The following is a 71,898-nucleotide window of genomic DNA, read 5'->3' as shown; positions in this document are numbered from 1 at the left end:
CAGCTACCACCAAAGTCCATCACACAAGCTCGTAACATATCCTCAAGAGTTTTGATTGTCCTCTCAGTCTGACCGTCTGTTGCAGGATGAAAAGCTGTACTCATCTTCAAAGTTGTTCCCAACGATTCCTGCAACTCTTTCCAAAACCTCGATATAAATCTCGCATCTCTGTCAGACACTATGTCCTTAGGGACTCCATGTAACTTAAGCACGTTCTTTCGATAGGCCATAGCCAATTGTGCCTTAGTCCATGTATCTTTCATTGGTACAAAGTGAGCTGACTTGGTCAGTCGATCCACTATTACCCAAATCATGTTGTTACCCTGTTGACTCTTTGGCAAACCTACAATAAAATCCATGGAAATGGATTCCCACTTCCACTCAGGTACCTCTAAAGACTGAATCTTACCTTGTGGTCGTCGTTGTTCCCCTTTAACTCTCTGGCATGTCAAACAACGAGACACAAACTCAGCTGTCTCTTTCTTCATCCCAGGCCACCAAAACGTTTTCTTCAAATCCTTGTATAGCTTGTCACCACCCGGATGTACTGATTATGGTGTACAATGCGCCTCTGTCATGATTGTCTTTTTCAACTCCTCATCATTAGGAACACACCACCTACCATCAAACCTCAAACTACCATCTGTATGAATAGAAAATCGGGACACTGTCCCTTTCTCTACTCCAGCTCTCCACTCCACTATCTTAGGATCCAACGCCTGCTTACCTCGAATGTCATCATACAACTCAAGTTGTACTGTCATATCACCCATGGCATCTCCTTTCGCATCATATGTATCCCAAACCTCGCTACCTCCTCATCTCTCGGCCTTATCAAAGATAGAGCCATACACGAGAGAATGTACACTCTTCCTACTCAAAGCATCAAAGAACAAAGATTGACCTTCCCTTCATGGTAGATGATTTCCATGTCATAATCGCCAATTAGATCCATCCACCTCCTCTGTCTCATGTTCAACTCCTTTTGAGTGAAGATGTACTTGAGACTCTTGTGATCAGAAAATACCTTAAAGATTGCTCCATAAAGGTAATGTCTCCAAATCTTGAGAGCAAACACTACCGCACCCAATTCCAGATCATGAGTAGGGTAGTTCTCCTCATAAGGCTTCAATTGCCTAGAAGCATAGGCAATCACTTTACCATTCTGCATCAACACACATCCCAACCCATTCTTCGAGGCATCTGTATAAACCTCAAAGTTCTCACTCCCTTCAGGCAATGCTAAGACAGGAGATGTGGTCAAACGCTCCTTTAATGTTTGGAACGCCGTCTCACAACTCTCATCCCAACGAAACCTGTTCTCTTTTCTCATCAACGCTGTCATAGGTCTAGCTATCTTGGAGAAATCTTTCACGAACCGTCTGTAGTATCCAGCTAAACCCAGAAAACTCCTGATCTCAGCAACATTCTTTGGTGCTTCCCACTTTGTCACTGCCTCAATCTTTGCCGGATCCACAGCTACTCCCTCCTTAGAGATCACATGCCCCAGAAAAGCAACTTTCTCTAACCAGAACTCACACTTCGATAGCTTAGCATATAGCTCATGCTCCCTCAAAGTCTACAACACAACCCTCAGATACTCCTCATGCTCCTCCTTAGTCTTAGAGTAGACTAAGATATCATCGATAAACACCACTACAAACTTGTCCAAAAACTGCCTAAAGATCATATTCATCAAATCCATAAACACTGCCGGCGCATTAGATAACCCAAACGGCATCACCACATACTCATAATGGCCATACCTCGACGTGAAAGCTGTCTTTGGTATGTCCACCTCTCTAATCTTCACCTGATGGTACCCCGACCTCAAATCAATCTTGGAAAAGACTGATGCACCACTCAACTGATCAAACAGGTCATCTATCCTTGGCAAAGGATACTTGTTCTTCACCGTCACTCGGTTCAGCTCCCTGTAATCTATGCACAACCTCAAACTCCCATCTTTCTTCTTCACGAAAAGAACTGGTGCTCCCCACGGCGATACACTTGGTCTAATGTATCCCTTCTCTATCAAATCATCCAACTGCTTCCTGAGCTCCTCCATCTCTTTAGGACCCATACGGTACGGTGCCTTAGAGATTGGCCCCGTCCCTGGCTTCAACTCAACGGTGAAATCTATCTCTCTCCTCGGCGGTAACCCTGGAATCTCCTCTGGAAACACATCCTCAAACTCTCCTACCACTGGTATCTGATCAACTGTCGGACCCTCGATCCGGTCATCTCTCACATGGCACAATATCAAAGGACATCCCTTCCTCAGATATGACTTCAAGGTAACAGCTGCAATCAACTTAACTTTGGGTTTGACTAGAAACCCACGATAAGACACACTAACACCCTTAGGACCTCTCAAGGACACTTTCTTTTGATGACAGTCTATCTTAGCTTTATACTTTCCCAACCAGTCCATCCCGACTATCAGCTCAAAACCGTCAAAAGGAAACTCTGGCAAGTCTACAGGTAGATCAACTTGCCCAACTATCATAGATACATCTCTAAACAACCTCCCACATGATACAGACTCACCCGAAGGTATAAAAACTTGTTCACTAACAGTCTCATATACCCTCAAACCCAACCGTTTAACATGACTTGAAGATACAAACGACTGAGAAGCCCACGAATCAAACAAAACAAAGGTAGGAATACCATTAACAAGGAAAGTACCAGTGATAATATGTGCATCCTCCTCAGCTGCTTTCTTCTCCATCATGAACAGCTTTCCACTGGTCTTCTGTCCACCTCCCTGGACAGTACTGGCTGATGTGGTCGGCTTAGCACCCGACCCTTGATTGTTGTTGTTGTTCGTTGGTGGTTTCCGATAAGAATTACCGCCGTTGCGGTTGCCTCCACTCTGGTAACTCGACTTCCCCGGTTTGGCCATGACCCGGCCCGGTCATTGTTGCTCGCATAGCTGCGCTTTGTCTCTGGAAAGATCATGGTGCACTTGTGCACTCATGTCTCTTGTGGCCTACACCACCACAGCTATAGCAGGTCACTCCCCAACTACCACTAACACTTCCACGGCCGCGCCCAAAGGAAGCCCCAGCACTGAACCCTGACCCAGAAGAAAACCCCTTAGACTGATTGTGGTTGCCTTTCTTGTGATTAGATTGGCCACCACCCTCGCTCTCAGACTTCCTCTTCTCACCACCTGACCTCTCCTGAGCCATCTCCACTAACCTCTCAGCTCTCCCAGCCCTCTCATAAGCTTCCTTAACATCAGTAAGGATTCCTACGGGTAACTTATCCATAATCTTAGGGGTCAACCCCCTCTCAAACCTCAACGCCGATTCTCCTCACTCAAACCCATATCCTCGATACCTAGACTTCTCATTGAACCGCCCGTAGTACTCGGCCATAGACATCTCAGCGGTCATCTTAAAACTGTCAAACTCTTCCCTCAACTTACTCCTCACATGCTCCGGTACGAACTCCTTTCTCACAGCCCTACGAAACTCCTCCCAAGGTATGGCAGGTAAACCTTGGTTTGTATATATCTCCTTAGCACTCACCTTCACTGTATCCCACCACTTGTCAGCTGCCTCCCTCAGATAGAACGCAGCTTGTTCCACTCTCATCTCATCAGGACAGTGAACCAAATCTAATATGTTCTCCATCTCTCTAAGCCAACTATCAAGAAGGTTAGGCTCCCCAACTCCCTTGTACTCTTTCAGGTTAAACCTCGCTATATAGAGGCTGATTTTGGAATGATCAACCTCCTTCTCCTTATCCTTATCTTTATCTTTTCCCACAGTTTTTAAAGCCTCAGTAAGAGCATCCTGATGCTCCAACATCTTAACGATGTCATCCATGGTCATAAGCTCAGCTCTCGCATACAAAGCATTCTTCTTGGGCGGCATCTTGAAACTATATCAGGAAAAAGGGGTGGATATAAACATACGCGCCAAAACCTCAAAACACGAAAACAAGCTGCCCAGACCCTACTCGATCGAGTTCCCAAACGTACTCGATCGAGTAACAGGCTACTCGATCGAGTGCCCTTCCATACTCGATTGAGTACCCAAACATCAGACCCAAACAGACCTTCTGATCTCTAACATACTCGACGAGTAGCTAGCTAGGCTACTCGATCGAGTGAACCCCTACTCGATCGAGTACCCTGGATACTCGATCGAGTACCCGAAAACTCGATTCTGCACTCAAATTCTTCAAAAACCCACCCGATCAAGTCAGTCCCACTCGATCGAGTCATGCTAACTCAGAAACGCTACCCGCATTATATCATAACTAAACGTATAATGCTACGCATCTTTTCATACGATCTACGAGATCATTATATCATGTTATTAAACGCCACCTTGTAAACATCCAACATGTTATCATTCCAACAACAAGTTTCCATATATCATCAACCTTTTCTTCACATTCTCAAATTTCTACTTCAAACATCCAACAATTACACACACTTCATCACATTCACACACAAGTTAACCAAACAACACATACGACTTGACAAATACTCCCCCATGTGACCGGTTCAAAACTGTAGGGCAAGTTCGCGACTTTAGGACGTCTCCCAAGCCTTTGCATTAGCTCCTACAACTTTTACCCCGGGTTCATTTTAATTGACTCCCTATATTCATTAGGTTCTTTGGTTACAGGTTTCAGGATCGTCGCTCTGATACCATTTGTAACACCCCCATACTCCAAGTGCCTTACCAGGACCACTCAGGTATGAAGACATTACCATCTCGGTTACCCGAGGCAATGATAATCAAATAAACAATGAAGAAACAACGTTTAAATATAAATACTTAGTGAAGAGTTACAATTATCAAAACCAAACCAAAAGTGTAATACATGTCCTCAAACTGACTCTTCTAACTGAAATGTAAATAAACTAATAAACTACAGCAGAAGACTCCTATCATCATGTCGTGGCAATCCCAGCTATCCCAGTACTCATCTCATACCTTCTCAATATCTGCTCACCATCCCCGAATGGATCACCGCAGGTTTACAAAACAACAACCGGGGTCAGTACTAATCACACAACTCAATATATATAAATACAATAAGATAAACAGACAGCTTAACTGTCACACACACAACCAACCAATTCCAATCATCTCAATCGCTGACTGTCCACTGGACCAGCCCTGCCAGTGGGGGACCGCAGCCGTACCCACCAAATCCCCGCTCCACATAGTGAGCGATAACCTTGTCCATTAATGTGCACATCCCTTCTGTGGCGGGTTCCACAGAAGGCGAAACTAGGGCGCGAAGCCACTCCCGCAAGTGACCTTACTCAGCCAAGGCCACGCCTCGAGAACCACAGACAGCAATCACAATCACAATCACAACCATCACAATACAATTACTATATCAAACAATCAATCTCAACACATCAACAATCATCCCATTATGGGACTAATACTGAGTAGGAAATCCTACCTGGAAAGCACACTTTGTCGACGGTCTCTCTACCGCCGTATCAAAAAGCTTCCTCTATGAACCCTCCTCCTATCATACAACATATAAATGCTACCAAATCACATACTACTCAAAAACCCCCAAATCCCTATATTAGGGTTTAACCAAATTAAAGGAAAGACAATAAAAAGGGTACATAGATCTTACCCTCGACGCAAGGATCTCAACGGTATAACCAACGATGAAAACCGACCTCCCGAACTCCAGGAATTGCTAACAATGCGATTAGGATGGTGAACTTGCTTGCTTTCTCTCTTAAACAGTAAATTAGGTTTTGCAAAAGTGATTTAGAAACAATGACGGAAGGTTATATATCTTAATCGCATAATTAACAAAACCCGACAAAACTCCCCGTAAAACCGGCTACTCGATCGAGTACCCAAGGTACTCGATCGAGTACCCCTTACTCGATCGAGTATCCCAGTTACTCGATCGAGTACCCAACAGGTCAGAAACGTTTCTAAAACGCAACTTACCCTTACTCGACAGAGTAAGACCTACTCGATAGAGTACCCCAAGACTCATAAATACGGAGTATTACATCCACCACGACTCCGACCTATACAAGCAGCTGACTATGCATCCCTGCCATAGTTTCGAAGCAGTGCAGGAAAAGGCAGCTGCCGCGATCAGACTGGAGGAAGATATCCTATCCAGAGCCAGCTTACAGAGCACACCGAGTATTTCTAGTACTTCAGTCGTGCAGAAATCAGGAAGAAAGCAAACCACCAACAAGAAGGACGAGAGATATAGACCATATGGGAGGGGAGTCAATAGAATCGAGGAAAACCAGCTACTCCCCACCCTGGCAGAATATGGATTCACTACAGGTATCGGAGGAATCTTGAAGGCACTCAGAGAGATGGGAGATGGGGTCAGGTGGCCCAACCCACCAGTAGGAGAGCAAGCTTGGAGAAAGGATAGCAAGAAGAAGTGTGAATTCCATCGTGATATCGGACACAACACTGAGGATTGCTACACATTAAGAAGAGAGATCAAGCGCCTGTACGAACAAGGAAAGCTGAGCCACCTATTACCACGTGGGGGCAAGCAGCAGGATAAGGTAGGTTCCGCCAAGCCGGCAGACCCACCCACATGCACTAAAATTATAAACGTTATAACAGGCGGCTCAGACTTAAGCGGCCTGACATACTCAGCAGCTAAGAGACATGCCATCGAGATCAAAGGAGACAGCCGCTAATTCTTGCACTTTCTCACGGTGATCTCCAAAGCAGTAAGCTTTGATGAAGGAGATACATACGATGAACGAGAACATCATGACGCACTTATTATCACCTTGTCAATGGCCAATTGCACAGTCAGAAAGGTCCTGGTAGATACAGGAAGCTCGGTCAACTTAATCATGCTGAAAACCATAGAGAACATGGGATTCAAATGAGAAGGATTTACTGAGAAGACTATTCCGCTAGTAGGCTTCAGCGGAGAAACAGCCAGCTCGCTAGGTGAGATAGTCATCCCAACCTATGTGGGAGGAGTCAACAATCAAGTCAGGTACCTGGTTATAGATGGCCCCTCTACTTACAACGTCATCCTAGGAAGACCGTTGTTGCACCAAATGAAAGCAGTCCCCTCAACATACCACCAGTGCATAAAATTCCCCACACCATGGGGAGTAGAAACAATAAGAGGAGATCAGGAGGAAGCTAGAGGCTGCTATAAAAAGGCGCTCAAGTGCACTGCCAGCCCTCCCGCATAGCAATTACAGAAGCGGCCTATCCAGGACGAATACATTGAACCCCGGCGAAGAGCCGGATCGGATCAACTCAGACAGTCCGCACCCGAAAGAACCGTGCTCATTGGAGCAGGATGTACAGGAAGCTTACGACAGTAGCTAGTCAAGTTCTTGCAAGATAACATGGATTGCTTTGCATGGTCACCGATGATATGATAGGAATAAATCCATCCATCATAACACATAAGCTTAGCGTGGACCCAAATTAAGGTAATCAACCAGGAAGTAGATAGCCTGCTGGCAGCGAAGAAAATAAGGGAAGTAAAATATCCAGAGTGGTTGTCTAATGTAGTGGTGGTGCCTAAAAAGAATGGGAAGTGGAGAGTATGTGTGGACTTCACCGATCTCAACAAAGCATTCCCTAAAGATCCATTCCCGCTGCCTCATATTGATGCAATGGTGGACGCAACAGCTAGACACGAGATGTTAACATTCCTGGACGCATGGAGTGGATACAATCAGATCAAGATGGATCCTGCAAATCAAGAGAAGACAGCATTTATGTCCGAGAGAGGAATATATTGCTACAACGTCATGTCGTTCGGCCTAAAAAACGCAGGCTCCACATATCAAAGGTTGGTTAACCAAATGTTCAAAGAACAAATAGGAAGAACAATGGAGGTGTATATTGATGACATGGTGGTGAAATCAGAAAAGGCCAAGGATCATATGCGGCATCTGGCAGGAACATTCAGCACCCTCAGGTAATACAAGATGAAACTAAACCCATCTAAGTGCACCTTCGGAGTATCTTCTGGCAAGTTCTTAGGCTATATTGTAACTCAAAGAGGAATAGAAGCCAGCATCGAGCAGATCAAAGCTGTCTTACAGCTGGAATCACCCGAGAAGCCTAAAGATGTTCAGAGACTAGCCGGAAAGGTAGCAGCCTTGAACAGGTTCATTTCAAGATCTTCAGACAAATGCAGGCTATTCTACGACGTACTAAGAAAAAGCCAGAAGTTTGAATGGACCTACGAGCACAAGCAAGCCTTCAGAGAGCTGAAGCATTATCTTAGCAGCCCGCCACTGCTATCAAAGCCGGAGCCAGGAGAACGATTATTCCTATACCTAGCCGTCACAGAAGTAGCAGTGAGTGTTGTCCTGGTCAGAGAGCAAGAATAGGAGCAGAAGGCAGTATACTACGTAAGCAAGTCTCTGCTGCCGGCAGAGACCAGGTACACATCTCTTGAAAAGTTAGTACTAGCATTGGTAGTAGCATCTCGCAAACTGCGTCCCTATTTTGAGTCACACATCATACATATTGTGACAAACTACCCGCTAAAAGCTATCATGAGGAAGCCTGAACTGTCAGGAAGAATGTCTAAATGGTCTGTACACCTCAGTGGATACGACATCCAATACGACCCTAGAACAGCAATCAAATCACAAGCACTGGCCGACTTCGTGTCAGACTTCAGTCCAGCTATCCAGAATCTGGCAGATACAGAGATCCTCACTTTAGAAGGAAGCAAGCAGACAGAAGTATGGCAGATGCATATCGACGGAGCCTCCACCCAAAGGGGGGCAGGTGTAGGATTAATTCTGCGATCACCACAGGGAGACCTAATAGCGCAAGTTGTAAGATGTGAATTCAAGGCAACCAACAATGAAACAGAATATAAGGCCTTGATATTGGGAATGAAGCTAGCTCTGGAGTCAGGGGTCAGACACCTGCTCATATCCAGTGACTCTCTGTTAATAGTCAACCACGTGAATGATGAGTTTATAGCCAGAGATTCGAAGATGATTGCATACCTAAAAGTAGCAAAGGAATTAAAACAAAAATTCGAAACTTGCAAGCTTAAACAGATCCCCAGAGATCAGAACGTGGAAGCAGACGCCCTAGCAACCCTGGGGGCAACATTCAAACCAACAGAGCTATCCAACATTCCAATAGCACATATGCTGGAACCTTCTATCCAGAAGGCAGACGAAATAGACAGGGGTGAACTGGAGGATCCACAAAGCGAAAAGGAAATCCAAGCAGTTACAGAGGAAGGTGAGAGCTCTCGGCCAAACAGGTAGGTGTCTGACCAAGTAGCCGATCCAGCAGACGACTGGCGCACACCTTACCTAGACTGGCTGCGCCATAACAAGCTACCAGATGATAAGAAGGAAGGGAGAGCTTTTAGAATAAAGGCCTCCAGATTCATACTTATTGATGATATATTATTCAGAAAATTGCTAGCAGGCCCTTACCTACGATGCCTGGACAAGGAAGAAGCACAGACTGTGTTACATGCTCTCCACAGTGGCGAATGTGGAAACCATGCAGGGGGCAGGAGTCTGGCAAATAAAGCCCTCAGACAATTAATTAATTAGCTAAGCATATATATATAAATCGTTAAATGATGTAATTAAATTCAAAATAGCAATTAAAAGAATTTTATCCAACTTAATAAAATACGGGGTGTTACAATCACCCCATCTTTTAAAAAGTTTCGTCCTCGAAACTTGAAAGTATAAATGAAAGGTTATAAAAATAAAACTGGAATTGAAATCGGTAACTAAAACATTTAAAACGTCACTTATCGTAAGAATTAAAATTCTTTCGAAAGTTTCAAATAAAATTTTCCGACATAACCAGATTCTCATCAAAGGAACGGAAGTGCTCTCGTTGCGCATTCAAGAACATCACGTTCCAAATCAAAGATAAGGTCAAAAAGCAAATCATTTGTATAAATCGAAAATCAAAATACTTTCGAAAACATTAATGAAGAGTTTTCAAAAGTATAAGTCTCATTCATGGAACAAAATTGCTCTTGTTGTGCACACAAGAACGCTAACCTTCCAAGTCAAAGACAAATTTAAAACCGAAAATCACTCGTCGACAAGAGTAGAACAAGTTATTAAACGTTTCTAATAACGAGTTCTAACATTCGATCAACGTTAAAATCAAAATAAGAGAAAGGTAATCTACTCAAATTTTCTTTTGCAAAAAAGCCAAAATAGAAATAAAGGTTTCACTTTTAAACCCAAATGGGGGTCAAATCCCTGAAAATGTAACATTAAACTTTGACAAAGAAGTCATAAATAGATCAAAGTTAACAGAAATTGGATAAATTTTAAAGAAATCTCGGGTTTAGCGATTAAAATCGTGATAAATGAGTTTATACTCAAGGAGTGAATAGGGAACTAAGTCAAATTTTCATTTTCAAATCTTTAAAATAGGTAAGGTTTTGTAAAAGTCACATAAATTTTTAACAACGAAACGAAATTGGTAGCTTGAAAGTTTAGAAATTGTACCAAAAAGAAAAGTAACTTAGATAGCATAAAAACAAAGTATGTTAAGAGAGCTCAAACTTAACCAACCAGAGAGCTATAATGACTTTCATAGGGTAAAAATTGAAGTCAAAATTACAAGTATGTCAAAGATAGAGTTTCACAAGATACGAGTGTCAAACTTAAAGGAGGAGCAAGATGAAGCAAGGAAATGAGGTATGAACGGTAACGCTTATGAACGAGGAGAAAGGGAAAATTAAACAACAAATAAACGCCAGACACTCTTATCTCAAACAACAACATCACTCAAAACGGTTCCGAAAACTTCCTAACAACAAAACTCATAACCACATCACTCCCAAGGTTTTCCTCAATCGCTTATGTTACCTCATCCTAATCTATTCCCTGAAACAAGGTACTCCACTATAAGTGTGATCTCATCGCTCCAAATCCTCAAACATCCAGAAACAACTTTCACAAGCCTAAGGTCAAGGCTTCCAACAAAGCTATATTCGTATCCAACTAGTGTCAACTATGGGTTTCTCAAAAAGGTAAACCTTCAATCAAGAATCCCAATACCAAGCTCTAAACTCCAAGAGAAGGTTCCTCAAATATTCCACAAGGTTCTCATTTCAAAACAAGGTAGTATCATATCAACCCCAAAATCTGAAAAATCAGTAGGATCTCAAGTTTCTCTACCCTTTTACTTATTAAGGATTCCCAAAAGCGGAACTACACTCAGCTACACTCAGCTACGACATCATCCCATCATCTCAAGTACTCAATGCGACCTCAAGGTCTATAAAACTATAGGGTTAACAAATTCTTCTCAATACTAAATCTCTCTCAACTCAAGAACTCTCAAGAGCCAACTAATACCAAATCACATCACCAATACATTATGGTCATCAACATCCCAAGGAGTATTCTTTCAAATTTGACATCCTAAAACTTACTTACCATCAAATTCCCAAGAAACAAGGTCTTAATTGTAACAACACTTTATCACCTCAAAGTTCCTAAAACCATAAATTGAAACTATGTTCTTTAACCTAACAATTGGTGTCAACCATACCGTTACCCTTTCTAGTTATTAAAACAAGTGATAAAACTTCCCAATAATGTAGCTTACTCTCACTCTCATACCATATCTCAAGTAGTAATCAATATCACTCACTAAAACCAACTAATAATCCCACATTTAACATTTCTCCCACGGTAACTTATACATTATCAAACCCTCATATCCAAAGTAATTATGGAAGCCAATCACAAACTCGACTACTTAGTCAATCCTATATCCTCAAATCCACCATTCAGTTTCATCCATTTTAAGTCAAGCCCTAAGCACTAGTATCCCAAACATAAACAACAATGCCATGTTCCATAACCTTAGTAACCAATGCAACTCACACTTGACACACAAAATCCACCGATCAATTATACTCACTTTATCAAGGAACTAGGTATAAGGATCACTAAGTATGTCTCATCACCTTACCTAAGTCTTTCTAACATCACATCCTCTCAAAACCAGGATTAAGGGTCAGACACAAACAATCTCCTCAAAAGTCGAATTTTCCAACCAAGGTCAACATTCCTCAAAAGAAAGAGTACTATCAAAAAAGCGTTAAGGGAGGATAAACAAGGAACAAAAGACAAGTTAGGAGTACAAGCGTAGCTTTTAAAGTAAAACAGAAGGGAGTTTAGAAGGAGGATAAGCACCAAGAGATTAAGAATAAGGCGAGATACAAAAAGAACGAGAAACATCTTCAAGGAAGTAGAAGCATTCTTCAAAGGTTGAACAAATCTTCAATCCTCAGCAATAGGCACTAAATCTTGATCTTCGTAAAATATAAGTGTCCTTTCAATGGAACGGAGATACTCTTGGCGATCACTCAAGAACATCAATATTCCAATTCAAAGACATAAAAATACATTTTTACACCAACAATTGATAAAACTAATTATCAGACGTCTCCAATAACAAGTTTTAACACTAATTGACGTTAAAACCAGTGAAAAACATTAAAATATTTTCAAAACCTTTAGTTCAATTTTTTTTTATAATAAGGGTAATAACTCCATTAGCTATAGATAAGCTCACGGTCATGATCCAAGAACGCAACAATTATTAAATGACAATCAACAAACAGGTTAGTACCTAACAAAGAGCAAACACAAAGAGACTACAACATAAGATCCTAAATCTACCCATCTTACCCATCTCTCAAGTTTATTATTTTAAGGTCAAGTTATTTATATTGGGGTGCACAAACGTGCGTCGGGAGCAAATATGCTCTGATACCAACTGTGACACCCTCATATATTGCGGAAAAGTAAACACGTAATTCTAGAATAAAACTGCATGGATATGTTTGTAATAGGTTCATTTGGGTAAAAACCTGTAATTTTTAAAACCCGAACTCGTTATAAAGATATCCAAATTGGAAGGTGTCAAACATACAAGGTCTAACTAGAAGTTTCAAAACATAACCATCGCTAAAGTCGCGAATAGCAAATTATACAACTAAATGTAAAGAGGGAGACATATGTCCCTAAAATGTATGTGACATAAAAAGGGTTTAAGGGTCACAATAAAATAAAACCAGTCTAGGTCCCAAGGTTACTTTGCTCGCTAGCTCGTCCATGGACCCCATATATGCATCACCTACACTGTCATTCGCATTTTATACAAATACGAAAGCCACGATCGGTGGGGAGTAACTCGAGTTCTCCCGACCACGAAATGTCATAATTAATATAACATGTAAACATAAGAATATGAATATGAATAACACATAGCCTTAGCATATAGATGCTAGACAATCGTGCTTATCATGTGAACAACAATATAACAACACATAGTCCTAGCATGTGAATACTAGACCGACTCATACTACACTATCATGTGAATCACATAACATCCAGGAATCCAAACTCTATCAACCATAGCTGGCTTGCATCTCACCTTCTATGATTCATAGAATCATCAAACAAGAAAGGGCAATATATCAAAGACAGGCATAAGTTCTTAGTACGGTCAATAGTCACTCTGTAACTCGAGTCTATACCACGAGGTAGGGAAGGTAATCGAACCGGTATCTTGGCTCAGAGGTTCTATCAAAACATGGCCAAGACACAACACAACCCTAGCCTAAAATCTGCGCAGACCTAGACATGCGGATACACACCACCGCACCCAAGACCCACAATTTTTCTAAAACAAAGTGAGTACCCTAAGGAGTCCACCAAAGGGTTGGCTAGTACTTAAGCTGACCACTTACTCTCAAAATAAGTAACGAGGTCATGCCCCAACTTGGATATAAACCCACCAAGTCAGGAACACAAAGGCTATTAAGCAGTGAACATACACTCGTCAAAGACTATAATGGCCTATCTATGATGAAGGCCGAAATACTCACCTAGGACCTAAATAAAACCAATCTAGGTCCCAGCTTGAATATTTTAGCCCACACCACACAAGACAAATAGGACACCCACTTAACCATAAGAGGGCAAAGAGTCCAACTTACCAACATAAATGCTAACATTCTATCATGTGAAAGGCTATATAAATGTCTATTCAGCAGACAATCCAACAATATCTCCAATATCAATAATAATCCAAATTCCAGCTAACCGTTAATCTCATAATTCATGAGAACAAGCTAAAATGGCAACAAGGCAAGAAGACTCAAGTATAAGGCAACCAATTCATCCAACAACCAACATGTGAAATGATAATTACAAATATCAAGGCATAACATAAAACATCCAATAACAACCAATCTCACCTCAAAGACAAACCCTCGACCCGAGTCCCGCGACGGGTCATCGGTCAAATCGAGGCTGACCGGTTTAAACCTAGTTTGACCAAACTCGTTCGGTCAATCTGGCCCAGCTCAGAGTCTTGGCCTACTTTGGCCCAAATTACAAATTTTATCGCAATATTATTATCATGCTATTTCCAATTTCTATCATGTGAAAAACGAAAGTAACACATTATCAATCACCTAAACACTTAACAAACATCAAGCACAACATTAACTACTAATGTGACATTAATTCGTCGAGTAACTCGGAATAGTTACCTTAAGCTAGCAAAGAGACAAGCAATAAACTTGAGAAAGCTTCTAAAACCCAAAATTACTCTTCATCTTCAACCACATGAGCCACCTAAAATAATTATGTGAAGGGACGATATTAACGAATTATCTTTATATAAAATATGAGACGGAAATTAATTTAAATCAAAACATGTAAATCATATTCATTAGCTACTGTCTTATGTTCATAAACCATTATGACCCTCCCTTTTGACAGGCATACCAAGAAAATTGTCACAACTTTTACGCCCTAGAAACAGTCCCATAAAGCATCATTTTATCCGTCCCAAAACTGAGCCCAACTCAACCTGTCACGGCTCCCAAAACCGAGGCCAAAACAGACCACACGGCCTCCATTTCGACTGTCCCAAAACAGTCAGAAGGCTGCACAAAAACTGGTACCAAAACAGAGTTCAATCAATCCTAAACCAGTTCTAAACCGAGTCAAAACAGTCCCAAAAATGTCCCAAAGTACCTGCAAAGCGGACTCAAAAACAGTCCTAATTTACTGCACAATAACACAACTAAACAAGATCCCAAATAGCATCCCAAAACAATCCCTACATGTCAGTATACACCGTCTCAACTATCAAAGATACCAATTAGCACCCAAAACAATCCATACATGTCAGCATACACCGTCTTAAATATACCACTTACTAGCTAGCATCCCAAATGATCCCTACAGGTCAGTATACACCTTCTCAATCATCTCCACATATCAGTATACACCGTCTCAACTATACAACTGACTAATTAACATCCATAATGATCCCTATATATAATTATACACCGTCTCAACTATAAAACAGACTAACCAGCATTCGAAATAAACATATTTTACAAGTAATATCTAGTAACCTATCATTGTTACCTTTTTCCGATCGAACTAGTCCTTCATGACTAACAAATCTTCTACCAGACCGTCTATTTTAGTACATACAACCGTCTTATAATAAATAAAGCTGAAAATATAAATGGGTTTGTAAAAATACATGACGAAAATGAATGTTACTTACATCGGGATGACGAGAACGACGAGAGGAGCGCTATGGAACAAAAATAGTTGAAAACGGATAAGGAACGAAGCACCGACGTCGATTAACAGATCAAAATTCAAAGAAAAGTACGAAAAGGAAGGAAAAAGAAGGAAGAAGAAGGAAGAAGAAGGAAAGAAGACGTGCGTTTTCTGAAATGAGACAGCAGCCTGCTAGCCTGCTATTTATTATACGTACGTTTCTTCGTCGTTAAGAAACTTCGATAGTTATTAAAACCGTTTCGAGTTAAATTTAACCGGTTTAAGAAAGAGTCTCATAAATGAAACGGAATCAATAATAAATAAGTTTAAAGAATGAAAAATAAAATAAACTCGGCTAGTTAACGGAAATAATACGATATCAGCTTGAATCGGAATTATTAGCGATTTTTACGAAACTAACGGATATTAATAAAAATTGCTAATTTAGTGAAATAAGCTCAAAATAGCTAATTGGACGGTTTTGTTCCCAAAATCCATCTCGGGTTCACTTAAAACAACTTTCATAAGGACTCGTAAAGAAACGGAAATTATTAAATAAATAAACTCGAACTAACTTCAATAAACTCGAACTAACTTTAAATAAACTTATTAATGATTATTAAAATTAACGTATCGAATTATGATGAAATTAATTAATTAGCTAAGCATATATATATAAATCGTTAAATGATATAATTAAATTCAAAATAGCAATTAAAAGAATTTTATCCAACTTAATAAAATACGGGGTGTTACAGCCAACGCGGGGTGACAAGGCACACGGCACTCTAACATGCCCAACCTATTTTCTCCACAAGGAGCACCCTCACCAGGCGGACTGTGGAACATACGAAAGGGAGCCTGGTTGACAGCTGAATACGCTTATCCAGCTACCCCTGATACCACCCCCTGGACGTAGCTCGCACTAATCGCAATTAATCAGGGCCCCAGCATGCATGCAAAAACGAACATGGAACGTAGGGATATCTGCGCTACCAGAATCCTGCAGCGTCTCCATTTGGTCCTAGAATGACGATAAAATTGCCTCAATGACGCCCCTGCTGGCATAAAACCAGATGAACACACCTTGCGTCATGAACAAGGTTAAGTAGTCCAAAAACTGCGGCATACGCCTAAATCAGCCATCCGGCTAACACGGCAGCTAGCTTGGTCGGGATCAGTCTTTTCAGGCTGACCAGGCTGGTCTAAATCAGCCTTCTAGGTTGACACGGCCACTCCTCCTTACATTGCGGCATACGCCTAAATCAGCCATCAGGCTGACACGGCAGCTAGCTGAGTCAGAACGTTAGCCTTTTCAGGGTGACAGGACTCGCCTAAATCAATCAAGCAGACTGACACGGCACAAACTTCCTAAAAACAGGGAAGATAAACAACGAACACACGATATATAAGCTAAAACCTTGCCAAACTATAACAAGGAGCCTTTCAAAATATGGCCAAATTACGGCCCAAAGTTTAACCGCCACCTTGGCGGAGCAACCACAGAACAAGTTTAAAAACTTACAAGGTCTGCCACCTCTAGGCCAGACTGCCAAAAAAGTTCATCAAAATATAAAAACTTAATTATCGGTCACATTAATGACCTCCACCTCTGGCATCTCCTCTGCCTGCTGACCTCTCATTTCAGGTACCGCATCAGCCTGAGCATCCTCAGCCGCCATAGCTCCCTGAGCTCCGTCGGCGCGTCTGGGACATTCCAAAGATCACCCCCAAAGACTGCTCGGCCCGGTGCGGAGAATTCACCTCACCAACTTCCGGCATCAGCACGCTCAGATCAGGTTGGGTGGGGTAGAGCATCTCCAGCTGCTTCTCCTCTTCCTCTACGGCCTGCTGGGTGGGAGCCTCCTCAAGGGCAGCACGCATCCCACTGATCTTTCCTCGCCAGGTGTCATAGGCAACAACGTTGGTGGCCAGGGAGATCAGCTCACTGATCTTCTCCTCAGATTGCTTAAGAGAGTCAGAAAAAGTGCTGCACACCGCCTGGGTTCGAGCAAGCTGATTAGCCCCCTCCTTCAACTTCTTCTTGGTGATAGCAAGCTCAGTCTTCAACTCCACCACGCGCTCCTTCAGATCAACCCGCTGTTGTGCCAGATCTGCAACAGTCTCCTTCAGCTCCTGGTTCTTGGCGCTGGTAGCACGGCTGGTGGTCTGCACTATGTTGATCATCTTCCTGTTGTAGAGTGCAGACTGAAGAGTCTGGGGCAGGAATAATCAGGAGTCAGCAAGAGAGTTGGGAAGCAGAATTTAAGCAAGAAGAAGATGGACAGACAGGCAGAAGACAAAGAATATTTACCATGAAGGCATTGTGCACATCGTTCTCAGCCATCTCCTCTGGGGAGAATTCTGAAAACGTCTCCTTAACAGGAGGAAAGAGCAACTGGTCAATCTCCGGCCAGTACGGCACCTTGTCCACATTCCCGAAGCCCTCTGGGAAATGAGCAGTAATGCCTCCGCTGGATGAAGCGCGAGGACTAGCAGGAGGAGTAGGCGGATGACGAGACAGCGGACTAACTTCCAAGGGCTCTTGTGCAGCTGAACTGGAAACTGCAGGAGGAGTCCGAAAAGCGGCAGCAGGAGCACTCCTCTTGGAGGCATAGGCCACATCAGGGCTGGCAGAGGGTCTCTTTCTTTTAGCACTTTGGAGGATGAGTTCCAATGGATCAACTTTAGAACCTGCAAGCATACATAGTCTCAGACGACAGGATGATTAAAACATCAGCAGAACGAGCATGCAAATAAAAGTTGTTGCAGAAGTCTTACCAGAAGACATACTGTGAGCTGATTGGGGAGGATTGGAGGAGGAAGCAGGTGAAAAACCAGGAAGCAGGTCTGGGAACTTTCTCTCAGACTCAGGAATGCTTTGAATGACTTTGCGCAGCGAGGAATCTTGGAGCCAATACGGGTAAGGTCACGGGGGCCTGCACGAAGACGATGAAGTAAGCTAGTAAGCAGCGAGATAAAATAAATCAGGCGACAGGGAGGCTACTTACTCGAAGGCAGAACCCATTTCTCGAAAATATAATCAGCAGGAGGCTGGATGGAGTCCTTCCTCACGTAGAAGAAGTCCTCAAACCATTTCTCATCACGGGATTTTGACACGTGTCTGAAGGGAGCCTCTCCATGGCCCCGAATGAGAACCGACCCCGCCCGGGGATCGATGCTTGTACATGTGGGCCGGATCGCCCGAGTGACGGATTTACCGGTATCGACCAGGCGGCGGCCGAGAATAGAGAAGAACTCTCCATATGGCAGCAAAAATTTGTGCCATGGCGAAATTGTTGGTAAAAATGAAATCTTGGATGAGTTTAGGGAAAGGAAAACGGAGGCCATATTTAAACGGGTATAGGTAGAAACTGACCCACCCCGGACGGAGGGCGTCAGCTTTTTGTCCCGGTTTAGGGATGGCGATATCCACCCCATCACTAAGACCCAGCAGATTCTTGATCATAGGAATGTCGGCCGGAGTTAGGGCGGAGTCACAATCATGTGGATGTTTAAAAAGTCCCCGAGAAGGGAAAGTGGGGTCAAGATTACGGTCGGAGGGTGTAGGGGTTGACGAGGATTGTCGAGTTTTACCCATAGTGGAGAGAGAAAATGAAGATTAAAAGAAGAAGAAGAGAAGATGGATTACCTGATGATGGAGACGGGGAAGGGGAACAGTGAAGCCGGCGAGGAATAAAGGAGAAGGAAGATTGAGGGTTTAAGAGAGAAGAGTTTTTGAAATGATTTGAAGTGATTAATGAGAGTGGAAGAGGGACATTGGAGTTATAAAGAGGAGATAGGGAGTTGGGTGCGGAGAAAGAGGAGTAGGGCGGCTGGAAATGATGGATTGCATGGGAAGGAGTAAAAAGACGGCGTAGGGTTTAGTATTTGGTCACGTGAAATTCCTTGCTCGATACTTGAAAGCGTACTTCACAAGAAATTTGGGGCAAACTGTTTGGGCTAAAAATAGCATAATAAAGAAGGCCCATTTAATCTTGTCTTACAACAGGGGTACCCCATGTTCGACAATAAGCCTATTGTGGTTCAACCATGGACTGAGGATGCTTTGCTAACTAAGGATCCTGTCAAACAGGTTTCAATCTGGGTTAGAATCTGTGGTCTAGGGTTGAAGTTTTGGGGGGAAAACTGTTTGAGTAAACTGGCTTCACTGTTAGGGAATTATGTGAGGGCTGATAATGCTACTATTGATAAGACTCGATTGGGATACGCTCGGTTAATGATTGAAGTACAAGTAGGTCAGGACTTTCCTGACAAATTGTATTTCAATGATGAACATGGTCGTCAAAATTGTGTGCTTGTTGAGTATGAGTGGAAGCTAATTGTTTGCTCCTTGTGTAAGGGGATAGGGCATCATCAGAGTATTTGCAGGAAAACGACTACTGCTACTGTGCCAAAGGTCGCTAAACAAGTGTGGAGGCCTAAGGTTGTGGTAGCACCTAAGGTAGGGGTTGCTACAGCAGTTCCCACTGCTCAACTTACTACTGTGACTAGCGACTGCTCAACTGTGATGGTGAATACTTCTCTAGGTCCTGACCCTGGTGAGAGGGATGCAAGGGTGGTTGCAGGTACATCCTATGCTACTGCTCTTTCTTCCCCTCCAAGGTCTCCTGTCAAAAGCCCTACTAAAAAAGGTACTGAAGTTGGTAGTAATGGGGGAACTGTTGAGCCATTAATTATCAATGAGCATGGATAATTTAGGATGTTGGAATGTTAGGGGTATTAATAGTTTAAATAAGCAAGCTGATATCAAGTGGTTCTTGCATCAGAATAAAATAGGAATTTATGGTCTTGTGGAAACTAAGGTTAAAACCAATAATTTCAATACTGTTTTGAATAATTTAGGTCAAAGGTGGTATGGTATTAATAATAATTTGCATCATCCTAGTGGTAGAGTGTGGATCATTTGGCTTCCTCAGATCTTTCAGGTCAATTTAGTGCATTCTTCTAGTCAGCAAATTACTGTGGATGTTACTGATATTCAATCTGGGGTTCAGTTTTGGTTCACTGTGGTCTATGGCTCTAACTCTGACACTGAGAGACTAGTTCTTTGGAATGATCTTCAAGGTATCAAGGATCAATGTACCTCTCCTTGGTGTGTGGGAGGAGATTTTAATTCTATTCTTCACTTTAATGAAAGAGTTGGAAGTACTGTTTTATGGAGTGAAATTGAGGACTTTAGGCTTTTTGTGGACTAGTGTGAGTTGGTGGACCTCAATGCTCAGGGATCTTTCTATACCTGGAATAACAAACAAGATCCTTCTACTAGGGTCTTTTCCAGGATAGATAGATTTCTTGTAAATCATGAGTGGCTTCAGCTTTTCCCTAATTCCTATGTTTATTTTATGAATGAAGGGATTTTTGACCATAACCCTTGTGTGTGCTATAGATCTGCTAATCCTGTCATCAGAAAATCTTCTTTTAGATACTTTAATATGTGGGGTCAAGCTACAGATTTTGCTAGCATTATTCAGTCAGAATGGGGTAAATCTATTGCTGGGGTCAGAATGTATCAGGTGGTGACTAAACTGAAAAACTTGAAGAAACCTCTGAAGGCTCTTAACAAACAAAAGTTTTCTGATATTGAGACTGCTGCTGAGCTGGCCAGGTTTTTACTGGACAGCTTACAGACTAAGTTACACCTTAATCCCCATGATCTAGCTCTCAGGGAGGCTGAGCAACAGGCTGCTAAGAAGTACAGTACTCTTCATAAAGCTCAACTGAGTTATCTGAGGCAGAAGGCTAAAGTAGAGTGGCTCAAAGATGGTGATGAAAATTCTGATTTCTTCCACAGACAAATTAAGGCTAGGCATATTCAAAATAAAGTGCTTAGTATCAAGGATATTCATGGGAAGCTCCATACTGATCATGTCCATATTGAAGGGTCTTTTTTGGAATTCTATACTGACCTGCTGGGATCTAACAGATCTCCTTCTCCTGTCCACTTCCCCACTGTCAGAACAGGGAATTTAGTTACAGATCATCATACTTCTATCCTTTTGAAGCCTGTCACCCATGATGAGATTAAGAGGTGCATTTTTTCTATTCCTGCTTCTAAAGCTCCTGGACTAGATGGCTATTTTAGTCAGTTCTTCAAGGATTCGTGGCATATTATAGGTACTGATGTGTGTGAAGCCATTGCTGATTTTTTCCAAACTGGTTCCTTGTTGAAACAACTAAATACTACTTTAGTTACCCTCATACCTAAGATTACTAACCCCACCAGTGTGCTTGAATTTAGACCAATTGCTTGTTGCAATGTGGTTTATAAATGCATTGCTAAACTTTTGTGTGCTAGATTAGGTGAGGTGCTACCTGACATTATCAGTCCCAATCAGGGGGCTTTGTTAAAGGGAGGAATATAGTGGAAAATGTGCTTATCTGTCAAGACCTTGTGAGGTTGTATAAGAGGAAGTCAGCATCACCTAAATGTCTCATCAAAATAGATCTAAGGAAAGCCTATGACACTATTGAGTGGCCTTTCTTACAGAGTATGATGGTGGCTCTTAACTTTCCTAGAGTTTTCATTGATAGAGTTATGACTTGTGTTTCTACTACTACTTTTTCTCTTTCTTTAAATGGAAACAGTTTTGGTTTTTTTAAAGGTAAAAGAGGTCTTAGACAAGGAGATCCAATGTCCCCTCTTTTGTTTACTATTTGCATGGAGTATTTGTCTAGGATACTCAATGTCATAAGTTCTCAGGAAGATTTCAGATTTCACCCTTTGTGTGGCTCTCTCAAGTTAAATCACTTGCTTTTTGCGAATGACTTGCTCCTCTTCTCAAAAGGCACTGCTTCTTCTATCATGTGGATGCTCAGGGCATTCTCCACTTTCTCTAAGGCCAGTGGACTATGTCTTAATAGGGAGAAGTCAGATATTTATTTCAATGGAGTCTCTAATCATGTGATTGCTGATATTATCCAAGTCTCTGGATTCAGGCATGGGACCCTACCATTCAGATATTTGGGTGTTCCCATTTCTTCCCAAAAGCTTAGCACGAATGAAGGTATGCAACTCACTGACAGAATAACTGCTAGAATAAGATCTTGGGGTTCTAGGCAGTTATCCTATGCTGGCAGATTAGCCCTCATTAATTCTGTGCTATCCACTTTGCATTCCTATTGGTCAAGTATGTTCCTCATCCCTAATGGTATAATGAACAAAATTGAAGCAATTTGTAGAAATTTCCTGTGGAGTGGTAAGGATGCTTATCAAAGATCACCCAATGTGAGTTGGGAGAGGTACTGTAGTCCTAAGGATGAAGGTGGTTTGGGTATACGTAATCTGAAAACTTGGAACAAAGCGTTGTTGGGGAAGTACACATGGTGGCTTGCTAATAAAAAGGACCATCTTTGGGTTCGATGGATTAGTCATGTTTATATGAAAGATACTCACTGGTCTAACTATGATCTCCCTCCTGATTGTAGTTGGACTTGGAAGAAGATAGCTCACTCTATGGTACTTTTTAAGCAAGCCTATACTAATGATTCTTGGTTAGCTACTGATAAGGAATACATTGTGACAGAAGGGTATAATTGGCTGAGACACTCACAGCCTAAGGTCCTATGGAGACATGTATGTTGGAATTCAATGAATGTGCCTAAATGGTCCTTCATTTTTTGGGCTGTTCAGTTGAAGAGATTGCTTACTAGAGATCGTATGATTCAGATGGGTTTTGGACATGATCCTTCCTGCCTGTTGTGTACTACTGCAAATGAGAGCCATGACCATCTGTTTTACCAGTGTCCCTTTAGTGCTCACTGTGTCAGCTGTTTGCAGAGCAAGTTAGGAGTGAAGTTCCCTGTAGAGAATTTGGCACGCTGGGATTCAAGTGGAAGAGCAAGAAGTAAACTCCAGAGGAAACTCATCTGTGCTTGTCATATTGGAGTTACTTATGGTATTTGGAATGCACGTAACAAAGCTAGGTTAGAAGCCTATGTTATTAGACCTGATGTCCTGGTAAGGAATGTTGTCAAAGTTGTACTTGCACGTTTTTGGGCAAGGAATACTGCTTCTCTGCCTACTAAGGATGTTAGGTGGATCCAGAGTATTAGTTAGCTGCTATCGTTGTATATGTTTTTTTGAATACTCACTTGACATTATGATGTAATTATTTTTTGATATCAATATACTTACCTTTTACCAAAAAAAAAAAAGAAGGCACATTTGATAAAATAAAGACTATGAAAGAAGTGATGAGGAGGAAGGGAGCCCGCGGTCAGGAAAAGGGGAAACGGGCTTAAGAAGGATCAAGAGCCCGTCATAGAAGGTGCCCGTGTTAAGGAAAGAAGTGTCAGGGGGAAGTTAGGGAGAAGTTAGGGAGATCAGGGAGAATTGGCAAGGGAGTCCGGGTTTGGAAAGAAGTCCTTATGGAAATAATATTCCCTTTCCATATTCAAGGTAGGATATATCTAGGGTTCTTACCCTATAAATAGCCAAGGAAACAAATCAAGAAGACGTTCAACATCATATTCAAGACATCCGCACTTACGCATTCACATCAAATTCCACGGCATACCATCTTCAAATATACGTTCACCTGAGATCTTGCAGGCCAGACACCTAGCGTCAGCGAGATTAGTATAAACGTTACTATTGTAATCATCCTATTCATATAGTGCAATACTTGGCAGGGTACCGTCCCTCCCGCGGTTGTTCCCACATTGGGTTTTCCGCGTCACCAAAATCTTACGTGTCAATTTACATTACGCACTTTATTTTCCTATTTACTCAACGATGTACGAACAAACATACATCCAACCAACAAATATAGACTACATTGACCCTAATTAATCGATTTGGGTAAAAATACCTAAACAATCATCATAAATTCACAACTCCTTAACTATCATTATTATTACTATTATAAGACTCATAAACTCTTATAGGTACTACCATTACCAACTATTTGAAGCAACCACGACCATCACCACATTCTATACACTACCTCGCACTTCTACCCTTTCACACACACTTCCATTCGTGTACAAGCTTTCACGTTTCTCATTATCATCCCACACATATTAGCTCCATTAGGAACTTCATCATATACAATTCTAGCATAATCATTACACACATGCTAACTTCAACAGAAACTTTACCACGAACAATTCTAGTATGACCACCACACACATTAGGCACATTATTGCCGACTCAACATTCCCATGCCCAGTGACTGGCTTAAGCATAATGGGGCCATGATTTTGAAATGAGGGCGCCTACTCACCCAAAATCTAGCATCAGCTGGGGCTCCCAATATACATACACCAGGTTCATTTTATTAGACTCACTACGTTCATTAGGCTCATTTGTTACAGGTTCCAAAATCGTCGCTCTGATACCACTTTGTAACACCCCCATATACCAAGGAGCCTAAACAAGACCTTCCCTAGCATATAGAGGCGTTACCATCTCGGTTGCCCGAGGAAAGTAATCATCAAAGGTCAATAAAAGAACATTTATAAATACTTTACAAGTGATTAAACCAACTACTAATATAAAAGATACATCTCGTCAAAACTACATAAGCTACTCCTGTCATTACTCGTGAAGACTCAACCCGCCAAGACTCCAGCTACCATCCAAGACAGCACCTGCTAGACTGACTGCTCACCATAAGGGATCACGGCAGACACAACAGAAACAAACAAGAAACAACCACACAAGGTCAGTAACTGAGGCAAGGCACAACGTCAACTACCAACATACTACTATCACAACCAATCACACACACATGTCACAACCACTCCAGCCAATCACCGTCACCGACTGTCCACTGGACCAGCCCTGCCAGTGGGGGACCGCAGCTGTTCCCACCTAAGCCCCGCTCATCATATCGAGCGATAACCCTGTCCCATTAATGTGCACATCCCCTCCCGTGGCGGGTTCCACGGAGGGCGAAACTAGGGCGTGAAGCCACTCCCTCAAGTGACTCCACTCAGCCGAGGACGCACCTCGAGAACCACATACGATCAGACAACAACAGCTGCATCACAACAACAACAACAACAACAACAACAACAACAACAACAACAACAACAACAACAACAACAACAACAACAACAACAACAACAACAACAACAACAACAACAACGTGATTAGTATAAATAGAGGCTTTCTCAAGGCTTTCTTTCGGTCTAAGTTTCCGTGTTTCAACCTAAGTCAGTTGTTTCCTTTCCTATTTTCTTCCATATCCCTTTCCTAAACCCTACCTCGTGATTAGTATAAATAGAGGCCTCCGCCTCACACATTTTTCACGCGAGTGTCCGCCCTTTTCTTCTCCCTTTGCATTCTAAGACCGCGCTCTTGCTTTTCGACGTCTAAGAGCTTGTTCTACGCGACCACGTAAGCCCAAATCATTCTGGGTACCAGTCACGTTTGCATGACCGACCAATTTGACCACTACACCATAATTGATCAATCATTTAAATTCCTTTTTTAAGGGTACTTTCATATTTGCATAAATCGAGTCGAGTTACCAATAAAAAAACGATTTTAGTTAATCTCGCGACGCTAACATGTAAGTCTGAGGGTGTAAAGCCATCTTTTATCTTATTTGTTTTTGTAATAATTATTATGTACGTTTTTACATTATAAACATGCTAAAACCATCTTTTAAAATCATATTTTAAAACCTCTTTTTACGAAACAACAAAGATTTGGCGTGGAGAAGGATCGCATCAACTGATGCACCTTCTATAAGGATCGCAACATATGATGCGCCTCTTCCAGGGGTTGCCGTCAGTTGCTGCACTTTTTCTTCTTCGTCGGGTTTCTGCACTTTCGCCCCTTTCATTCTTTCGTTCTTTTTTCGTCTTCTTTTCTTCTTATTTCGACAAATTGTTTTCATTAATTTTAATAAACCTTTTCTAATCCTTTTCGACCCAAATCCCTTATAATCAATATTTGCAGGTTTTCGTCATTAATTCAAACCCGGATTTTAGAGGCTTGATTTATTCCATATCAAGTCTTTTGAATCCGTCTTTTGTATATTGTTTCCAATTTACTTTCAATCCTTTGTTTTCCAACTCCCGTTTTAATTCGATCTTCGAAAAATCCAACATCGTAAATAACCATAACTTGTAAACCATTGTTTTATCTCGTTTTGATTCTCTTTTCTCGCTTTATGACTATTTTTAATGCATGTAATCTGATTAAACCACTTACATCCGAGTTATGCACTAATAATCAATGTAAACTAACCAACGAACATTAACGAACAACGAGTCTGACTTCCACAGTCAGAATCCAACTCGAGAACAGTCGCATAAACCGATGCGCCTCTTCCAGAGGACGCGGTTTATGTTGCGCCTGTTCTGAAATGGCTTATGCCTCTGAACTCGTCTCGCTTTGACGTAGGCCTTTCTAATTAGGATTTTAATCAACTATCATTCTTATTAGCACCATAATTCGACATATTTTCCATATAATTCATATTTTCCCTATTTTCTATCTTATTTTATTTCTTTATTTTTATTTTCCTAATTTATTTTAATCCTATTTTCTTTTAATTTCCTTATTTCAATTAGTTTCCTATTTCCTTATTTTTTCCAATTTCCTTATTTTTCCTATTTTCTTATTTCTTTTAATTTTCTTATTTCTTTTAATTTCCTTATTTCTTTCAATTTCATATTTTCTTTTAATTTCCTTATTTCTTTTTCTTAATTCTTTTTTATTTATTTCCTAAGCTCTTTTGGGCATGTTTATGATGCAAATTCAAATATCCACTATAATTTATTTCTTATTTCTTTGTAATATTATGTATATTATCTTGTGTGATTTATTTATCTAGCTTTTTCACATGTAATTAACCTAAATTCCAACTTCGACCCAATTAAGTGCTAAAATTGTTTGTTCACCGACTTAGTCTAATTTCACGTGCTAAGATTAATCCGTGTTTGTTGCATTGCATGCATAAAATTGACAACATATCGAGTATAAATAACTTCTCTGATCATTAGTAGAGGCCGCTATCGAGGCGGACGGGATTAGGTGTTCAAATAAACGAGCTTCCTAATACGTACCCTCACCCCTTACTCAAGATCTCTGTGAGCATCCGTGTTCATTGGCCTCGCGAGAATCATTCTAGACATAGAATGTTAAGGATAACGAATTTCTTAGTGTTCATGTTAATACTTTGTGTCTTGACATGACATGAAGTATTCGAACGGTTCCAATTTTCCATAAAAATCGGTGGCGACTCCACAAATGCAGGCTTGTCAAACCTTTCACCAGTTTCAATGCCTTTCAAATCGGTAACGGCCTATGACGTGCTTTGGCCTCGCGCCGGAGTTCCGTGGGAGAAGTGTCGCCGCCTCGAAACCAACGCGCGGGTGGCCGTGTCCACAGCTTTGCACCCGTTCCTCTTAAGTGATGGTCTTGAGCATAGGCAAAGGGTCTTATACCCGGGATAAAATCTATAAATAATATAAAAAGGGTAACTTAAAGTGCCACGTGTCACGATTTCCTTATAATAAAATACCAAATAAAGAGCTTTTAATGCTTCCCTAGACTAAAAAACCGTAAATACAAATTAGCAACACACCTAAAATCCTCATACAGCCCCAACTTTCCAGTTGACCCCTACTCTTCATCTTCCCTCATAACTTCAATTCCATTTAATTTTACCCCACTTCATCTTATTCATATTAAATTAACTTACGTTTTATATTGATTACGAAGTTTATATAAACTGCTTAGCAATTTGACGACACTATGGCCAGAGTGATGAACTAAAACTTAGCAGGGCGACCATATAATTGTTGGGGATAAAATTCACAAATTTTATTAGCAGGACACGTGGCACAAATTGACTGGACAATCGCATGGCTTGAGGATCGCTGACGTGGCAATGAGAAGACCATTAGATTATCTTGAAGAAACACACGCAAGTGGCATGCATAAATCATAGTAGGAGAAAAAGTCAAAACAAACTGTTCCTATTTTTCAGGTAACGTCTCCTGGATCCTAGGAGACTGACCCGGAGGAACCTGCTGCAGCCAAAACCCTAGAAGGATAACTATAAAAGGGAGGAGCATATGTTTGAGGAGATCATTCTCTAGCCAACAGTTAAAAAAGAAACACCATTGTATTTCCTTACTTGCTGCAAAAATCTTGAAAGTGATAGTGAAAATACTTGGCGGGATTCCGACTCCCCCCGCGGTTGTTCCCACAACGGGTTTTCCGCGTCACCAAAATTCCTCCGTGTCATTTTTCTCCTTTCGTTATTTTCTATTTTTGCTCATCGATTTCTTTACTTATTCGAAGTCACAGACGATCACTTTGACCTCACATATTAAAATCTAATTGGTAAAATTTACCCAAAACAATTTGGCGCCCACCGTGGGGCCCTAGTGATCAATTTCTCATAAAGTCAAAATTAAGCAATTCGTCCGTCATCATGTCTGGATCCAGCGCGAGTTCGTCTAGCACCCAGGGGGTATCCTCTCAATCCTCTGGAGGAAGACCTCTTCCAGTGAGCACGGGATCAGTCACTGCTCCGTCAGCAGCCAGTCAGATGGCCCCGGTCAGCACCTCCCCGAGAGCCATGCCACCGCCTTTCAAGCCACCCCAAGCGCCTAAGGCATCAGCAGCACCCGTTGTTACGAGATCTAGCAGGGAAAGCAGCCCCAGCAGGACCCAGATTCAGGAGACTGCATCAGGAGGAGGCCTAAAAAAGTCAGGAGCCTCATCACCAGATCCAATGCGAGTGGTGTTGGAAGGAATGGATACCCTGCATCGAGCCATCGAAAGCCTGAGGAGAGACAACCAAGACCTCAGGAACCAGATCGCAACAGTAACCAGGACCCCGTCAGCCGCACTGCCTCCACCTTCTGAGGCCCCAGTTCCGGCTACCAACGCGGGTCCCAGGCAGATTCCATCGGAGTTGGTCACCAGACTGGATCTTGAAGGAGTACCACCTAGAGGAGCCATCGAGCCTAGCGGATTGGGATTCCTGTCTTTTGATCGACCGTCTAGCTTGCAGCCAACACCAGGTAGTGTTTTGTCTAACAGTCAGCCAGGGACTAACTTGCAATCTTTTGCAGGAACCCCCATCCAGCAGGTGGCAGGATGGAATCCAGGACCCAGCACCGGTGTAATGAATCCAGCAAGCGGATACTTCTCTGGAGGAACCTGGGTGAGAGGAGCCTCTTCTCAGCAGGCACCAGAATGGCAACCAGGGACCATCGTCCACGCAACACCCTTGGCAAGTCAGCCAGGCAGTCAATTCCCAGGAGGAACCTGGCTGGGAGGTATGTCTGGAGGCTCTTATCCGCCTGTCCCTAACCCTCTTGCAGGAACAGGCAGCCTGCTGGAGCAGCAATACCAGGAATTGAGGGACCTGATGTACAGGATTCCGGGCGTAGCACGACCCCTGGAGAAGGTAACACGAGACAGCTACGCAGACTCCCCTTTCGTGGATGAGATAGCCCTTGTCGGCGTCCCGAAAGGATGCGTACCGCCAGCAATGACGCTCTACGACGGAACCACGGATCCTCTTGACCATATCAACCACTACAAGCAAAAGATGATGGTAACCACCGCGACAGGCTCCTTGAAAGAGGCCTGTATGTGTAAAGGATTTGGGTCCACCCTATCCGGAGCTGCTTTGCAATGGTTCGTCAGCCTGCCCAACAGGAGCATAACCTGCTTTGCCGACCTAGTCAATGCCTTCCACCAGCAGTTTGCCAGCAGCCGCAAACCAGAAAAACAAACCAGCGACCTATATCGGATAGTGCAGGGACCTGAAGAGACTACCAGAGATTTTCTGAACAGGTTCAACAGGGAGAAGGTGGCAATCCCCGGTGCGACATAGCCACCCGCCATACAAGCTTTCTCCGACAAGGGTGCACCAGGACTCGGACTTATATAAAGATCTGACCAAGTACCCATGCACTACCTTCGAGGAGGTGCAAGAAAAGGCAATTGCAGTCATGCGGCTGGAAGAAGATGCAGGGCCCAGGAGAGCAACTTATGGCGTAGATCCTACATCCAGAAAGGCACCTGTAGAGAAGCAGAATGAAAGAGCCAAACCCTACAGCAAACCTGTGAATAAAGTATCAGAGGGCCCAGGAGGAAAAAACAACTCAGAGCCACCTCCGAAAGTAAGTGAGTATAAATTCTCAACCAATCTTGCAGGTGTACTCAAGGCCCTAAAGGAGATCCGAGGAGTCAGATGGCCCAGGAAGCGGACTGACGAACGTCCTAACGATAAAAGAGACTCCAGTAAAAGGTGCGAATACCATGATGACATCGGCCACGACACCGACGAATGCTACACCTTGAGAAAGGAAGTCAAATTCCAGTACGATCGAGGAAACCTGGACCACCTATTGCCAGGAGGCTCCACCAAAGTTCATTCCACCAACCAGAGTCAGCCGCCAGGACCTCCCTACAGTCACCTTTGATGAAACAGACGCGCAAAATGCCCCAGAACAACACCACGATGCTCTGATCATCACCCTCCCCATAGGAAACTGCGAGGTACGGAAGATCCTGGTAGACACAGGAAGCTCCGTCAACCTGATTATGCTGGAAACACTAAAGGTCATGGGGTTCAGCGAGAAGGACTTAGCAACAAAAGAGATACCTCTAGTCGGTTTTAGTGGCGAAACGAAGCACTCTCTGGGAGAAATCGTCATCCCGACCTATGCCAAAGGAGTCAACAAGCAGGTAAGATACTTGGTTATCGATGGGCCCTCTACTTACAATGTGATTCTTGGCAGGCCCTGGATCCACGAAATGAAGGCGGTACCTTCGACTTACCACCAATGCCTGAAATTCCCAACGCCTTGGGGAGTGCAAGAGATACGTGGGGATCAGGAGGAAGCCAAGAATTGCTACAAGATAGCCCTAAAATCAACAGCCAGACCGCCAGCATAGCAATTACAGAGCCAGATCATCCAGGAAGAATACGTCGAGCCACCTCAGGCAGAGCTAGACGAGGTCAGCCTGGATGAGCTGCAACCAGAACGAACCATACTCATCGGGTCAGAATGCACAGGTAAAGTCCGTCAGGAACTTGTTCAATTATTGAGAGCTAACATGGATTGCTTTGCCTGGTCCCACAATGACATGGTAGGTATAGATCTAAGTATCATAACACACAAGCTGAGTGTGGACCCAAGCTATAAGCCTATCCAAAGAAGAGGAGGAAGATTGCTCCGAGAGGAACCAGTCATAAACCGGAGGTAGACAACCCGCTCATTTCTTGGAAAAATCGGGAAGTAAAATACCCTAATGGCTATCTAATGTGGTGGTAGTTCCGAAAAAGAATGGCAAGTGGAGGGTTTGTGTCGATTTTACGGACCTAAACAAAGCTTGCCCTAAGGACCCGTTCCGTCGCCGCACATAGACATAGACGCTATGGTGGATGCCACAAAGCAGCCATGAAATGCTCACATTCCTGGATGCTTGGAGTGGCTACAACCAGATCAAGATGCACCCTGATGATCAAGAGAAAACGGCATTCAGGTCAGAGCGAGGTATCTATTGTTATAACGTGATGCCCTTCGGTCTAAAGAATGCAGGTTCCACCTATCAGCGGCTGGTGAACACTATGTTCAAAGAACAAATAGGCCGAACCATGGAGGTATACATCGACGACATGGTGGTGAAATCAAAGCAAGTCGCCCAAAGACGTTGAACATCCGGGCGACACTTTCAAAGACCCGAGGAAATATGAAATGAAGCTGAATCCCTCGAAGTGCACTTTCGGAGTCTCCAGTGGGAAGTTCCTGGGATATATGGTCACGCAGAGGGGGATAGAGGCCAGCACCGATCAAATCAAAGCCATACTCCAGCTAGAGTCACCTCAAAAGCCGAAGGACGTGCAGCGTCTGACGGGACGGGTGGCTGCTCTGAACAGGTTCATAGCAAGGTCCTCAGACAGGTGCAGGTTGTTCTATGACATCCTAAGGAAGAGCCAGAAGTTCGAGTGGACGGAGGAACATGAGGCAGCACTCAACGAGCTGAAAAGATATTTGAGCACTCCACCACTCCTATCAAAACCAGAACACGGAGAGCCCTTGTCTTTGTACCTCTCAGTGACGGAGGTGGCTGTCAGTGCAGTGTTAGTTCGAGAGCAAGAAGGAATGCAGCATCCAGTATACTATGTCAGTAAGTCTCTGCTACCTGCAGAGACCAGGTACACCTCACTCGAAAAACTTGTACTTGCGCTGGTGACAGCCTCCTATAAATTGCGACCTTATTTTGAATCCCATACTATATCTGTGATAACTAACTACCCTCTTAAGACTATAATGAGGAAACCAGAGTTATCAGGAAGAATGGCCAAATGGTCCATACACCTGAGTGGCTACGATCTGAAATTCGAACCTCGAACAGCAATCAAGTCCCAGGCTTTGGCAGACTTTGTCTCCGACTTTTCCCCCTCCCTCCAGATGCAGGCTGAGAAGGAAATCCTCACTCTGGAGGAGGATAAAGGAGAGCAAGTATGGCAGCTGAATGTAGATGGAGCCTCAAACATGAAGGGAGCAGGAGTTGGTCTGGTCCTTAAGTCACCTCAAGGGGACCTGCTGGTCCAGGCAGTTCGGTGCGAATTCAAAGCTACCAATAACGAGGCAGAATACGAGGCCTTGATCCTGGGTCTGCAGCTGGCTCTAGATCTAAAAATCAGGCACCTCCAGGTATACAGTGACTCCCAACTCATCGTGAACCATGTAAATAACTCTTATGCAGCTAGGGACCCCACTGTGATGGCCTACCTGGAAATAGCGCAAGCATTAAAACTCAGGTTCCAGACCTTCAACATCAAGCAAATCCCCAGGGACCAGAACGTGGAGGCTGCCGCCCTAGCCGCCCTGGGGGCAACATTCAAGGCAGGTACAATCTCCACCGTACCTATCGTCCACGTACTAGAACCTGCAATATCAAAAGCAGAGCAAGGCAACGAAGGCACAGCTGGCTCACCACAATCACAGGAAAAAGAGGTGTTAACAAACACTGCCAGCCAGGAGGAGGCTGTAGACTGGAGGAAGCCTTATCAAGAGTGGTTGCAAAACGACACACTTCCAGCAGACAAAAAAGAGGTAAGAAGCTTTAAAATGCGAGCCTCCAGATTTGTGTTAATTGATGGTGTCTTGTTCAGGAAATCCCACGCAGGACCCTACCTGAGGTGCCTGGATAAGGATGAAGCCAGTGTTTTTGCATGCTATCCACAAGTGGTGAATGTGGAAACCATGCGGGGGCGGAGCACTGTCCAACAAGGCCCTCGGCGGGGGTACTTCGGCCCACGATGCGCAAGGATGCTATGGAATACGCGAAAAAGTGTGACGCCTGCCAAAGGCATGCACCAGTCAGCCACCAGCCTGCAGAACCTCTGCACCCAGTTATTTCTCCCTGGCCCTTTATGAAATGGGGAATGGACATAGTGGGACCACTGCCCAAGGCACCAGGAAACAAGGTCTACATGCTTGCCATGACGGACTACTTCTCCAAATGGATAGAGGCGGAATCATTTTCCCAGGTTACCGAGGCCCAGGTGATATCTTTTATTAAACGCAACATCATCTGTAGGTTTGGTATTCCATCCGAAATAATATGCGATAATGGGTCCCGCTTTATTGGCAATAAGACGAAAGCATTTTGTGCTAGTTGGAATATTTCATTGCGAAGTCTACTCCCGAAACCCTCGGTCAATGGCCGAGCGAGTCCAAAGAATAAAATCATAGTGGAGAACCCGAGAAAGAAGTCGGAAGAAATTGGGGGTAAATGGGCGGAGGAGCTACCACTAGTCCCGTGGGTGACGAACCACCCCTAAAGTAGCAACAGGCAAACTCCCTTCACTGGTGTTTGGGGTCAAGACATTATTCCTTCGAGGTTAGGGTTCCTACACACGGATACGGATGCCCGACGAGAGGAGCGGAACCCGTGGAAATGGCAAGCAGTCTAGACACGGTGGATGAGCTCAGAACCAGCGCCCAGATCAGGATGGCCTCATACAGGCAGACAGTGGCCAGGAGCTACAACAAAAATGTAAAGGTCAGGACCCTGCAAGTAGGAGACTTGGTCCTGAGGAAAGTTTTCCAGAACACTAAAAACCAGAAAGCAGGCAAATTTGCCTACAATTGGGAAGGACCGTACCAGGTGGAAAGTATCGTCGGAAATGGAGCCTACAGGCTCATGACAATGGAAGGGCAAATGGTCCCTAGATCGTGGAATATCATCCACCTAAAGAAGTATTACATATAAAGCGACCAGAGCAGTCAGCAACCAGACATGCAATACGACCCCACCAGGTTCCAGGTTTTGCAAAAGTGTCCTTTTCATTTCTAAGAGCTTCAATTTTTCAAATAGAACCTTAAAAATCCTTTTCTGAGCTTCCAAATAAAACTTTTGACTTCAAGTTATCAAATTGCAATCAAAATTTCAGTACGCCTTAAACAAATTTAAAATCTAAAGTTTATTCAACAATACACTTTGGGCTTATTTCAAAATTTGCATGCTCTAGAAGATAGGAGCCTGCGAAAGCTAATCTGGTGGAGTTTCTATGTACCTACACAGAGAAGCATGGATCTACGGCTAAGTATCCACATATCGGATGAACTAGGCTCCTGCAGTACTCAGCATCCGTGCAAGCGGGGTTCCTCTGAAACAGAGGGGCAATTAGATCCCAGAGCCTCCAATCAACGGAAGCCGGCAATTATACAACGAAAAAGGTGCACGCACGACAAAATAAAGGTACGCCAGAAAACGGCAGAATATTAACTAAAGCGCCTGAAAACGGCAAAATATCAAAGTACGCCTTGCTCCCATGAGCAAGGCCAAAACATACCGAAAATTATCCGAAAAACTAATAAAGTTTTATGCCACACAGGGCCCAGAAACTAAAGTACTAAGAATAGAAAAGGAAACTGGTTTAGGAGCCTCGTCAGTCCAGCACAACACGCTCTACCTCTGCAGCAGGAGCCGAAACATTTCCAGGAGCAGGCTGAACAACAGAGTTGCCCCCTGGAACCAGGTTGTCAGCTGTATGGGTTCCTCCCTGAACCTCTTCCTCCTCAGCAGCAGAGAAGCTGTCATCCTCCTCCAAAGCGTCAATCTCAAAATCCGACAGTATTCCCAAGTCAACTTTCTCTGGGAAAGAGTCAGCAAACAACCGTTCTTCCTCCTCCAGATCCCAAGACAGGTGCTTCCCCTCTTGAAACTCCTTGATGCAAGCAATCTTCATCTCCCAGGAAGAACAAGCGGCAGCGTCAGTCAGGGCCTTGGAAAGATTGGCTTTCTTCTCCTTCAAAACCTTGTTCTCAGCAGTCAGAGAGTTATTCACCTCTAGCACTTGAGCAAGACGCTCCTCTGACTCCTTCAGGCTGATGCGCACTGATTCAGTCTCCCTTTGAAGACCGGCCTTTACCTTTCTCTCCTCGTCCAACTGATCAAGAAGCTCCCTTTTTTCCGTCTGCAGGAGGCATACCTCATCTTCCAGCTTAGCAAGCTTCTCCCTAATAAGGAGAGATATCTGCAGCGACTGGCAGAAAGAAGGAGAATCCTCAATACAAAATTCAAAAAAAAAAAAAAAAAAAAAAAAAAAAAAAAAAAAAAAAGAAAGAAGCTGAAGGAAAGGTCTACCTCAAAAGCATGCTCAGCTTCCAGATCCGCCATCTCTTTTAGGGGCCTCTTCTCCAGCGACGAACGAGGTCCAGGAAGCAGCAAGCGTTCCAAGTAAGGCCAGTGACCAAGGGCCCTGGACCTGCCAAACCCTTCTGGGAGCTTCAAGTTCATTTCAGGGAGGGGAGCGTTAGGACCCTTAGGAGTGGAAACTTCCCTGTCCTCAGGAGGCAGCGATGCAAGGGGAGTAACTTCAACGGGCACCGAGTCAGAAGAAGTAGCAGGTTTCTTTGAGCAAGCAGCCTCGACATCCAGAGAGGACTCGTTCTTTCTCTTAGAGGCGGGCTTGGGGGCACCTCCAGTGGCCCTCTTCCTCCTCTGAGCCAGTATCATTTGCAAGGTAACCTTGGGCCTAGCAGAATCTAGGAGCCAGAAATTTTCAGGAGCCAGAAATTTTCGGGAACCAGAGATGAAAAGCAAGAAATAAATGGAAGAGGGTCATACCAGACGACATCTCTTCTTCCTTCTCTTTCACAGCAGGGGTTGGTGCACCAGGAGAAAAACCAAGCAGGCGGTTAAAGGAACGCTTTTCAGGAGACAGACCAAAAAGCTTCGTCAAGAAAGCTACTTCGTCCGACGAAGGAACCAGACGATTTAAACCTGCACAAAAAAGCAAGTAAGGAAAGTAAGAAAGCAAAGAACAAAGGAACAAACGGTGGAAGATACCATGTACCTGTGGTAGATCTCCACTTAGAGAACAAATAATCAACCGGAGGAGGGAGAGAACTAATTTCCACGAAAATGAAACGGCGGAACCAGTCAGCATCGTTGGGTTTTGGAGGAAAGATTATACAGTGCTCCTCATTCTCCCTAACGCGCAAGGTCACTTGGCCATGTCCCAGAGACCTCACGGTGAAGAGATGACCCAGATCCCCAAGATCAATTCCAGAATCATATAAGTCATTCATAATACAAAGAGGGATCAGAGTACGCCAGGCATAAGGAGCAACTTGGCATATGGCAAGGTTGTTAAAACGAAGAAAATCTTGAACTAACTTTGGAAAAGGAAACCTTAAACCTAGGAAAAAGGGGTAATAATACAAGCAAGTCCAACCCGGCCTACGAAAATCGGCCCTCTGACCCGGAAGAGGGACATGCACTACGACATCTTCAGAAAACCCAAACAACTCCTTGATCATGGCAATGTCGGCCGGATCAAATTCGGAATCACAGGAATGAGTGGGGGTGAGAATAGAGGTAGAAGGAAACAAGTCATCAGGATTAAAATTAAGGACAGAAGAGCTAGATGATCGGGTATTTTTTCGAGCCATTGCAAAAGAAAAAGAAAGAAAAACGGAGGGTACCTGGCGAAGGACGCAGCTTGAAGATGAAGATGAAAGAGAGATTTTTTGGGAGATGGAAAGTAAAGTTGAAATAAAGAAGGGAGAGGTATTAAAAGAGTTTATGGGAAATAGGGAAGCAAGTGGGCGGTTGGAGGAATGATGGGATGCGGAAGTTGAAGTGCTCAGGGAAACTGAAAAGTCCAGTCTTGTCACGTCAATAAAACTTCTGACGGTTTGGGAAACTGAAATTCCCGCTCAAGTGTACTTGCCCAGGAATTTGGGGGCAATTGTTGGGGATAAAATTCACAAATTTTATTAGCAGGACACGTGGCACAAATTGACTGGACAATCGCATGGCTTGAGGATCGCTGACGTGGCAATGAGAAGACCATTAGATTATCTTGAAGAAACACACGCAAGTGGCATGCATAAATCATAGTAGGAGAAAAAGTCAAAACAAACTGTTCCTATTTTTCAGGTAACGTCTCCTGGATCCTAGGAGACTGACCCGGAGGAACCTGCTGCAGCCAAAACCCTAGAAGGATAACTATAAAAGGGAGGAGCATATGTTTGAGGAGATCATTCTCTAGCCAACGGTTAAAAAAGAAACACCATTGTATTTCCTTACTTGCTGCAAAAATCTTGAAAGTGATAGTGAAAATACTTGGCGGGATTCCGACTCCCCCCGCGGTTGTTCCCACAACGGGTTTTCCGCGTCACCAAAATTCCTCCGTGTCATTTTTCTCCTTTCGTTATTTTCTATTTTTGCTCATCGATTTCTTTACTTATTCGAAGTCACAGACGATCACTTTGACCTCACATATTAAAATCTAATTGGTAAAATTTACCCAAAACAATTTGGCGCCCACCGTGGGGCCCTAGTGATCAATTTCTCATAAAGTCAAAATTAAGCAATTCGTCCGTCATCATGTCTGGATCCAGCGCGAGTTCGTCTAGCACCCAGGGGGTATCCTCTCAATCCTCTGGAGGAAGACCTCTTCCAGTGAGCACGGGATCAGTCACTGCTCCGTCAGCAGCCAGTCAGATGGCCCCGGTCAGCACCTCCCCGAGAGCCATGCCACCGCCTTTCAAGCCACCCCAAGCGCCTAAGGCATCAGCAGCACCCGTTGTTACGAGATCTAGCAGGGAAAGCAGCCCCAGCAGGACCCAGATTCAGGAGACTGCATCAGGAGGAGGCCTAAAAAAGTCAGGAGCCTCATCACCAGATCCAATGCGAGTGGTGTTGGAAGGAATGGATACCCTGCATCAGGAGGAGGCCTAAAAAAGTCAGGAGGCTCTGATTAAAAACGATCAACTCTAGCTGTTAGGCTATCAATGAACACAACCCTGATTAAAAAAAAATCCATTATACTCTATATTTTCCATTGGATCGGGGTCATGAAATATGGAAGAGGAAAAAGATAAAAGTAATACGAAGTATTGGTTATGAAATTAATATTAGACCGAACTTAAAAAAAAAACAGAAGCTTCATACCATAAATTGACGGGAGTCGGAATACAAATGAGTAGAGAGCATACAAGAAATAGCTCATGAAACATGTTCATTAGAAGATACAATTAAGCTATTACCTTAAATAAATAAGCTTATTAATATCACACTAATTAATCATAAGTCTAAAGATCAAGGCTAACAAGTTGCCTTATGTTCATAGGGTAAACCACATCAAGACCTCCACTGAAAGCCCTTTGGCCTAGTATAACGTTCACTTTGGATGTAGGGTGGAATGCATCCCAAAATACGTATTCGTCCCTGTTCATGCACGGTGTTTCCAATGGTAGACATGTAATTTCCCCTTGGTTGCGCCCTATTCCACAACAACCTCTATCGATTACCTTAAACCCTACAACCACAAAACCATAATTAATTAATATTATCATTTTATAATGTACTTAATTTTAAAAACTCGTAATAAAGAAAAAGTGTACCGTAGGAGGCAGGGCGGGAAAGGAGGTCATGAAACATGGAATCAATGTCGACGTAAATGAATTGAGAGCCAGGGAGGTTGGCATTGAGGTTATTAACCATAGTCTTAACATTAGCATTGAAAGGTTGGACCAATTGGTTAACTGATTCGGAGCATTTTCCCTCCGGGCTCTGTGCCAATATATTCGGCATACAACCCATCATTCCTAATCCGGCTATAGCAAACTTTCTCGCTCCTAAATTGTACAACCTCTGATTTCACAAATTAAACAAAAGCATCAATCGATAACATTGAAAGAGACTACTGCCTTAAATTTAAGACGGTTTTAAATAAGATTTTTGGTCAAGAGTCTTACAGTGAGTTGAGTAGTGTATTGTTGGACCAAGAGGTTGGCGAATTGTTGAGCATTGAACTGGTTCTTGGTAGGGTAATTGGGCATAAGATAGTTGTTCAAGTAGTCATTACTCCCCATTCCTACAAAGAACAAACATTGTCCAATTGCCCGTCTTACATCGTCTGTCCTTCCTATATTTGGTGTTATCATATCCAACGTTGCTTCAAAATTTGCCAACTGTTGGTTAAATGGAATGCGCCCCACCTGATGGATGGTAAATCACATATTTTTACTAAGGGAATTTTACTGTTAAATAGTTAAATGCTTCAAATGCATTAAATGCTTCACTCGCTCCCTTACAACGGAAAGTTTTGAGATATCGAGTTAAATTTTTCAATTTTCACTCCTCCTAATATGAGATTCTGGTTCTGCCACTAAGTCTATATTTATTATATTTTGGTTAATTTTGCTAATTATTTTTTTGCCGACCCTCCAATTTTAATTTATTTTTTTATCTCGTGCATTATTTTAATATAAGGTTCAAAAAATGCAGAAGAGAGATAAAAAAAGTGCAATTAGTTTTATGTAAGACGTTTTAGCACTAATAATATTGTCTAAATGAAACAGATTCAAACTACATAGGAAATGACCAGTAGAAGTAAAAAAAAGTACTAAATAATCCGTATTACAATATTTTATGTAATAAGACCGTCTTACACAAAAATGTGGATGGTAACTTAGGAATGGTGGACAAATAATTGAAGAGAAAAAGAATAAGAGCTTACAAAATTCCTGCCAGTAACATCAAGGATACCAGCAGCAGCTGAGGCATAGTTAACACCATGTAGCATTTGTTGGCCTCTTGCTTCTGAGAATGCTGGTGTTAATGGAAGACCTAATGACTCCGCTGCATTTATTTTCATATTTATATTCATATCAGACTACCTGATAAAATTTAACTGATGTAGTAAAATCCATGTTCATATCAATTTTGTAATCAATTTCCTCAAGTTGACTTGTATTCATTATTTTGTCACCATTAAAAACATATTCAGTGCATTAATTATACCTTGTGCCTGAAAAATATGTTAACCACAAATAAAAGCATAGAGACATAAATATACCAAAGCAAAAATGGCACTCTCTTTTCTTTTGCAATATTTTTCAGACTATTCAGAGTATAAAACCGATTTTGGAACTTCAACCATGAGCTTATATTAAGCTTTTGTTTGAGATGGTTTTTTGACACGGTATCATAGCAGGTATGGAGAGGCCTGCAGTTGCATCCACACTTCAAGCTCAAAAGGCATTCGTGTGATGGAGTGTGTGAGAGTATAAAACCGATCTTAAAACTCTAACCATCAGCTTAAACTTTTGGTTGAGATGGTTCTTCACATATTCAATGACACAACTATTTAGGAACTTTAACTCGAATTTTTTTTCAAAATAGGGTTATTTAGCAAACTATTTCTCGCTTTAGGGCCGGTTTCAAACTATTTCTCCCCAATAGGTCTACGTCATCCCTTTTCATTTTTTTTACCAGATTTAAGCTAAATCGTTATGACAAGTAGCGATTTGATACTTTTTTCAGTAATCCCAACTGTAAGCTGGGGATGACACAAAAAGTGGCAAATCGCTTTTCCATGTAGCGATTTGGCCTCAAATCATAATCATTTGCTTTTTTCCCAAAAAACAGGGGTCATTTCTTCAAGAAGATCACCAACCATCTCACCCACTGACCCACGTCAACCCCAACGACCCACCCAAATTCCTCAAGCAATACAAGGCATATTCAAAGATTCCGAGTCGGGCCATAAGAAGGGTTTTTCGATATCGCTGCGCCATGAAGGGTAAATGAGCTGATCAATACCGTCATTGGTAGTAGCAGCGTCGAGTGCGGCGAAGTAGGTAGTGAAGTAGGTGAGGATGAGGTTGACTTGGCGTGGGGGAGAAGGGTAGTTTATAGAGTGGTGATCCAATCTTTGTAGAAATCTTTGAATTGGCGAGTGTTCTTGAATCGGTTTATAGTTTTAATCATATTTGTTTAATGATGAATTTGAAGAATTAATGGTGAAATTGAAAGGCTTGTTAGGGATGTTTGATATTGGGGAAAACGGGAATAAATGAAAACAGAGGAAATAGATGGAGATTAGAGAAGATGAAAATGATGTTGAGGCCAAATCGCTACTGTATTTGGCAAAGCGATTTGCCACTTTTTCCCAATTTACAATTGGGATTAATGAAAAAGTATCAAATCGTTATTTGGTATAGCGATTTAGCTTAAATCCGGTAAAAAAAATGAAAAAGGATGACGTGGATCCAGGGGCGTCTTAAAATAAATGGAGGCCCGGTGCAACACAGGAAAATGAGGCCCCAAATATGAATGCATAAGTCTATTATAGTTCGATGTTTGTATTGAATTTCATTAATATAAGCTTGTAATCCGGTGAGCAAAAGCGGAGGCCCGGTTCCCGCGCCCGTGGTTGCCCGTGGCCTTAGACACCCCTGCGTGGATCCATTAGGGAGAAATAGTTTGAAACCGGCTCTAAAACGAGAAATAGTTTACTAAATAACCCTATTTTAAAAAAAAATTCCAAACTCACTATAATTGTAAACCAAGTAATAAGAAAGAGTATGCTATTCGTTAAATTTGCCTCACTATATTGAGTTAAAAACAATTAATTTTGTGTAATATTGTTGTATGAGGTGCTAGTTAACATAATTATTTAATTATCGTTAAATGACATGTAAAACACGACATAATATAAAATCGTTCTTTCAATGATTTTATACTCACTTCAACCGAAGTTGTTTCTTGATCTCATTTTTTTTCTAATGTTATATTAAAGTCCGAATTTTGAACATAAGTATACCAATAACCAATAGTAATTTATTTGGTGATAATTGCTTTTGAAGAACAAATAGATTATTTTGAAGGTAATGTATATGAAAAAGACAACCTCACTACTAAGTTGGTATAAAATCACTTCACATCTTACCTAAATACTCGTACGAATTGTTTTATTAATTAACTAATAATCATCTTAATGAGCAAATGAATAGTGTTATCCCAAGCTAATGGGACCTAAGTCACCTAACACAACACATGAGCTATGAGTAGTTGGAAATGAATTAAATATAATCACGTGCCTCGTTCATGACTGCATGTACGTAGTATCACCATGCACGTACAAAACGCCACAGTTAATGTATGTCAGAAAATATTTAACACATACTTCCTCCATTCAACTCCACTCTACCACTTTGCTTTTTCACGTTTGCCAACGCGTGTTTTACGTACTAAATATCGTTAGCTACGTATTTGCAAAAATTATAAAAGTTAGATATTTTTAATGTACTCGTAAAGACGAATCAAACAAGATCCCACATGAATATATTTTCACTTATATATTGAGAGAAAATCAAAACTGAATGTTCAATTGTGAATAGTGTAAAAAATGGAAAGTGGTAGAGTGGAGTTGAATGGAGGAAGTATATCTCTAGGTACATTCACATTTTAGATACCCTAATAATTATAAATATTTGAAATGAGAACTAAAAACTGTACGTACTGAAAGTTCAACTAAAGTTCATTAATTTCCTAATTTCATTTTCATTTTTTTCGGAAGCCAGGCAAGAAATCGAAAAGGTCTTAGCCTAGTGATTAAAACTAAGTATTATGACAATAGGTCACACAATAACTTGTAAAAGTTCTCATGTTATCGTTAAGGAAGACATATAATCTTAGGCTCTTTACTTATCGCTTAATAAGTAATAATCTATTAATTATGGGGTATTTTATTAAAAATAAACAAATGACTATTACGAGGGGATGAGAGAATATAAGTTGATATATATATATAGAGTAATGGAAAGAAAGAACTAACCAATCTCATCAACGATAGTGTAGCCATTGGAGAAGCGGCCAGTGGGACCACCATTGAAGTCGATACCATATGGAAAATAATTAGCTTTAGCAAATGAAGGCAAGTTATTGTTGTTACCATTATCAATCAACGAGTCTCCGAACACAAACATGGCCGGAACCAATTCTTGCCTACTCCCTCTTCTTGCACTATCATCTTGGCCTACACAACCACATACAATAATAGCCATCATCACCGCCACCGCCACCGCAATTAAACTCCTCATTTTTGTTTTCTGTTTCAGAGAGTCTTGAAATGTGGAAATTTACTAGACTTTGTTAGAGTTGAATATATATGATGTTATAGACTTACAGTGATATTTAAAAGGGAAGGTTGAAGGTAAGAAAAATAGGAGGGTAGTTCAGTTGTAAATGAGTTGGGTGGAAGAGACAGTAAATTAAATTAAATGAGGAGTGTAAAGTTCCAAGGTGTTATTATTGGTTAGTAGTTGTAAAATGTGTGTTTGTTTGTGCTATTATTTACTGACCTCAACTGTCTCCTTATTGGATTTTGACTTAAGCCAGGGGACACATTTGTCATACTATGCTCACTGTCAACTGTTCTACTCCTAGCTAGGTTGATTCACTAAATGAGTTGCCCAAAGTTTATTGTCGCAAATTCTCATTTCAGCTAGTCTTACTTGTGACGGAGACTATCCGTCACAAGTCACAAGTGAGTGACGGGTCACTTTCCTCTCACACAAATGCAAGTGAGACGCTTCATTTTCGCCCCACTTGCCCTCCCACTTGTATTTGTCTGAGAGGGAAGTGACCCGTCACTCACTTATGACGGATAGTGTCCGTCACAAGTGAGAATTTGTGTTCTCATTTACGACGGAAGCATGATGTCTTAAATTTAAGATTGGTCAAATACAAACTCACTTGTATAATTCCCTAGGCATTTAACTTTTGTCTTATTTAAAATATATTTAACACATTTTAACCTTAAGATGGATACATCCGTCTTAAGAGAGACTTGTGTTGTATTATTATTGGTAAGAGTCGTAAATATTTGGAGCATTTGTGGGAAACCTCGATGTTAAATACTTTGACAAAAAAGCTTAAAATGATATTGTGAATAATAGGTCTCAGGTTCGAATCATCTTCCCTTTTATTATAATGCGACTAAGGATGCACTTTATTAGACAAAAAAAATGATATAAAATGAAACGTACTGAATTGTCTAAAACACTCGTAAAATATATATGTAAAGAATTAACTGGGACAAAAAGAGTAACATGTTTGAATACCAAATCTCAATAATAGAATTATCAACAAGTGCTTGGTAAACAGTAGTAGTAGCAGCAGCTGCAGCAAATACCACACATGAAAACAGCATACTATCAATTCAATCGACTATGCAACACTTAATTTGCTTATCAGTGTTTACCAAAAGGGGTGTGGAAAAGAATTTACAAATTGTATTAAAAATATCAAATATTTTTATCATGGTTTTATAAAACAAAGAAAATATACTAGGAGCGCATAAAGAAAACAGTGATGAGACGACAGATGAGAGCAAAAAGAATTAGAGTATAATCCAACAATTGACTATCGAGAGTAGTGGTATAGTTATATCCCCTATGCATTGAGAGGGAGTTTTGAACCAAACAGCTTTTCAGACAATTGACATTTTATGTTGTTAGACTTGTCTGCTACGAAAATTTTATGCCTTGTAACCGTAAGATATAAGGATTTAAGAACAATAAAGATTACGGAGTACATTAAAACTGACCCCAGTCCCTAACAATGGCTAAGCCCCTGCTATCAGGACCTGTCCATTTCAGTCAAACATTGCAAGACGACAGATAAAGCATATAAATAATCAATTAATTTGGACAGGAACAACATAACACCGCCATGTATTGTATCTTCATATGATTTTTAAGAATATTAAGAGTATACGCAAGATCATCCAATTTGATATTCCTTCACTGCTGCTGATCTTTGCTTTGAGCTCGCTGAATCGCCAACATTTTGAAATTGATGTTCCTTCACTGCTGCTTGTCTTGTTTCAAACTTGCTGAATCAGCAACATTTTTGTGTTTCACTGGGGCAACTTTAGCATGGCTTGAGCGCTCTGCCTGACTGAATGATATTAATACATGCATGACGACTGTAATTATTCCCAACGCAACAGCAGAGAAGGTGAGCCCTTTCCATGAGGACAGAAGTGATGACCAGCGTAGGAATCTCACCACTCCTAGAACAATACCTAGTACCCAAAATGATACAACCTGCGTTTTCCGCCAAGATAAATGGATGAAATAGCTCAAAAATTAACAAACCCAGTTTACTATTAACTGTGGATAAGCAAGAGTTTTGACTGATTAGCTTACCACCAATGACTTCCATGGTCGAGTGCCAGTTTGGAGGAGCTGATCGCCAAAAGTGTTGTTGGCTCCATGTTTGTCCAACAAGGCATCCTTTCGTGTAGACCAACAGAGAAGATAAGGCAACAGAGTTACTCACATATAAATATACGTTTCACAATGCACGAGGGTAGTAGAGCATCAAACCTTGGCAACAAAGGCATCTCTACACCATTGCGCAACAGCCTCATCTGTTTCAGGAAGATCTTTCAATTTATGCCGTGTGATATGCACGTGGACCTGTAAATAAATGAAAGATCAAGTTTCTCACAAATCATAAAATTGGTAGCACTTTCAACACACCCCTCAAAGGCAAGACAACCCCTACAGCTACTCAAGAAACACAAAGTAGCTAGAACATTGCTTGGTTAGGATGTCTCTACGTTATACTCAGCAGACCAAACATAAACTCAAGGCGTAACAATCCAAAAATCCCATTTAACAAGCACGGGAAGTTAAGGTTGAGACACTTCTTTTCCAAGGGGGTTCTATCACGCTACCTAATATGTTCATTTTGACTTGCCCTACATTTTTTCTGACAAAAATTATCCGACTTCTCTTTTTAGAACCCTGTCAACGTCATTGGCTCGCCGGAATCACATCATCATGCTATTTTTCTCCCATTTTGATTTTCTACCCAGTCTAATTTTTCTTTTTTTAAACCTCCAAAGTGTATATATTCTCCAACCATTTTCCTCGGTTTGATTTACTCTTCCATTTCTCTCAAACCCTAGGCTCTCAGAATCCCAGATTCTAAAACTGGGTCAACGGCCCTACCTCCGACTTTCTGCTCTCAAGTCCCATATAGGCTATAACTAGTATGAACTATGAAGTATAGCCATGGCAGCAGACCACAGAGAAATTTTCATGATAAGAAGGAGGCTAATTGGTATTTATTACCAATTATATATATAAATAATTTTATAAATTACTATCTAGTACGGAGTATAATTATTGTAACGAAAATTACTATGGAGTACTTCTATGACATTTTTGTTAAAGCCAAGTACTACTTAAAATGAAATCCGGTCAGCTTTTTTATGTGATTTCTCGTCAGTTTTAGTTGGTCTTATTCTTAATGGTAATGTTTGGTCCCTTTTAATGGCCAATGACCTGATTGCAATGTACAACGTAGGCCAAAATTACTAATAAAAGCTGACTAAAGTTGAATACAGGTACCAATTTGTAAAAAAAAAGCTATCATAATAGCTTAACAGGTACTCCGTATTAATTTCAAAAAGAAAATAATATTAGGTGTATTTTGTAAAAACATGTACATGATAGGTAATTAAAAAAGGTTTGTGAGGTTTTTGCTAGGGTGAAAGAAGTGAAAAAAACCTCTTTCACTCTAGCGGGAAGCAGACAGGTGGGAACGAGCGAAGCGCTACATAATGGCATTAGCCAGTTGATATAAATGAACAAATCATAGTCATGGACGTATTTTCACTTACCACGGATGACTGTCCTTTGAATAGCCCCAACATTGTAGGTTGGGGTGAACTTTTTGGGATGGCTATTGTCATGTCATATATAGCTGGGACAAATGAACGCATGTGACTTACTGCTGTAACAAAGCCCTGCATTCATATCAAGAAAACAGGCGAAAAAGTTGACACAACGCCTGGAATGCTCAGCGGCTGCAAGCCCAGAGTAAATACAGAACAAATTGTAAGAGTAATTAGTAGTAACTAATACATAAATTAAAAACAGGAGTGCTTTTTAACAGGCCTCCCTATTGTTTGGAACCACCAAATTCTTTAGCAAACTACCACGTCAATGAAGATTAGAGAATGGAAACCACAAGTAAAAGCAATCAACCACCCCAATTATGCATGACATGAAAGGGTAAACATCAGCACAGTGACCATTCATTAGCGCCGAAGTAAAAAAATTAGTGCTAGAATCAACTAGAAAGAAATTAAATGAATAATGTTAATACAATATCAAACTTCTGATGAAAGATGTCACTACAAAATTTATAAGCAGTGAATAGATATGTAAATTTTTAGGACGACTAAGTAGAACACAATGGCTTAGTTCTTCAGCAGTTGCCCATCTTCAACACATATTCCCTTTTTTCTTCTCTCAAGGCACATACAATTAGACAAAGACTTAGAATAACAACAAACAGCTACCTTTGTACGTGGGATCAAAACATTCCTGGGAACAGGAAGCCCAGTTGAAGTTGCATATTCTTGAGCTGCTAAAAGTTTAGCTTGAGTAAACCGGGTGCCCTCGACAAAGAGAGCTAGCCAGAAAGGCAGAGGGTAGTCCTTGAGCCGTTCAAGACCAATCTGTTGGAAGTCACAAGCGTCGAGTAAGGATTTAAGGAAAGCTGGAAATAAGTAATGGTTAGTTGTAAATGATTTAATGTGAGAAATATATATATACCTTCAATGTGCTTTCATCCTTGGCCCAGCTTCTCTCCAGAAAAAGATACTCTGAAAACCACATTGACCAACCTATTACCTGCATGCACACAGGGGTGGGAGAGGGAATTGCGATAAAATTCATTAGAATACAGTTCCGTCAACGTGACTTCATATGAATCCTTGTGAAAGAACACAAAGGGTAAAATATGGTGGGAGTATGGCAACACACAGTTTTCAGTAAAATATTGTAGGAACATTATTTACAAGTAAAAGAAATCATTGGCATACCCCAAAAAGTATAAAGCCCCAAAAAAAAAACGATCATCAAAGATAAATTGAAATCATCCCAACAAAGGAAAGACTTGGAGGGAAAACCCATCCCTTCCATTTCCCTTCCACTCTCTTTCCCTCCCTTCTTTATATGCACACACACCCTCAGAGACATACCAACCTACCCATTCCACCAATTAAACAAAAAAAAAATTCAAATACCCACCTCCATATTTAATTTTTCATAAGGAAGGGGTATAACTAACACAATGGAGTCACTTTATAAGAACAAGTCACTGCCTAAGATAACGGGTTACTTTTTATTGTTTTTGTCAGAGATAAAACCTGTAAGAAAATAACTCGAGTAAATCTTTTAAAAATTTGAGATTCTCTTAGAGGATCCGTTTCAATGTGTAACTACGAACGAATAAAGTTCTTGGCTTGGGAGACTGTACGTGCCAGCATCCTAGCGACCTAGCCTCACTTGAAAAATATTTTTCACAAGACTCTCCTTGCACTCTTTAAATCTGTCAAAGAAAATAGTTAATTGCTTCATAATACCAAAATATTACTCGTAGCATACTTTTTTTAGTACATGGAAAATAGAAGGTGACCAACATTAATAAATAAAGCTCCGGCTTTGACATACTAACCCTAATTAAATACCAATTCATTTATCGTTTTCCTTTGCTGATGATCATTTAGCTCTCCAAATTTTCTAGTCTACAACAACAGTAACAAAGCTTTTAGTCCCAAATTTGTTATTGACTATGGTTTCTATATTTACGAAGTGGTCATTGTGGACATGTCCCACGATGTAAACAGAATTGGATCAATAGATACATATGCGCACGAAAAAACACTGCTCTATAAAAAGACAATCAGTTGATGCCAAATGATACTGATCTGCAACGTCAATTCCATGTAAGTGAGCATAGATAATTAGATACTAGGATTTGCCTATAAAGAAATACAAGAGAAATTTGAAACACAAAAATCAGTGTCTTTCAAGAAAAAGTAGGTCAGCTGCGGCCAAATAGTAGGTTTGTACAATCAATCCCATACATAAAGTGAGCATGGATACCAGGATATCCAATCATGGATATAAAAGATAAAATACAGGAATTTGATAATAGCGCACTTTGTAAAGAACCACAATTTCTACATGTTGAAAAGATTAAGTAGCACAGAGTTTCTGTGTCGCACACTCACACAGAATACAAAGCTTAGAGTTACTACTTGAACTAGAAGACCAAATATTGCTTCCAAATTGATAACCAGATTTGCCCATGTACCTGTTTCTGATATTTTAGTACACCCGGGAAGAAAAAAGTGTATGATCTAGGCTCCTATCTCCTTTTTCATAACTAAATCAATCCAATGCCATACATCACATCTGTTTGGAATTTGCACAGAGACCGTGGTAAGGAAAGATACTCTTTTACTCATTCTAAACCTCCCTTCCCTCCTGCTCCTAGGATGATCCTGGTTAATCACGGTACTCTTTCCTCTCATTACTGCCTCCTCACCAAGATGCTCCTAATTACTCACATACATTCCAATATTCAGTATCTCCTCCTAACATCTCAATCTAATACGCACTACACAAGTTTTACATATTTGGTTTTCAAAAAGTCATTCATCTAATGACATGCAACGATTAAGGTCCCCGAATTTAATCCGACACATTATTCAACTCAAAGTCCCCAAATTAGAATGTCGTTGAGCAAAAAAATAATATACAAGGGTATTTTCCTCCTGTACTTTCTATTTTGTTGTGCAAGAACGAAGGCCAACTGTGTGGTGTGCTGTTTTGTAGTAGATTTGAAGTGGGTGTTTCAGACTTTCATCCATGGATCTAGGTAGGGAGGCAAGGGTCGCTAGTGCAGCTTTCGCTGGTGATTGCTAAGGTTGATGGTAAGTTATAGATGGTCGGAACGTTGGAGATTTTGAGTGATGCCATGATTTCCATCGTGGAAACCGGAACATTTGGGATAGTAGCCAGAGGTAGTCGCTGTGGTCTAAAGTGGATTCAAGGGTGGCCAGGATGGTTTAGGTGAAGTTGTGGTGACCTGGTTGTTGACCTGTAGTTCGCACGAGGCAGAGGGTATGGAGGCTAGATTCCAGGGAGCCTGGGCGAGTGGAGTTGGTGGGATCCATAATCCCATAATTGTCATTTCCATATTAATTACAAACCAAAAACTTACCTAAAATGGAGAGATAAACAATTCACTAGAACACCTCAAATGGAATACTTGTCAATTAAAAAGGAGTCACATTACAAGATTGTGAATCACATTTTGGTCAACTTAAAACAATAAGAGAAAAATTACTCTTACTGGTGCACCAAATTACCGTACCCCCTACCCAATATACTTCCTCCATCCCAATAACGTAATTAATTTACTTCATCTCAAAAAAATCTTCCTAGTTTGACTTGCACAGTCTCCGAGACACCACTTTGACTCGATTTTCCTCTATTTATAGAAATGTTTTATCATTCAAAAAAAAATTGTGAAAGATTTTTTTATGATGAATGTAAATATTTTATTATTCTGTTATAGTTTTGATTATTTCTACACTTATTAATGGTCAAAGTTTTTAATCTTTGACCAAAAAAGTCAAACTAGGAAGCTTGAAATTATTTTCTTAGATTAAGCCTCCTATTTATGAGAAGTTCTGCCGTCAAGGAAAGGATATTTATATTTAATCCTATTTAAACATAAAATTGTACCATTTTCATTGGTATAGACGTACAGTGAGGAGCTAAACATAAGAGTACCAAAGAAATTTTCACAAAAAGTTATAATACTTGTCTAACAAGTAACAGCATAGACTACCAGATCAGTGTCGTCGATACACAATTTAGCAAGCTTAAAATGACTAATGGAAGAGAAACAGGAACATTTTGGAAGCAATTAGTCTTTAACTAGTTGCCAATTCATGAAATAAAATGAAACAAGGGACGCAATAAAAAGTGGAACTGACGACAATGTAATGCCAAGGGCTCCCACAATTGGTGAGGTAGGAGGGGGTCAAATGTACAAAAAGAAAATAAATAAATGGATGACAAATCAATACACTTTACCAATCCACAGAAGTTATCAGTTGAACACATACCGGAAGGAACTTTGATGATTTCTTCATAACAGCTAGTGTGCTACCAAGACAACCTGCCCGCTGACAAATAATTCTAGATCAGCTAAGTAACTAAATGATTGAGCCTAAACTCTGAGTACTAATTTCACAAGAGATTGGCTAAATAAAAAAATGGAAAAGTTCTTGAAGCATAACAGTCAATACAAATTAATGGCTGCCTGCTACTAAGAAATTACATCAGACTTGCCTGTGCCAACACCCATCCCACTAGCCAGTCAATGTCACTTTTGTGATTACACATCACTAGTGCATGCTCTTTACCTGACAAGAGAAAAAAACCCAACAATGCTCAAAACCATTTGAAAAACTACAAGAAATAATAAATGTAAATAAATTCTAAACTACTTGGAGTGACACAACCCTCCACAAAAATGTACTCCTCGACCTACGTTCCAAACCTATCCTATCCAAATTGAATTCAACATCAAGCCTCTAACCGAAGATATTTACACCCACCACCAGAAGAATAAAAGGCGAATCGCATAAAAACTGTTTGAGGAATGTGCTGATTAGAAAGAAGAGTTTTATCTAATGAAGATGAGGAAGTAGGCAATAATATGGATTTTTATAATTTAGGCAACTTTCTAAACAGCATTTGCAAAATTATTTCTCTAAGGGAATGAAGATATGGGAAGGTTGCATGATGAATAAGCCTAATGTCCTGCAATTTTAGAAAAGCCTAGGTCTCATGACTTCTCCGCTACTTCAATTTGGAAGTGCAAGGCTCCATCACAAGCTTGCTTATTCGTTTGGGCTGTAGAAAATGAGAAATCCGCATAAGAAAGAGACAAAGTTTGGCTAGCCAGTATACTTTGTGCGTTGAAGATGAAGAATCGATGGATGTTTTGCTCTTTCACTCTTGGGTCTTGTCATTGTGGCACTTATCCTTGTCCTTTTTTCGGCTTAGGCTGGGTTCAGCTCTATAAGGCTAAAGATATTCTTTTGCCTTGGAAGAGAAGGATGAAAAAGGGTTGGATTATCAAATTTCGAAAGAGTTTTTTTCGCTATTTGGTTGAGTACTTGGATCAAAAGGAATTATCATAATTATAATGACATTACCTCTATGGCATTCGATTCCACTTTTTGTGGCCTTTCAAATCATCATTACGCATTTTCAATGAAAGTTGTAGAAATGAAGGACTGAGTGAGAGAAACAACGGTATACAGGGAGATAGTAATAGATAAAATGACTATTTTTGGGTATTTCTTAATTTATGTGCCAAAATCTAGAACTTGTATAAAGAAACTGTGGAGTACAAGTTTGACTTCTACATTGCATGTTTCAAACTCTCACACCACGTCATTCACATAAGAATCTTCCCATATACATAATAAAAAGCAAAATCAGAAATTTCCATGAATGTTTATACATACCCATTAGCTGAAATGTCTCGGTGTCGGTGAAAATTTTGATCTGCATTGCACATGCTAACCAATTATTTCTTATTATTGACATTATCATTGACATGATACACTGAATCTAAAATGCATCAATTACACAAAAGGTCCACAGTGAAACAAAATAAAATTATCCAACACAACACAATGTTGTCAAAATGAAGCAAGTTAGGACACGTTCAATACAACAAATCAGAGTCCATATTTTGATGATAATGGAGATTCGGAGTCCATGAATCCATGTAACCGCAGAAAATGATGTGCAGAGTAATAAAATGAGAAGTAATCAATGGTCATAAACCTGATATTCTGATTTATAACATTACCTCCTTTTGGCTTTGATGTTTAACTTTGACCATTTGACCAAAAATCTCTCCAAATTCAAGTAAACGTACAATGCCATTTTTGTTAAGTTTGATTTATCAAAACAACTACTTTCCTATTATATCATTTACAAAAATGTAAATACTGTATATTGTGAGGGGGAAAAAAAGCATTTAAATTCGATTACCAAACTCAAAGGGAGACAATATACAGGGATAGAGAGAGTATGTTTCATCGGCCTATTCAGAACTACAAGATCTCTTAAGGAAATAGTATAACACCAAATGGACGCATGAGGAGGGGAGGGAGAAATTAGAGGATAGAGCAAAAGAGTTTTTTCTCCAAATGTTTCCTATGTTGAAGAGATTTTGATAAGAGACTCATAGAAGGGAAAATGGATCCCTCCATCTCTCCAAAACAACTTGCTAAGTGCAAACCAAACAAGGGATTTTGCCACCCTTTCCTCCAAATTATTTCATGCAAACAAAGGGTAATCTCCAGTTCTCCACACCAGGGGAAAAAAGTCGTGTAATTTTAGAAGGAATCCACACTTCATGCACCGAAGCTAACTATTAAAAAGAAGCGCAGCAGACTTTATCTTATCACCACTTTGAAAAAGACAAACAATTGTGTCTAAAGATAGCATTCAATTTTGTTTCAGAATTCAGAACATGTACACTATTGAGGGTTATACTCCCTCCAATTCACCATTTTCTTCCCCTTTCTTTTTCGCACAAGAAATAAGAAATTGAATTTGAACCACACAAAACACACTACCCCACATGTTATTGAATTTGAACCACACAAATCAACCCAAAAAAGGAAATAGGGAAGAAAACCTGAATAATCTGTTTACGGAAATAGGGAAGAAAATAGTGGAGTGGAGGGAGTATATATTTAAAATTTTTAGTGTTAGGTTCATTGATAATAAAAACACGTCTTAGTTTGAAGAGGCGCAAGGCGCACCGAGACGATAAGGGGCTGAAGCGATGAGGCGCAAGGCGAAGGCGCGCGCCCTATTTTTTTAGCTTTATTTGATTTCCGAAATAAAATTTTGGGCAACGATACTCCTTTTAGGAGTTTTCAAGTTGACTAACATCTAAAGGAGTAAAGTTTAGGAATGATGGTGCAAAGAAAAGGCATATCTAAAGATTTAGACGTGCTAATGAACCTCGCTTAGTAAGCCTTGTCCAAAAGGCGCACCTAAAGTGCACCGAGGCGTTTCGGATAGTGCCTCATCAAAGGCGCGCCTAACAAACTAAGCAACACATGTCTTTGGATAGAAGGAGAGGCACGAAAGATGCGGTGGGAAAGTATGAATTCCCTTTCATAGAGAGCATCTTCTTTTCATCTTATTTTAGCTCGATTCCAGAGAAGTTTGAAATAGCTTAAAATCTCAGACAAGTTTAAAAAAAAATTGGTAAAATAGTAATTTAAGAAACAACAGAAGACAATGCTTATAAGTATTGTGTGCTATATAGAGGAGGAAGTTCGAATAGAATGAGTTTCCAAAAACAACTTGCAGGTAGCCTTAGATAGCCTAACAGCAATAACCATGTAAAGGTTTCACAACGAAGCAGGATCAAAGGTTCAGGCGTACACAACCTTTCCTCCTCTTAGTAGAGCCATGAATAGTATAGAATTATTGATACAACTAGACTTGAAGTTATTGTTTCGTACCTCTCTCGTATGGCACTCATATTGAATTAGGCAACCTTGCTACAGACATGATAGTACACTACCATGAATCACTCGAAGTTTTGAACAAAAACCTAGGAACATCTTGCAGTTTTTCAAAAATTAATAACCAGAATATAATTCACCTGGACTCTAGCCCACCAATCAACAAGCCAAACAAGCTCTAACCACAACAGCTCTGCCACCCATCTGTTGATCCGCCGGTAACCGTTCTTTGACAAAGGCCTCACAAGAACAAAGCATGTTGCCTAGGAAGAGGAAGACAAGCGAAGCAAGTTTATGTACGAATTCACTGATATGCACTCCCTCCGTCCCAATCATTTGTTTACCTTTTTATTCTTTGTGAGGGGTACTTTAATCAAACGTAAACAAACAATTGTGAGAAAGGGAGTAGCATATATGGGTAGCATAACACTAGTTCAATGATTTTCATTCCTTTAATATAATAATTTTACAATTTCACTAAAAATGATTTACTCGTAGCAAGCAAGCTAAACTAAGCTAAAACAGCTCAGAAAAAGCAGGAGAAAATGAAAGATATCGCGCGAATAAGGGAGGTGGTATTACTTGAATGACGTTGACAGCGAGGCCGGACAGAATGAAAAGAAGGCCCAAAGGAACCATCACAGCCGCAGCCGGTATCGCCATTCTCCACTTGACCACTTTTTTCTTTAATTACCAAAACCGCCTACAAAAATAGGGCACCTAGAATGTGAGTAAGAGCTGCCTACGCTAGTTCAGGAAATTCATGAATTGGTCAAAACCCTAAATTGGAAGCAGCAAGCAAGTCGGTTGATGTTTATCAACTAATTTAATCGTACGACTCAAATAGATCAAATAGTCACAACATTTAATTAATTGCAATAAATGAAATGGAACTGAATCGAGGAAAACGAGTACGAGTATATCTTACAGGCGACGGCGACGGCGGTTAACAGCGAAGGTGGAGTAGAGCTTAGTGAGATCAGATGAAAGTGAAGTTTTAAGAGGGGGATCCAGGTTGCAGGAGTTCCAGCTAAGGTAGAAGAACAGCTGAGTTTATTTGTGAAATCAACTAATCATGCGATTTTTGCAATACCCTTTCTCACTCTCATTCTCCGGAACTGTGCTTTTGATTTAACCACGGAGGTAAACTGATTTGTCGACGGACCTTTTTTATTTGCCCATCTTGGCCTTAGGTGATTGTAAAAGTTTAAACAGATTCGGTGAAGTTTCTAACGGACTAGGACTCTAGGAGGGATGAGAACGGACCAGGTCGAGTACGAGCTTAATCTCGTTTGACTTATACTCGTGAAGCAAAATTTGAGCTCTGTATGATTTCAAATCCACCCAAGCTTGAAAATTAGGGTCATTGTCAAGATTGAAAATTCAAAATCAACTTAACTTTGGCCTATATGTAATCATCTAATTCAATTTAGACTAGATCAATTAAAGTTGATAATGATTAAGAGATTATAAACTTAAGGTAATAGGCAAGATTGATGATGTGATTTTAAGCAAGATTCTTGATGCAAATCTCAAGGTTTGGTTTTATAGGTTTTGTGTGAATAAGATGTGAAAATAAGGAATCGGGGATCAAGGGCGTGCGTAATAGGTTTAAGACCTCGCGAAAACCGCATCATGCGGGAACACAACTTAGTTCGCGTGGTAGGCGCAACTCGCGTGCTTGTCGTGTATGTGTCAAACAGTTGTTAAATAGGTGTCACGCTTTGTTGTTGCTACTTGCTCGTTACAGTTTTACAAAACTATGTATATTCGACGAATATGCGCGATCCCTCCATACACGCGACCCTACCCCAGGACACGACCTAACTTAAGCATTCCACAACTCGGTTTTGACCTTGATTTCCGTTGTCTTTGACTTTGACTTATTAAAGACGAGTATTACAAACTTCTCCCATAAACGAATTTTGAATTCGAAGTTCTATCCATGCTACTTTAGCCAAACGCTACTACCTAACGCACCAAGTTCAACGCAAATAACTAAGGTCAAACACCAACAAACTAAGTTGAACGCAATACAAACTAAGCCTAGTGAAAAAAAAAGGCTCAAAACACGCAAGTGATAAACTATTTAAAACAACCCGAACCACCCCCGTCCTAATACATGTCTACCTTTGGGTCCACTTTGTCCTCACTTAAGCCAAAAAGTACGAGAGTTTGTCACTTGTCATCAATGTGATGAGTGCAATAACTTTATAAACTTATCGTAACCTCCTTAGGCCCTGTTTTTTGCAGCTTTATTTCATTTCAACTCAGCTCTATTCAGTTCAGTTCAATTCAGTTTAGCTCCATACAATTCAGTTAAGCTATAATAAACCAGAAAGAATAGAACCTTAATTTTCTGACGTAGTACAAATTAACCTCATAATTTATTGGGGTGTTATAATTAATTTAACACATGCTACTTTAGCCAAACGCTAGTACCTAACGCACCAAGTTCAACACAAATAACTAAGGTCAACACCAACAAATTAAGTTGAACGCAATACCAACGAAGCCTAATGAAAAAAAAGGCTCAAAACACGCAAGTGATAAACTATTTAGAACAACCCGAACCACTACCGTCCTACTACATTCCTACTTTTGGGCCCACTTTGTCCTCACTTAAGCCAAAAAGTACGAGAGTTTGTCACTTGCCACCAATGTGATGGGTGCAATAACTTTATAAACTTATCGTAACCTCCTTAGGCCCGCAACTTTATTTCAGTTCAATTCAGCTCTATTCGGTTCAATTAATTCAGTTTAGCTCTCATACAATTCAGTTTAGCTATAATAAACCAGAAAGAATAGAACCTTAATTTTCTGACGTAATACAAATTAACCTCATAATTTATTGGGGTGTTATAATTAATTTAACACAATTTTTTTTGTGTAAATCGCATTACATAAGAGCATGTAAAATGAGTGTTCATAACTACTTTTTTTTAGTTTTTATTACGAGTAATTTTTTAGAATTAATCAATCAATCAATACATATATATAAAGTAGAAACTTTTCAAGCGATATTAGAGAGTCCAACTTTTTTAGAAATCCTAACAAGAGTAGATTTCGAAAAAAATTATATAAATAAAATTATCCTAATTAAAGTATATTTCTTAGTATTTAAAACCAATTTTAATAAAATTATCCTAATATAAGTAGATCAAATATATTTTAATAAAATTATTCTAATATAAGTAGATTAAAATTAGCAAATAGATAATAGAAATTCATAATAGTTCAAGTTATCATATTTATTTCCCCCCCACTTATGGTCTCATACATTTTTAGTTTTTTTTTAGAAATCCTAACAAGAGTAGATTTCGAAAAAATTAAATAAATAAAATTATCCTAATTAAAGTATATTTCTTAGTATTTAAAACAAATTTTAATAAAATTATCCTAATATAAGTTGATCAAATATATTTTAATAAAATTATCCTAATATAAGTAGATTAAAATTAGCAAATAGATAATAGAAATTCATAATAGTTCAAGTTATCGTATTTATTTCCCCCCACTTATGGTCTCATACATTTTTAGTTTTTTTAGAAATTCTAACAAGAGTAGATTTCGAAAAAAATTAAATAAATAAAATTATCCTAATTAAAGTATATTTCTTAGTATTTAAAACAAATTTTAATAAAATTATCCTAATATAAGTAGATCAAATATATTTTATAAAATTATCCTAATATAAGTAGATTAAAATTAGCAAATAGATAATAGAAATTCATAATAGTTCAAGTTATCGTATTTATTTCCCCCCACTTATGGTCTCATACATTTTTAGTTTGTATTCTCGCATTAAAATTCAAGAAGCTGGCGGATAAAAAATAAATTTATTTTATTCAAGTTTTATATTAAGATGATGTAGTGTAATCTTACGTAGTTACACGGAGTATAAATTGCGATTTTATTAAAATGTAATCACTAAATAATCATTGGAGTGTGTGTATAGAAATCATAAATATAAATGCCTCCATATACATTCAAGTTATCAATACATCAAACATTTCACTAATATATATATATAATACTATTTTTGTTTAACTAATTAACTTTCTATAAGAATGCGGAGATCATTAGATGGAGGAATGAAACTGAGAAAAACTGAAGTAGAAGGGTTTAAACAACTCAAAGCATTTGTGTAACAATGGAACAACTCATAGTGTTATTCATATGATGAATTGATGATCGGTTATAGACTCACACATTAGTAGTATCACCTAATTTCATTTACTACAAAATTTCATAATTACCGCCAACATATATCCAAATAATTTAATCATTACAAAATAGTAGGTGCTACATACTCAAAATACACTATGTAACTAATTATATGGTATATTAATGTCATACACATTATTCATATACTATATCTAAGGTTTCATTATAAAAATTAACTGAAACCTAAAAAACGAGCTTAAAAGATAATTGAAAATTCGGAACCGATTAAATAAAAACTGCTTTTTAAACTAACCGAAAGATAGTTTTTTTTTATAATATGGCATAAAAGGACATAGTAAGTACTCCATATTTAATATTATAAATTGAAGTATTAAAAAAAAAAAAACAGGTAGCTTATTTCTCACATGCTTGCTTATTTTGGTAAATAATTTATCCAACAAATACTTACAACAAAAAAAATAAATGAAATTTTGCTCAGATAAATTTAAGCTTATTTTTTTCGGAACAGAGCCTAAATATAAGATTTTTAATTTCATGATCTCTTGACCTTCATAATATCAAATTAATTTCTTTTTGATATTTTTTTTGGCCCATGTTTACTTACTTTTGAACCTATTGTTAGCAGTTAATCTCATGTTCCAGTTTTAATTTTATTAACTTGATTAATAAAATAAATAGCTATTGGTTCAGAATAAATATTAGCAATGAGACATTGTAACACAAAGTACGTATATATCATAATCATGAGAAATAGAATAAATAAACAATTGGTTCAAAATAAATAGCGTTCCATATAAGAAAATTGTTAACTCTACAATAAGAAAAAAAAAATTTGATCAAAAGGAAAATCTATCACAATTGTCCAATTATATCTCTTTTGTCTTGGATGCAGCGAATATAAATAAAGTTTCAGACTCAAACTGAATTTTAAATCATGCCAACCATGGGTGTTAGCTAGACATGGGTAAATAAAATATCAGAAATATTTGAAAACTATAGAATAAGCGAGAATATAACATTTATATGGAAAGAACTATTTTAAGATCTACACAAGTTGATCTATGGTTTTGAAAATTTTTACTTGCTGTGACAATTAAGGGCATCAGCATGTAATTTTTCTAATTAATATGGGTATGAGAAAGCCTACATTCGTCATGTCCCCTCGCCCGTATGACATCCTTGCTTTTGGGAGTCGTTTTTTCCCCTGTTATTCAAGACTTGGTACAGTATTTTAGTCCCGTCAGACTTTGGGAGCAAAATTCATTATCTTTTAGGAATTTCACACTAAATGTACGTCATCTTTTTTGCAATGATCTTATGTATTGCTTTTGCAGATTCGTCAATACATTAGTTTGACCATGATTTTTGACATATTAATGGTCAAAGTTATAAACGACGTTTGACCCTTGAGAAGCAACGAGAAAGATGTTTATTAAGAAGGGAAGGGAGTATACATGATGAATTTTTTTTTAACATAACTCATAATGGTATGTTCTACCAAGTGTGGTACGTCGGGTATGTTTTTGAGGAACATCAACTCTGTAAGAGGACTATCTAAAGAGACATTGTCTTATTATCAATCGCCTTGAGAAATTCGAAATAGAAAAGAAGATAATTACGGATTCCAAAGTTGGCAAAAGGCACTGAACCGAGCATATGAATGACTTCCTCGGATACAAAGATTCCTTTCGTTCTTAAGCGGAGACAATATAAATTGAGGCTATGCTACGCTAGACAATAAACAAGAGTCAGGGACAATCACTTAATCATGTTTTGCTGAAACCAGTTTTTAGTAATGACCACCTTTACGTAGAAGCGTCAAGAACAATGTCATCCAAGGGATTAAGGTTCTCATCGTGACAGAGACCGAATGTATCAAGGCCAAACGAAGGACATTATTTACAATAAAGTTTTCACAAATTTATCAAATTACGTGTCGTATTTATTTTGCATGAATCTTTTAAGGACAAGTAGTCTTAATTGTAAATAGTCGAAGACTATTTATGTTAAAAACCGATGATGCGTAAGATTATAAGAATAATAACTCTACAATCCAATTATATCTGTGAATGTTATACAACTGATATAATCAATACCAAATGCCCAACATTGTTGTTGCGTTTTTGTGAGGGGAACTCATGATTAATCACTCCTCAATTCCTCATCTAAATCAACTCCCGAAATTTTGTTTGCTCTCATTTTTAGCATGGTTTACTTTTTGTTAAATTTAATAGTTTTCTATTACCAGATAATGGTAACGTAAACCAACGTTTCAGTGTTGCCATAAAATACTAACTAACTTGGTAACTCAACGATTTTATATGATGTCATAAAACTAATAATTGATATTGCCCCGTGCATTCTATGCAATAGAATCACAAATATTTTTTATTGTTGTTTATAGACTAATAATTATATTGGAATTCGGTTTGAATTTGATGTTGCGAGAAGTTTATAAGGAGCAAATACTCATAATTGTAGATACATAATCAAGGTAAAATTATGTTTAAGAGATTTAACATTTTCTTTGAACACACTGTATATAATTATAATAATTGTTGTTTTACGTAACATCATTCAGTTTTACGTAGTTGTTGTATGTTAAAATAATTTACAAGACTCATAAACGTCTGTGATATATGACTTATTTACACCTTATTTCCCTCTTTCTTTTACGCATTCCGGCTCATAACGAGTCGGTTTCGTGTGCCTTTCCTTGCATTTGTGCCCGATCCCCGTACTTGTCATTTTGTGTATCCTTTTGTAGGAACCGAGTCGAGTATGGAGGAATTGGGGCAAGAAAGGCATTCTAATGCCTTTACATGAAGAAAAGGGAGATGAAGGATTATGAGGACAATCCTCTGCCGGCAGGCCGGCAGCCGGCAGGGGATGTGGCTATGAGGAGAAAAAGGAGGAAACCAGCTGAGAAGATGTTCTCTGTCGGTAGGCCGGCAGCCGGCCCACCGGCAGGGAACACAAGTCCATACTTAGGCAATTTTTGAAGAAGTTTTTGGGCAAAAGATGTGAGGACGCACTGCCGGCACAGGCAGCCGGCAGCCGGGCAACCGGCAGAGGGCAACTCTTATGAAGAAATTGAAGAAAATTCCAAGATGAAGAATTCTCTGCCGGCAGGCCGGCAGCCGGCCCACCGGCAGGGGATTACACAACCTTTATTTCTCTCAGTTTTTGAAGAACGCGCTGCCGGCACAGGAGGCGGGCAGCCGGCCCGCCGACACAGGAACACGCAGCACGATTAATGGGCTTTTTCCTTCTTTCCTCCCTTAATCCAATGATAGCCTATAAATACCCCCTCCTTAAACCCTTTGTACACACAACCCTAGATCTAAAAACTTTCCTTATTAATTGTAATCCTTTCTTAATCAAGCACTAATCTTTCCTTAATCTTTCCTTAATATTTAGTAAAACTAGTAATTGTTAGTTAGAATCAATAGTTTACTCTTGTTCTTTGAAGATTGTATTGGGGGATTTTGAAGGTTTTCCTTCTTATTATTCAATCAAGCAATCATTTTTCCTTGTGTTGGTATACTTCTTCTCTTATTTACTTATCAATCATTTGTTTACACTCTCTCTTGTCTTTCATAATTGTTATAATCATCATCATGTCTTCTCTTTATGTTAATTGTCCTTCTTCTCTTATTAGCATGGTTATCTTTAGTATGAGTGAGTAGACTTCCTTCTAGGGTTTAGGGGGAGTCTATATGGTTTTTATGGCATGATTGTATGATTATTTGGGTCTTTGGTGGATTGTTTATCTTTCTTGTTCATGCACACAAGGTGTTTGATTAATTGCATGAGTGAAAGTTTGTGCCTTTTTTCATTATTGCTTAATTCCCCCATTGAATGAAAATTTGTGGAGGTCTTGTTGTATGTTTAAGAGAAGTGTGATGCTTAATGAGAGTTAGATGTCACCCTTAGGATACTCTCTTATCATTGACCCCTTGATTCATCATGTTTGCCCTTAAACCATTTAGATGACCCCGAAAGCCCTAGTTTTTAATTAATCATATTCATTTTCATCAACTTGTTTGTTCAATTGCTCTAGTGTTTAAAACCAAAACCCCTACTTTTAGTATTGATTAAACTTGACTCTAAGTTGAACCTAGTAGCAACCCCCGCCGTCTTTGTGTTCGACCCCGACTTAATACTACGTTTTTTCGGGTTTTACAAATAGTTTTGATAGAGGGAAACCGCGACAATTATCTACCTATCAAATGGCGCCGTTGCCGGGGATGGCGTTAGGTTATGCTTAGTTTTATTTAGAGTCTTTGCTTTAATCCTGTCTCAATTGTTGGTTTGCTTTAGTAGTTGATTGTTGTTTGTAGAGTGTGTGTGATTTTTGCCTTTCCCTAGTGTGTAAAAACACTAGGAGACTTACGATTTGTCAAGTGTATGCCTAGAAGGAATCACCAAGCTCTTCTATTCAACTCCGACCCCGAAAGGCTTTTTAGAACCTTGAGGACTAGGACTCTTGAAAGAGTAAGGAATCGTTCCATACAAGCAAACATTGATCAACCAAACTCACACATCCCACAAAATTTTGATACAACAACTACGATTCAACCAAATACCACAATTGAGACTTTAGTAGAGAACCCCTTTCATAACTTCCTTAATTATAATAGTCCACCTCAAACACCACCACATCAAGAACCAAACCACCCACCACAAATGGCTCTTAGAGATCATAACCGGCCTAACCATAATGATTCATGTAACCCTATCAATTTCGGCACCTTGGCCCCAAACAACTTTGAAATGTATCCCTCCCAAGTCGGGTTAATTGAGAAGGACTTGTTCGGGGGTCATATTGAAGAGGATGCCCATGCTCATCTCCGGAAGTTTAAGAGGAAAGTTTCACTAATGAAGAAGAATGGGGTGTCCGAAGACACCTTGAGAATGATGTTGTTCCCGTTTTCATTGACGGGCAAAGCGGACCGATGGTTGAACATCCACCCACCGGATACTTTCACTACTTGGGACGACTTAGCCAAAGCATTTATGGCCAAGTACTACCCTTCCTCCAAGACCGCGATGCTCCGCAATGAGATCCATACGTTCCAACAAGAGGATGGGGAGTCCTTGGGTGAGGCTTGGGACCGCTATCAAGACTTGATAGCAAGTTGCCCCCACCATGGAATACCGGAATGGTACATTACTCAAACATTCTTCCAAACTTTACTACCAAGAACTAAGGAGATGGTAAATGCCTCCGCGGGGGGAGGTTTTGACCACTTGAGTGATGAAGAGGGCACGACATTGATCAAGAAAATGGTAGATTCGGAGGCAAACTATGGTTCTAGAGGGAACATGCTACGAAGGAACGAGAAATTTCCTAAGGAAAATGCCTCCAACTCCGAGACAAATGCCAAGCTCGACTTGCTCACAAAACAATTTGAGAAGTTTTCAAAGAATCAAGTGAACCAAGCCGCAACCTCATATGGGCCGCCCATGGAAGAAGTGGCTCAAGTCTCAAGTTGTGAACTTTGTGGAGGAAGTGGTCATACATATGACTTGTGTGGCAACAATTACAATGGTACCTATGAAGAGAATGCTCAAGAGGTGAACGCTTTTCAAAGCTACAACAACAATCCTAGACCACCAAGGCCTCCTTACAACAACCCAAACACCTACAATCCAAATACCAATTTCTACCACCCCGGGTTAAAGAACCACCCCAACTTTAGTTACAAAAGCACCAATGTTCAAAACCCCCAACATCTCCAATCACAAACCCAAAACAATCCACCCTGTTTTGCTCAACCAAGGGGAATTCTCCCCAACCCAAGAAATAATTTCGGAAATCAAAACCAATGGTCAAGCAACAATCAACCCCAAAGCTATGGCAACTAACAACAAGGGTACCAAGAGTTTGGTGGAAATCAAGGCAACCAATGGTTTTACCAAGGGAATCAAGTAAATCAAGCAAATCAAGGATTTGGGCAAGGGTATGTTCAAGGGTCTCAAGAACAAGGTCAAGGATCAAACTTCAACAACTATGGTCCTAGAGCTAACTTACAAGGGGGGCAAAACAACAACCAAGGTCCCAATGCTAGATATGACTATGGGTTCCCTTTACCCATAGCCAACCAACCTCATCAAGAACCCCAAGGTGAGCTCTCTCAAGTTGAGCTATTGAAGATGATAAAAAACATGCAACTTCAACATAGCCAAGAGATAACTAATTTTGCAAGAGCTACTCAACAAGAACAAGCAAACTTGAGGGCTACATTTCTTAAGGACATGAGGGAAATGGAATCTAGGATGGCTTCTCATGCTATGGCTAACCCTCAAAGGCCGCCCGGTGGTTTGTTGGCTCAAGGAAAAAGCTCCAAAGATGCCTCAAATAGCCACCATGCTCATGCGGTAGTGCTAAGGAGTGGTTTAGAGCTTGAGGACCCTTACAAAGACCTTGAGTTGGAAGTTGATGAAGATCCCAAGGGGAATGGGTTAGAAATGGATGATGAAGAGGAAAGCTCACCCATTGAGGTTTCGGGTAAAGCTAATGAAGACAAGAAAGGAAAGAAAGCTTGTGAAGATTTGACTAGAAGAGAAATTCAAGTGGACAAGGATGTTGATGGATATGTGGAAGACCTCCCTTATGAGGAGGAAGTTATTGAAGAAGTACCTTTGCAACATTCTAAAAAGGTAACAAAAAGTTCGGCTCCTCCAAAGGTATCTTCCAATTCCCAACTTGTTTCTAAAATTCCTTACCCTTCAAGAGCCATAAAGAGTAGGGAAAACCTCAAGTATGCCAAATTTTGTGATATGCTTGAGAAACTTGAGGTTACCCTACCCTTTACGGAGGTGATAATGAACATGCCAACCTACTCAAAATTTTTAAAAGATATTTTGACAAGGAAAAGAGTCTTGGGTGACCAAGAAATAGTGGCTATGGAAGAAGCATGTAATGCTCATATCCTTAACAAATTGCCCACTAAACTTGGTGACCCGGGAAGCTTTTCCATTCCTTGTTTAGTTGGCGGTGTTCCTATATCAAGAGCTCTTTGTGACTTGGGAGCAAGTGTTAGTGTTATTCCTTTGAAAGTTGCAAAAAGGATTGGCATTCAAAACTTGGCTCCCAGTACTACCATGACTCTCCAATTGGCGGATAGGTCCGTCAAACGCCCTATGGGGGTGCTTGAGGACGTGCCCGTCAAGGTTGGAAAGTTTTTGATTCCCACCGATTTTGTTGTCCTTGATATTCCGGAGGATAGCCATACTCCCATCATCCTAGGGAGGCCATTTTTGGCTACCGGAGGAGTACTCATTGATGTGAAGAATGGGCGGCTAACCTTCCAAATTGAGGGCAACAAAATCGAATTTAACTTGCCAAATTTGATGAAAGGTCCAAGTGTAGAAAGATTGAGCACAATTGAGGTAATTGATGAAGTAGTGCACGAAGTAGCCCGTGAAGAGGCGGAGATGGAAGAGGTTTTTCAAATCTCTTTGCATGATGAGGCAATGAAAGAGGATCACGAAGTTGATGAGGAACTATTGAAGAAAGTGGAGGGCTTTCTCCCTCCAAAGGTACAACTCAAACCCTTGCCTCCCTCACTCAAATACGCTTTCCTTGATGAGGGAGAGGCCTATCCGGTGATCGTTAATGCTAACCTAAGTGAGTCCCAAGAAAAGAAGCTTTTGGAAATCTTTAAAACTCATAGAGGAGCACTTGGGTATAACATTGATGACATCAAGGGCTTAAGTCCGAGTTTGTGCATGCATAGAATAGTTTTGGAAGAGGGGAGTCAACCCAAGGTTGACGGTCTTAGGCGGATTAACCCAAAGATGGCCGAGGTGGTGAAAAATGAAGTGTTGAAACTCCTAGAGGCCGGTATTATATACCAAATTACCGATAGCAAATGGGTTAGTCCGGTCCACGTGGTACCCAAAAAGGGGGGGATACAAATGGTTGAACAAGAGGATGGCACCACCCTACCCACTAGACCCGTGACCGGGTGGCGAATGTGTATTGACTACCGCAAGCTCAATGCCGCCACCCTCAAAGACCACTTCCCAATTCCCTTCATTGACCAAATGCTAGAAAGGCTCGCGGGCCATGCATATTATTGCTTCTTAGACGGTTATTCCGGGTTTTTCCAAATTCCCATCCACCCGGATGACCAAGAGAAGACGACCTTCACTTGTCCAATAGGGGTCTATGCCTACCGTAGGATGCCATTCGGGCTTTGTAATGCGCCTGACACCTTTCAAAGGTGCATGATGGCAATATTTTCCGATTTCCTTGAAAAAAGCATGGAAGTCTTCATGGACGACTTTAGTGTCCATGGAGACTCGTTTGAGCTTGGTCTTGAGAACTTGGCTTGTGTGTTGAAACGGTGTGAGGAGCATAACCTCGTCCTTAATTGGGAAAAGTGTCATTTCATGGTTGAGGAAGGGGTTGTCCTCGGTCACATCGTTTCAAGGAGGGGTATTGAGGTCGATGGGGCCAAAGTTGCGGTCATAGAGAACTTGTCACCCCCTTCTAATGTTAAGGGAGTGAGAAGTTTTCTAGGCCATGCCGGGTTTTATCGGCGTTTTATCAAGGATTTTTCAAAAATAGCAAAGCCCCTAACCTCATTACTCCTTAAGGATTCCCCCTTTGTGTTTGATGATTCTTGTCTTGAAGCTTTTAATAGGTTGAAGAGAGCATTGGTCACGGCACCGATAATCCGTTCTCCGGATTGGAATCTTCCCTTTGAGATAATGTGTGATGCTTCGGACTTCGCGGTTTGTGCGGTACTTGGGCAAGTTGTGGATAAGAAGCATCATGTGATTTATTACACAAGCAAGACTCTCGACCAAACACAATGTGGATATGCTACAACCGAAAAGGAAATGTTGGCAATTGTTCATGCCGTAGAGAAATTTCGGCAATACCTTGTTGGGTCTAAGGTGGTGGTTAACTCCGATCACACCGCCTTGAGACAATTGATGGTGAAGAAAGATGCAAAGCCCCGACTCTTGAGATGGGTCCTTCTTCTTCAAGAATTTGATTTAGAGATTAAGGATAAGGCCGGTTCGGAAAATGTTGTAGCCGACCACTTATCTAGATTGAACGTTGAAGACCATGGGATACAAGACAAGAGTGGACCCATCAATGAGTGGTTGCGGGATGATGGACTCATGGAAGTTACCGCCAAAACCCCTTGGTTTGCGGATCTTGCAAACTACATCGTGAGTGGTTTCTTACCGGATGAAATGGAACCAAGAGAAAGGCGGAAGTTGAGAAATGATGCTAGGAGATACTTTTGGAATGACCCACATTTGTTTCGCAAGTGTGGGGATGGAATGTTCCGGAGATGTGTTTCAAGAGAGGAGGGCTTGGAGATTGTTGACCGGGTTCACAATTCCGCCTATGGGGGACACTTGGCCACCTCTAGAACAATTGCCAAGATCCTCCAAGGTGGTTTTTATTGGCCCTCCATGTTCAAAGACATCCACTACTTGGTTAAATCTTGTGATGTGTGCCAAAGAGTTGGGAACATTGGGAAGAGAAGTGAAATGCCATTGACTAATATATTGGAGATTGAGCTTTTTGATTGTTGGGGCATAGACTTCATGGGACCCTTTCCTAACTCTTGTGGAAATGAATACATCTTGGTTGCGGTGGACTATGTATCCAAATGGATTGAAGCGGTTGCCGCCCCCACCAATGATAGCAAGGTTGTGATGAAGCTTTTCAAAGGCACGATTTTCCCAAGGTTCAGAACACCAAGAGTAGTCATAAGTGATGGCGGATCTCATTTCCGCAAGAGTACCTTCAAAGCTTTACTTGAATCACATGGAGTGCGGCACAAAACCGCACTTGCCTACCACCCTCAAACTAGCGGGCAAGTGGAGGTTTCTAACCGCCAAATTAAAGCCATTTTGGAGAAAGTCACCAACAAGAGCCGGAAAGATTGGTCCCAAAAGCTCCTGGATGTCTTGTGGGCATTGAGAACCGCCTTCAAGACACCCCTTGGCACCACCCCATATAAGCTTGTGTACGGGAAAGCTTGCCATTTGCCGGTGGAGTTGGAACACAAAGCTTGGTGGGCTCTTAAAGAGATGAATTTTGACTTTGATGCCGCCGGAGAAGTGCGTTTTCTCCAAATGAATGAGCTCGAGGAATTGAGATTGGAGGCTTATGAGAGCTCCAAAATTTACAAGGACCAAACGAAAAAATGGCATGATGGGAAAATCATGAAGAAAGAGATAAGTGTTGGGGACCTTGTTCTCCTTTTTAACTCTAAGATCAAGGTGTTTCTGGGCAAGCTCAAATCAAGATGGTCGGGACCCTTTAAAGTGATGAAAATATTTCCTTATGGTGCTTTCGAGCTTTGGAGTGAAGAAGGAGGAACGTTTAAGGTCAATGGTCAAAGAATCAAGCGCTACTATGACGGTGATAACAAAGGTCCCATTGAAATGCTCTATCTCGGGGAACCCCTCCCCGAGGAGAGGGCAAGTTGAAACTCTTGAAAATGAATTGGTTTGGTGGTGTTCCACAAGAACCACCATTTGTAAATAGCATGAATGTAGATAGAATTTGAGATAGTTTGGATTGAACATTCTTGACGAAGTTGAATTTGGAGGTGGGACCCCTAGCCTCGCCCAAGATCCCGACACGAGCCGTCGGTTTGAAAGTTGAAAACTCGAAAAATGGGCAAGATTAGGACTTGGAAGTTTATTGTTGAGTATTGGAGGAAAAACGACTTGAAATTGACGTGGTGTAACTCTCTGCCGGTGGACCGGCAGCCGGTGCCCTCCACCGGTAGCGCGTTGAAAATTTTTTGTGAAAAATTTGAAGGAATTAAGCTGAGGAGAATTCCCTACCGGCAGGCCGGCAGCCGGCCCACCGGCAGGGAGATCCATGCCTTGTGAAAATCAACGAAATTTGAAGGAGGAGAATCCTCTACCGGCAGGCCGACAGCCGGCCCACCGGCAGAGGAACGCATGCTTAGCAAAAAGAAATGAAGGGAGCATTGAGAGTAGGAGTCCCTACCGGCAGGCCGGCAGCCGGCCCACCGGTAGAAGATCGCGTATTCAGAAGACAAGGGAGGAATTGCAGGAGAGAAGATCCCCTGCCGGCAGGCCGGCAGCCGGCCCACCGGTAGGGGGAGTGCTGAAAGACTGAAAAGGGTAAAGGGGAACTCTCTGCCGGTGGACCGGCAGTCGGTGCCCTCCACCGGCAGCGCGTTGAATTTATTTTTGCAGCAAATTGGTTTTTGGGAAAAATTGAGCCAAATCCCCTGCCGGCAGGCCGGCTGCCGGTTCGCCAGCCGGCAGGGACTCTTTATAATGCACAAATCATGCCCCGTGAAACCCCATTTCTCAACTTACTTTCTTTATCCTTCTTCACTCATCTCCCTCATTCCTCACCTCCATTAACCCAAACCCACCCAAATCACCATAAATCTCCCTCCTTGCATCCACCTCCTTCATTCCCCTTCTCCTCCTTCCCTTCTAATCCTTCATTCCTTCTTCAAAAATGGCAAACAAGCGGACAAGGTCGGAAATGGCGGAAGCACAACGACTTTTGGTCGAGGCGGCGGCGAGTGACACTAACCCGGATCCCGACTTCCCGGATGTTGAGTTCGTCACACAAGAGCAAAAAGGTAAATTTATCTTGTTCAAAAATCGCCCCTTAACCCCGACTAAGTTCATTTGTAGACCGGCTATGAGAAATATGGGATTAGACAGCGAAACCTTTGAATTGTTTAAGGGTGTTGGTATGAAAGGCTTGTATGATTTGCATGAGGAAACTTATCCCCGCCTCACATGGGAATTCCTTAGTAGTTTCCGTCTTGATAAGCACCGACAAACCCGTATGGTCGAGCAAATACACTTCCGGCTGATGAACCGTGACCATTCCTTGTCCCTAGGAAGACTTTGCCGAATTTTCGGCCTCAACAATCCCCCAAATTTTAAGGCACCCGAGACCGCTCACTTTTCTAGGGTGTGGAAAGCCATTTCGGGATTGGATGACCAAACCGGCGTGAAAAGGCCGGAGATTGCGTGCCACAATGCCCCCATTCGCATTTGGCATCGATTTGTGGGAGGTTCTATTTTTGCAACCCATGAGCCATGGGTTTTTCGGGTTACCGAATTGGAGATTTTGGGGTCTTACTTACTCACCACCCCGGCCCCCTATGAAATCAATGTGGGTCACCATTTGGCCCTCCACTTGCAATCACTTTCTAAATCACCGGGGCAAAAAGTCCCCCTTCATGTGGGTGAGATAATAACCCGAATTGCCAAGTGCCTTGACCGCCCGGTGAACTTGAACAACTTGAGGTGGATCCGGGGGGAGACCTACATCACCAAACAATGGTTAACGAAAAACCTAGAGTGGATCAAGGTCAATCCTTTTGATGGAATCGAGTATTGGCAAGTGCAAAAGAAGAATTCCGT

The 71,898-nt window shown here is 40.8% G+C and overlaps 5 protein-coding genes and 1 non-coding gene across 6 annotated transcripts; 2 read left to right on the top strand and 4 right to left on the bottom strand.

Annotated features, from left to right (window-relative positions):
- Positions 1-19,604: 19,604 nt before the first annotated feature.
- On the top strand, positions 19,605-21,969 carry LOC141641562 (uncharacterized). The gene is made up of 3 exons (XM_074450219.1): positions 19,605-20,238; positions 20,306-20,671; positions 20,960-21,969. The coding sequence occupies exons 1-3, from the start codon at positions 19,605-19,607 to the stop codon at positions 21,967-21,969; spliced, it is 2,010 nt and encodes a 669-aa protein (XP_074306320.1).
- A 10,321-nt stretch (positions 21,970-32,290) lies between these two features.
- Positions 32,291-33,979, top strand: LOC141641561 (uncharacterized). The gene has a single exon (XM_074450218.1). It carries the CDS (start codon positions 32,291-32,293, stop codon positions 33,977-33,979), a length of 1,689 nt encoding a protein of 562 aa, XP_074306319.1.
- Positions 33,980-35,304: 1,325 nt separating this feature from the next.
- Positions 35,305-37,504, bottom strand: LOC141641560 (uncharacterized). Its single transcript, XM_074450217.1, has 4 exons — positions 37,027-37,504; positions 36,678-36,959; positions 36,195-36,595; positions 35,305-36,093 (listed from the first exon to the last, which is right to left on the bottom strand). Exons 1-4 carry the CDS (start codon positions 37,502-37,504, stop codon positions 35,497-35,499), a joined length of 1,758 nt encoding a protein of 585 aa, XP_074306318.1. The 3' UTR covers positions 35,305-35,496.
- Positions 37,505-38,985: 1,481 nt separating this feature from the next.
- Positions 38,986-44,174, bottom strand: LOC141643262 (GDSL esterase/lipase At1g71691). The gene is made up of 5 exons (XM_074452336.1): positions 43,684-44,174; positions 40,582-40,703; positions 39,818-40,060; positions 39,464-39,713; positions 38,986-39,378 (listed from the first exon to the last, which is right to left on the bottom strand). Exons 1-5 carry the CDS (start codon positions 43,946-43,948, stop codon positions 39,152-39,154), a joined length of 1,107 nt encoding a protein of 368 aa, XP_074308437.1. The 5' UTR covers positions 43,949-44,174; the 3' UTR covers positions 38,986-39,151.
- Positions 44,175-45,385: 1,211 nt separating this feature from the next.
- LOC141643261 (1-acyl-sn-glycerol-3-phosphate acyltransferase 2) lies at positions 45,386-56,570 on the bottom strand. The gene is made up of 12 exons (XM_074452335.1): positions 56,228-56,570; positions 55,882-56,002; positions 55,440-55,562; positions 53,269-53,308; positions 52,082-52,155; positions 51,856-51,915; positions 48,485-48,562; positions 48,229-48,387; positions 47,545-47,670; positions 46,241-46,333; positions 46,061-46,147; positions 45,386-45,958 (listed from the first exon to the last, which is right to left on the bottom strand). The coding sequence occupies exons 2-12, from the start codon at positions 55,960-55,962 to the stop codon at positions 45,716-45,718; spliced, it is 1,164 nt and encodes a 387-aa protein (XP_074308436.1). The 5' UTR covers positions 55,963-56,002; positions 56,228-56,570; the 3' UTR covers positions 45,386-45,715.
- A 7,969-nt stretch (positions 56,571-64,539) lies between these two features.
- Positions 64,540-64,646, bottom strand: LOC141644922 (small nucleolar RNA R71). Its single transcript, XR_012544523.1, has one exon. It is a non-coding gene; the product is annotated as a small nucleolar RNA R71 (small nucleolar RNA).
- Positions 64,647-71,898: the final 7,252 nt, after the last annotated feature.

Source organism: Silene latifolia, chromosome 2 (genome assembly GCF_048544455.1).
Source record: "Silene latifolia isolate original U9 population chromosome 2, ASM4854445v1, whole genome shotgun sequence".
Taxonomy (NCBI): Eukaryota; Viridiplantae; Streptophyta; class Magnoliopsida; order Caryophyllales; family Caryophyllaceae; genus Silene; species Silene latifolia.
Note: the sequence above shows the minus strand (reverse complement) of the source record. Positions and strands in the feature narration are given on the sequence as shown.

Bases quoted from the DNA above. Each gene is read 5' to 3' on its own strand.
- LOC141641562 (XM_074450219.1), top strand. From the start codon at position 19,605: ATGTTCGACAATAAGCCTATTGTGGTTCAACCATGGACTGAGGATGCT. The intron at 20,239-20,305 runs GTACTGAAGTTG...TGGATAATTTAG, and splicing joins CAAAAGCCCTACTAAAAAAG to GATGTTGGAATGTTAGGGGT. The intron at 20,672-20,959 runs GTATCAAGGATC...TTATGAATGAAG, and splicing joins TCTTTGGAATGATCTTCAAG to GGATTTTTGACCATAACCCT.
- LOC141641561 (XM_074450218.1), top strand. From the start codon at position 32,291: ATGAAGCTGAATCCCTCGAAGTGCACTTTCGGAGTCTCCAGTGGGAAG.
- LOC141641560 (XM_074450217.1), bottom strand. From the start codon at position 37,504: ATGGCTCGAAAAAATACCCGATCATCTAGCTCTTCTGTCCTTAATTTT. The intron at 36,596-36,677 runs GTATGACCCTCT...TCTGGCTCCTAG, and splicing joins GGAAGAAGAGATGTCGTCTG to ATTCTGCTAGGCCCAAGGTT. The intron at 36,094-36,194 runs GTAGACCTTTCC...TCTTTCTGCCAG, and splicing joins AAGCTGAGCATGCTTTTGAG to TCGCTGCAGATATCTCTCCT.
- LOC141643262 (XM_074452336.1), bottom strand. From the start codon at position 43,948: ATGAGGAGTTTAATTGCGGTGGCGGTGGCGGTGATGATGGCTATTATT. The intron at 40,061-40,581 runs GTAAGCTCTTAT...ACCATCCATCAG, and splicing joins ATGTTACTGGCAGGAATTTT to GTGGGGCGCATTCCATTTAA. The intron at 39,714-39,817 runs GTAAGACTCTTG...TTGTGAAATCAG, and splicing joins AATACACTACTCAACTCACT to AGGTTGTACAATTTAGGAGC.
- LOC141643261 (XM_074452335.1), bottom strand. From the start codon at position 55,962: ATGGCGATACCGGCTGCGGCTGTGATGGTTCCTTTGGGCCTTCTTTTC. The intron at 53,309-55,439 runs GTGAATTATATT...TGTGCAATGCAG, and splicing joins ATTGGTGGGCTAGAGTCCAG to ATCAAAATTTTCACCGACAC. The intron at 47,671-48,228 runs GTAGCTGTTTGT...ATATGAATGCAG, and splicing joins TTTTGATCCCACGTACAAAG to GGCTTTGTTACAGCAGTAAG.